We start from the raw sequence: 66,770 nt of genomic DNA on the forward strand, positions 1-66,770 counted from the left end.
AAGGGTTCAGGGAAAAAGCAGGATAATGGCACTAAGTCATGATGCTCATTTGGAGAGCCGGTGGAGACATGATGGGCAGAATGGCCTTTTTCTGCACTATAAAATTTTTGTGATCCTGTGATAACATTCTGGAAACAACAGCTATCCTTTTCACTATCAACTACACAGCCAATTTTTATGTAATTGAAAATTTCCCAATCATGCCACCCACATTTTAGACCAAATCATTAATATATACAACAAGCAGCAAGGGCCCCAACACTGAGTCCTGTGGAACACCACTGAAAACTGCTTTCCATTGGCAAAAACATCCATCAACCATTACTCTTTGTTTCCGGTCGCTGAGCCAATTTTGAATCCAACTCACACCTTACCCTGTATCCCATGGGCTTTTAATTTTCTGACCAGTCTGCTGTGTGGGTCCTTGTCAAATACATTTCTGAAACCTATGCAGACAACATCCACTACACTACCCTCATCAATTCTTCTTGTTACTTCCTCAAAAAATTCAATTAAATTAGTAAGACACGACCTTCCCCTAACAGAACCATGCTGACTATCTCTGATTAATCCTTTTTTTCCTAAGTGACAGTTTATCCTGTCTCTCACAATTGATTCTACTAATTTGCCCACCACAGAAGTCAGACTGATTGGCCTATACTTATTTGGTCTATCCCTCGCACCCTTATTAAATAATGGTACAACATTTGCAGACCTCCAAACCCCTGGTACCTCACCTGTATCTAGTGATGATTGGAAAATGATCCTTAGAGCATCCGCTATTTCCTCCCTGGCTTCCTTAAACAGTCGGATACAATCCATCCAGCCCTGGTGACTTATTCACCTTCAAGGATGTCAGTCTCTTCAGTACACCTTCTCTCACTGTGCTTATTGTATCTAATATTTCACACTCCTCTTTAATTGGACATTTGCTCTGTCCCTCTCCTTAGTGAAGACAGAGACAAAGTACTCAATGAGAACCCTGCCCGCATCTTCAGCATCCATGTACATCTCTGATAAGCTCTACCTTTTCCTTAGTTATTCTCTTGCTCTTAATGTATTGGTAAAACATCTTTGGGTTTTCTTTGATTTCACCCGCCAATATTTTTTTGTATCCTCTCTTTGCTTTCCCAATTACCTTTTTTACTTCACCCCTGTACTTACTATACTCCTCCAGGCTTTCTACAGTATTAAGCTTTTTGTGACTGTCTTAAGCTTTCTTTTTCTGCTTTATCTTACCCTGTATGCTTCTAGATAACCAGGGGGCGCAGGATTTGGCAGTACTGCCTTTTTTCTTTGTGGGGACATGTCTACAGTGTGTTTGTAGAATCTTGCTTTTGATTGCCTCCCTGGTCTGATTTCCCTTCCAGCTGCTGTAACCAGTCCACTTTCACCAAATCATCTCCCAGCTTCGTAAAATTTGTCTTCCCCCAATTTAGAACGTTCACTCCTGTTCTATCTTTATCCTTTCCCATAATTACATTAAATCCAATTGTATTATGGTCACTTTCTCCAAAATGGTCACCCACTGCTACTTCATCCACTTGCCCAGCTTCATTTCCCAATGCTAAATCTAGAATTGCATCCCCTCTCATTGAGCTTGTTACATGTTGGCTAAGAAAGTTCTCTTGAATGCAGTGCTGCAGAACTTGCTGTGTCCCTAGTCTTGAAAGCACACTAGACTAATGAAGAGCATAGATCTGATACACTGAGCTGTCTTACACTGGCCTGTTTTTGTATTCCAAATATTTAGTAAAATAATATTGTTGGTCATATGGTGTAAAATGCAATCCTCCAATTTACTATCAGCCACTCCACTAGCCCCATTCACCACTTCACAATGTGATCTGAATTTGGTTTAGCAAGTTCTGTTTGCACCCACTGCACTTGGTGCACAACACCGAGTGATCCAGCTCAGCCCATTCCAGCCCAGCACAAACCCAGCCCACTCAGCCCTGCCCAGTCCACCCCACCCCACCCCAGGGCCTTGTGTAAAGCTCACCACAGCAGGTAGCACATCCATGCATTAAACCATACAGTCTCTTGCCAGTGAGAGATTGTGCCATCCAAACGCTGTACTGTTGCCTGTGATCTGGTACAACCGGGTCTTTGGTTGATAAGCTTAGAACCGGACTGTGGCTTTTCCCTGACCCCTCTTGTGGTTTCAGTCCAGTCCAATGTGAACATGACGACAATGCCAAGTTTCTTCAGACATTTCTATAGTTGATACTATGGTGTAAGGGGGTAAAGATCGGTTTTGAATTTGAGCACGATGTACCTGATCTGGAGGTGCTTGAACTGCTCATCATAGTCTCTTTATCTGTGCCTTCTTTAAATTTAACTTTCAGACCTGATTACCAAATCTGAGACAAATGTAAAGATATCAAAATGCAAAATCGTACAGAATATATTTTTCTGTTAAAAATAACTCTACAGGAGTAAGCAACAAAAAGTTAGCACAGTAACTGCTGTTCCGCTTCCTGGAATTGCCTGCAGGGATGGTGGAAGTGGAAATGGTCAAATTGGGTGGGCACTTGAGGGAAATAAGTTCCAGAGTTATGGAGATAGAGCAGGGGAATGAGACTGACTGAATTGCTCTACAGAGAGCTGGCATGAACTCGATGGGCCACATGAACAACTTCTGTACTGTAATGATTCTCTATGATTTGAGGAAGTAACTCCTCATTAATACTGTTTGATCTGTGTCAGATGGGAGTGAATGGTTCCCTTTTACCCTCTGTGTGTAGCCAGTTTTTCGCTGGTCCATGAGTCCATTTCCTTTGCTGACTCTCTGGGGTATTAGTGACGTAAAATGAATTTTTTAAGATCTGTTTATATACTTGAAGAACATAATTTGGCAGCTGGTAGATTAGTATCTTTGGATGAACTCCTCATTTTCCATTAGTTTATGGAAAATTATTGGCAGCTTAGTGTGGGAGAGATAGAGCTAGGGAAGGGGAAGAAAGAAGTTTGGAAATGAGGGAAAGTGAGGGTGTGCAGTTGGACAGAGGTAGGGAGAGAGACAAAGGCCAGAATTGTGTGCTCCCGCTGGTGACGAGCATGGAGGCCCAAAGGGCATTGACTTTGGTGCGATGGTGGAGAACCTGAACCCTGCTTCCACCAGAATTAAGTCTGGGCAGGAAGGCCCATGGTTACCTGTCACACATGTTGCCAATTGAGGCTCTTTAGTGGCCTATTACTGACCATTTAAGGGCCTTGCCCTGCTGCCGCTGATAATAACCCAGTGGTGGGCAGGCCTGTCAATGTGAGTTGTGCACGACCAGTAAAACTGTGACCAGCTTGTCACCTCCTCAGGGTTGGGGGGCAGTCACTTGACCAAAGGCACTCAGTGCCTGATTGAAGGACTAGACATCGGAAAGGGTGGGGAGTCTGTTGAGAGCCACCCCACTGCCCTTGCTGCTGACACCTACACCTCTTTCCCCATGACCCCCCCTGCAAACCACCCCCCCCCCCCCCCCCCCCCCCCCCCCCCACCCCCCACCGCCATGTGTATCACTTACCTGTAGCCTGGGTGGCTCTGCGATTCAGGGACGCTGGTGCTGTCCTTCCAGCAGCAGCCACAACCTCCCATGTGACGCTGCTGAGCCTCTGATTAGCCAGCAGCTCTCAGCAGGCGAGACCCCTGCCTTGACTCCAGGGGAAGGCCCCGCCGCTGGCCTTGCCACTGCCTGATTGACATTTGGCTCAGTGGGCCGTCCAGAAAAGAGGCAACTGGCCAGCTGGTGGGTAAGACCCCAGATACCTCCTAAAGTGTGCGGTTTCAGTTTGGTCACAATTTGTACACCTTCCTTCATTGAACCTTGGAAATACTGAGTCCATGGGATAAATTTTAGGTACTGAGGGAGGGGCTCTCCCTCTAATGGTGGCCTGGCTGCTAAGGTCATTTTTAAATTTAAAAGGTTAGAAAGTTGGAGCAAAGGCACCTCCATCTTGAGGTGCCCCCTGTCTCCTTTAACCAAGAGGGCAGCGTGCTGCTACTTCAGGGCTGGATGGCCTCCTATTGGCTTCTGGAGTCCACCCACCATTTCTAATTTGATGGTGACCCTGCTCTATGGCCATTGAAAATTTTAGCTGGTTGACTGTTCCCCACCCAGTGCAGATTCATGATCCTCATTTGACCCTGATGGTGGGGTCCCAGAGTTCATGGAGCAAATCCTGCCTCATGTTTCCCATGCTGTCCACAAACTTCATTCATCAACATTGGTTCAATTCCCCTCTCTGGCCTGTGATGAAGGCCATTTATATCCACTTGGGCAACAATACCCCCATCCACCCCTAGCCTAAACACCACCCCCCCCTCCCCCTCCACTGAGACCCACACCCTCATTAGACTCAATTCATATGATACTCTCCTTGCCCTCTTCCCTTTTCCATTCTCCATAAGTTGCACTCACCCCACCACCTCTGTTCTCACGAACAATATACTTAGGTACAGTATCAGGTCCAAGCTAGGAGTTGTCTCCATGCTTGCTCCTACATGACTCTGTCCAACACTACACTGACCCCTAGGTGTAGGTCATGTGTTCTCTTGTATCACAGTGTGGACAGTGCTGTACTCAGTCTCATGTTAACCCTTTATGTGCCAGACTCCCATGCTGCACACTGTGCAGATCTCTCCTTAGTTTTCTCCTCTTCTCTCTTGTGGACACTGACCATGTTGAGCTTGCTCCCATGGACGCTGGACCTCCTCTGGCACTAAGACAATGGGAGTCACGGCCAACCCAGCCTGTCTCCACAGACATCCACAGAGGGGTACACGATACAGTCTGAGACACAGAACTGTTACAGCCCTCACTGCTGCCTTACAGCTATCAGTTAATTGAGGTGGTCCAAGAGCAGAGACTGGATGTTTGTTCATTAAGTAAACATAAGCAGCTGTTGGTTGCAACTTCTGCTCACTTATCTTTTAAATATAAATAATGTCAAGGTCTTGGAGAGGATAGGCAGGAGATTGACTAGTTCCAGGGGTGAGGACTTCAGTTATGTGGAGAGAGAGACTGAGGCTCTTCTCCTTAGAGCAGAAAAGGCTAATGGGTGATTTAATGGAGGTGGTCCAAATCATGAGGGGTTCAGATAGTATGAACAAGGAGAAACTATTTCCTGTGGCAGAAGGATTGGCAACTGGAGCTCCCAGATTGAAGATAATTGCTAAAAGAACCAGAGGGAAGATAAGGAGAAACTTTTTAAAATGAGTTGTTGTGATCTGGAATGAGCTGCCTGAAAGGGTGATAGAAGCAGCTTCAATAGTTACTTTCATTAGATGAATACTTGAAAAGGAGAAAATTTGCAGAGCTACAAGACAAAGCAGGAGAGTAAGACTAATTGGAACGTCCTTTCAAAGAGATGGCAGAGGCAGAATAGGCTGAATGGCCTCTTTCTGTGCATTATGATTATGTGACACTAGAATGACCTCATATCCTATCATAGTCTCACCTTTGCATTTCTGTACAATGGATCCGGTTAATAATGCAACTAGTCAGCACTGTGCCCCAGCCTGGTCTTGTCAGAAGGGATTCTTTAGGGAGAGGCTGTGTGGAGAGTAGCTGAAGAGGTTCACTATAGCACTGTTGGTATCTCCAGTAGCTGGTACTTGTCATGGGACTATAGCAGATCCCTAGATGCTATTGCCATAGAGATTTTGAATTTTTATAGCAATGTTTCCCACATCAGCACTGTCCCAGCCTCCCTCATCAGCGCAGGTAGATCCAGGTAAGAGTTTAGCCTCAGAGAACATGCCATTCCCATGTATAAGGTTTAGAGTTCAATTGAAACACTCTCAATCATTAAGAGCTGTTTCACATGGTGCTGCTTTAGTCTGCAAATAGACAGATCAGGAGCAGGATTTAAAAGGACCGATTCTCTGGTTATCAGGTCTCATGACCTAAAGGATCAAACCCTTCCAAATAGATCCCCTCACCAGATATAGCCCCTCCCCAGACACACCCTTCCCCAGATACAACCCTTTCCCAGATACATCCCCTCCCCAAATACACCCCATCCCCAGATACACCCCTTCCCCAAATACACCCCATCCCCAGATACACCCCTTCCCCAAATACACCCCATCCCCAGATACATCCCCTCCCCAAATACACCCCATCCCCAGATACAACCCCTTCTTAGATACATCCCCTCCCCAGATACAACCCCTCACCAGTTACACCCCCTCGCCAGGTACACCCCTCCCAGTTATGCCCCTCCCCAAATAAACCTGCTTCCCAAATAAACCCCCTCCCCAAATAAACACCCTCCCCAATACACCCTATCCCCAGATACACCCCTCCCCAAAAAACACCCCACCCCCAGATACACCCTTCCCCAAATACACCCCATTCCCAGATACACCCCTTTCCCAAATAAATCCCCCCCCCCGCAAATACACTCACGCCCCAGATACACTCCCTCCTCAAAAAGAGCCCCCCAAAACACCCCCTCCCCAAATATGCCCCCAACTCAGATACACCCACTCCCCAGATACAGCCCCTCCCCAAATACACCAACTCCACAAATACATACCCTACCCACATACACCCACTCCCCCACTCCCCAAATAAACTCCCCGCCCCCAAATACATGCTATCCTCAAATACACACCCACCTCAGATATACCCCCTCCCAAAAACAGCCGGTCCATAAAAACATCTCCTCCCCAAATACAGCACATCCCCAAATAAACAATCTCCCTAAGTACAACCTCTCCCCAAACACACACACTCTCCCCAAGTACCCCACACCCCAGATAGATCACCTCCCCAAATGCACAACCTTCCCAGATACCCTCCCTCCCCAAAAACACACCTTATCCAAAACACCCTCTCCCCAAAAACAACCTCTCCCCAGATACACACCAGCCCTGATTACACCCCGCACCAAATATACCCCCTCCCCACTGTGAGCTGTGTGACAGACACAGACAGTGTCTGCACTGTGAGCTGCGTGACAGACACAGACAGTGTCTGCATTGTGAGCTGTGTGACAGACACAAACAGTGTCTGCACTGTGAGCTGTGTGACAGACACAGACAGTGTCTGCACTGTGAGCTGTGTGACAGACACAGACAGTGTCTGCACTGTGAGGTGTGTGACAGACACAGACAGTGTCTGCACTGTGAGGTGTGCAACAGACACAGACAGTGCCTGCACTGTGAGCTGCGTGACAGACACAGACAGTGTCTGCATTGTGAGCTTTGTGACAGACACAGACAGAGTCTGCACTGTGAGGTGTGTGACAGACACAGACAGTGCCTGCACTGTGAGCTGTGTGACAGACACAGACAGTGCCTGCACTGTGAGCTGTGTGACAGACACAGACAGTGTCTGCCCTGTGAGGTGTGTGACAGACACAGACAGTGCCTGCATTGTGAGCTGTGTGACAGACACAGACAGTGCCTGCACTGTGAGCTGTGTGACAGACACAGTGTCTGCACTGTGAGCTGTGTGACAGACACAGACAGTGTCCGCACTATGAGCTGTTTGACAGACACAGACAGTGTCCCCACTGTGAATTATGTGACAGACACAGACCGTGTCCGCACTGTGAAGCGTGTGACAGACATAGACAGTGCCTGCATTGTGAGCTGTGTGACAGACACAGACAGTGTCCGCACTTTGAGCTGTGTGACAGACACAAACAGTGTCTGCACTGTGAGCTGTGTGACAGACACAGACAGTGTCCACACTATGAGCTGTTTGACAGACACAGACAGTGTCCCCACTGTGAATTGTGTGACTGACACAGACTGTGTCCGCATTGTGAAGCGTGTGACAGACACAGACAGTGCCTGCATTGTGAGCTGTGTGACAGACACAGTGTCTGCACTGTGAGCTGTGTGACAGACACAGACAGTGTCCACACTATGAGCTGTTTGACAGACACAGACAGTGTCCCCACTGTGAATTGTGTGACAGACACAGACCGTGTCCGCACTGTGAAGCGTGTGACAGACACAGACAGTGCCTGCATTGTGAGCTGTGTGACAGACACAGACAGTGTCCGCACTTTGAGCTGTGTGACAGACACAAACAGTGTCTGCACTGTGAGCTGTGTGACAGACACAGACAGTGTCCACACTATGAGCTGTTTGACAGACACAGACAGTGTCCCCACTGTGAATTGTGTGACTGACACAGACTGTGTCCGCATTGTGAAGCGTGTGACAGACACAGACAGTGCCTGCATTGTGAGCTGTGTGACAGACACAGTGTCTGCACTGTGAGCTGTGTGACAGACACAGACAGTGTCCACACTATGAGCTGTTTGACAGACACAGACAGTGTCCCCACTGTGAATTGTGTGACAGACACAGACCGTGTCCGCACTGTGAAGCGTGTGACAGACACAGACAGTGCCTGCATTGTGAGCTGTGTGACAGACACAGTGTCTGCACTGTGAGCTGTGTGACAGACACAGACAGTGTCTGCACTATGAGCTGTTTGACAGACACAGACAGTGTCCCCACTGTGAACTGTGTGACAGACCCAGACCGTGTCCGCACTGTGAAGCGTGTGACAGACACAGACAGTGCCTGCATTGTGAGCTGTGTGACAGACACAGTGTCTGCACTGTGAGCTGTGTGACAGACACAGACAGTGTCCGCACTATGAGCTGTTTGACTGACACAGACAGTGTCCCCACTGTGAACTGTGTGACAGACCCAGACCGTGTCCGCACCGTGAGGTGTGTGACAGACACAGACAGTGTCTGCATTGTGAGCTGTGTAACAGACACAGACAGTGTCCGCACTTTGAGCTGTGTGACAGACACAAACAGTGTCTGCACTGTGAGCTGTGTGACAGACACAGACAGTGTCTGCATTGTGAGCTATGTAACAGACACAGACAGTGTCCACACTTTGAGCTGTGTGTCTGACACAGACAGTGTCTGTATTGTGAGCTGTGTAACAGACACAAACTGCGTCTGCATTGTGAGCTGAAGCTGCTGAGAGCGGCTGCTCTGTCGAAGGGCCAGCACTGAGATGACGCTGAAATGTCGGTGGGTCAGTACAGAAGGAGTGCTGCACTGTCGAAGGGTCAGTACTGAGGGAGTGCTGCACTGTTGAAGGGTCAGGACTGTGGGAGTGCTGCACTGTCAGAGGGTGAGTACTGAGGGAGTGCTGCACTGTCGAAGGGTCAGTACTGAGGGAGTGCTGCACTGTCAGAGGGTCAGTACTGATGGAGTACTGCACTGTCGAAGGGTCAGTACTGAGGGAGTGCTGCACTGTCGGAGGGTCAGTACTGAGGGACTGATGCATCCATGAAGGGCCAGGACTGAGGGAGTGCTGCACTGTCGGAGAGTCAGTACTGAGGTAGTGCTGCACTGTCAGGGGGTCAGTACTGAGGGAGTGCTGCACTGTCAGAGGGTCAGTACTGAGGGAGTGCTGCACTGTCAGAGGGTCAGTACTGAGGGAGTGCTGCACTGTCAGAGGGTCAGTACTGAGGGAGTGCTGCACTGTCAGAGGGTCAGTACTGAGGGAGTGCTGCACTGTCGGACGGTCAGTACTGTTACACTGTTGGAGGGTCACTATTGAGGGAGTGCGCACTGTGGCGGGTCTGTACTGAGGGAGTACTGCACTGTCAGAGGGTCTGTGCTGAGGGAGTGCTGCACTGTCAGAGGGTCAGTACTGAGGGAGTGCTGCACTGTCAGAGGGTCAGTACTGAGGGAGTACTGCACTGTCAGAGGGTCTGTGCTGAGGGAGTGCTGCACTGTCAGAGGGTCAGTACTGAGGGAGTGCTGCACTGTCAGAGGGTCAGTACTGAGGGAGTGCTGCACTGTTGGAGGGTCTGTACTGAGGGAGTGCTGCACTGTCAGAGGGTCAGTCCTGAGGGAGTGCTGCACCGTCAGGGGGTCAGTACTGAGGGAGTGTTACACTGTTGGAGGGTCACTATTGAGGGAGTGCGCACTGTGGGCGGGTCAGTTCCGAGGGAGTGCTGCACTGTCGGAGGGTCAGTACTGAGGGAGTGCTGCACTGTCGGAGGGTCAGTACTGAGGGAGTGCTGCGCTGTTGGATGGTCTGTACTGAGGGAGTGCTGAGCTGTTGGATGGTCTGTACTGAGGGAGTGCTGCACTGTCAGAGGGTCAGTCCTGAGGGAGTGCTGCACTGTCAGGGGGTCAGTACTGAGGGAGTGTTACACTGTTGGAGGGTCACTATTGAGGGAGTGCGCACTGTGGGCGGGTCAGTACCGAGGGAGTGCTGCACTGTCGGAGGGTCAGTACTGAGGGAGTGCTGCACTGTCGGAGGGTCAGTACTGAGGGAGTGCTGCGCTGTTGGATGGTCTGTACTGAGGGAGTGCTGAGCTGTTGGATGGTCTGTACTGAGGGAGTGCTGCACTGTCAGAGGGTCAGTACTGAGGGATTGCTGCACTGTCAGAGGGTTAGTACTGAGGGAGTGCTGCACCGTCAGAGGGTCAGTACTGAGGGAGTGCTGCACTGTCAGAGGGTCAGTACTGAGGGAGTGCTGCACTGTTGGAGGGTCAGTACTGAGGGAGTGCTGCACTGTCAGAGGGTCAGTACTGAGGGAGTGCTGCACCGTCAGAGGGTCGGTACTGAGGGAGTGCTGCACTGTTGGAGGGTCTGTACTGAGGGAGTGCTGCACTGTCGGAGGGTCAGTATTGAGGGAGTGCTGCACTGTCTGAGAGTCAGTACTGAGGGAGTGCTGCACTGTTGGAGAGTCTGTACTGAGGGAGTGCTGCACTGTCAGAGGGTCACTATTAAGGGAGTGCTGCACAGTACTGAGGGCTGAGATGATAATACGAGTCCCCGCCCAACCTACAGTTGGAAATAAAAGAATCCCAGTTTCTATTCAAAGACGATCAGGGGTGTTTTCGCTGGTGTCTTGGGGCAATGGTTCCTCCAATCAAAATCACTCAAACAGGATGTCGTGACTGGAAAGCTGTTCCTCTGAAATTGACTGCTGTCTATCATGTGTTAACAGGGTAATATGAATGCCAGCCTTTTAGGTAAAATAAAATCCACAGCACAGCAACAGAGAGATGCAAGTTTTGTGTCAAATTCAGATCCTTTGTCAGGACAGGGAAAGAGAGGAGTGAAATTTTGAAGACTGGAACTGGTTGGAAGTCCTCACAGAATTCAAGCTCATGAAGTGTACAGAGTCAAATAAATCACATCCTCAGTGTTTCTGTCTCTGAGCCATTCATACACCTGGGTTCACTGCATCTTTGGATTTCTGGCAACTTCTTAACAGTCACCACCACACCCTGTACACATTCACACCTACATCCCGCACAGAATCATGGAATTGTTACAGGACAGAAGGAGGCCATTCAGCCTATTGTGTCTGCACCAGCTCTTTGAATGAACAGTTCACCTGGTGCCATTCCCCTGCCTTTTCATCATAACCCTGCACATTTTCCCTTTTGAGATTACAGCCTAATTCCCTCTTGAATGCCTCAATTGAACCTGCCTCCACCATACTCCAGACCATAATTGTGTGGAAAAGTTTTTCCTCATGTCGCTTTTGCTTCTTTTACCAATTACGTTAAATCTGTGCCTCTCATTCTCGATCCTTTCACAAGTGGGAGCAGTTTCTCCATATCTACTCTGTCCAGACCCCTCATGATTTTGAATACCTCTATCAAATCTCCTCTCAGCCTTCTCTTCTCCAACAAAAACAGTTCCAACTTCTCCAATCTATCTTCATAACTGAAGTTCCTCATCCTTGGAACCATTTTCGTGAATCTTTTCTGCACTCTCTCCAATAGCTTCACATCTTTCCTAAAGTGCGGCACCCAGTACTCCAACTGAGGTCGAACTAGTGTCTTATATAAGTTCAACATAGCCTCCTTGCTCTTGTACTCTATACCCCTATTAATAAAGCCTAGAGAACTATATGGTTTATTAACTGCCCTCGCAACCTGTTCTGCCACCTTCAATGGCTTATGCACATACACAGCTAGGTCCCTCTGTTCCAGCACCCACTTTAGAGTTGTACCCTTTAGTTTATATTGTCTCCCCATGTTCTTCTTACCAAAATGAATCACTTCATATTTCTCCATATTGAACTTCTGCCACTTGCCCACCCATTGCACCAACTTGTCTATGTCCTTTTGAAGTTCTACATGGTCCTCCTCACAGTTCATGCTTCCAAGTTTTGTATCATTCACAGATTTTGAAGTTGTGCCCTGGACACCAAGGTCTAGATCATTGATATATATTAGGAAGAGCAAGGGTTCGAACACTGACCCTAGGGAACTCCACTATAAACCTTCCTCCAATCTGAAAACATCCATTAACCATTACTCCCTGTTTTCTGTCACTGAGTCAATTCTGTATCCATGTTGCTACTGTCCCTTTTATTTCATGAGCTATAACTTTGCTCACAAGTCTGTTGTGCGACACTGTATCAAATGCCTTTTGGAAGTCCATGTACACCACATCAACAGCATTGCCCTCATCAACCCTCTCTGTTATCTCTTCAAGAAACTCCAGCAAATTAGTTAAACATGATTTTCCCTTAAGAAATCCATGCTGGCTTTCCTTAACTAACCTGCATTTCCCTATCTGACTATTAATTTTGTCCCAAATTATTGTTTCTAGAAGTTTCCCCACCACCGAATAAAATTAACTGGCCCATAGTTCCTGGGTTTATCTTTACACCTGTTTTTGAACAAGGGTGTAACATTTGCAATTCTCCAGCCCTCTGGCACCGCCCCTGAGTCTAAGGAAGACTGAAAAATTATGGCTAGTGCCTCTGCAATTTCTAACCTTCCTTCCCTCAGTATCCTTGGATGCACCTCATACGAATATATGAACAAGGAGCAGGAGTAGGCCATTCGGCCCCTCGAGCTTGTTCCGCCATTTAATAAGACCCTGGCTGATCTGATAGCAACTTCAAATCTGCATAGTGCCTACCCCCGATAACCTATCTCCCCCTTGCTTACCAAGAATCTATCCACCTCCACTTTAAAACTATTCAAAGACTCTGTTTTTACCGCCTTTTCAGGAAGAGCGTTCCAAAGACTCACAACCCTCTGAGTGAAAACATTTCACCTCGCCTCCGTTTTAAATGGCCGCCCCTTATTTTTAAACAGCGATCCCTAGTTCTAGATTCTCCCACAAGAGGAAACATCCTCTCCACATCCACCCTGTCAAGACCCCCTCAGGATCTTATATGCTTCAATCAAATTGCCTCTTACTCTCCTAAACTCGAGCAGATAAATTCCCAGCCAGTCCAAGCTTTCCTCATAAGACAATCTCCCCCATTTCAGCTATTAGCCTGCTAAATCTCCTCTGAACTGCTTCCAGTGCATTTATATCATGCCTTAAATAAGTAACCAATACTATACACAGTACTCCAAATGTGGTCTCACTAATGCTCTGTAAAACTGAAGCATAACCTCCCCACTTTATATTCAATTCCACTCGCAATAAATGATAACATTCTATTAGCTTTCCTAACTACCTGCTGTACCTGCATACTAACCTTTTGTGATTCATGCACTAAGACACCCAGATCCCCCTGCACCACCGAGCTCTGCAATCTCTCACCATTTAGATAATATGCTTCTCTTTTATTCTTCCTGTTCAATTGGACAATTTCGCATTTTCCCACATTAAGCTCCAGCTGCCAGATCTTTGCCCACTCTCAACCCATCTATATCTTTTTGTAGCCTCCTTATATCCTCTTCACAACTTACTTTCATACCTATCTTTGCGTCATCAGCAAATTTGGCAACCATCCAAGTCATTTATATAAATTGTAAACAGTTGAGGTCCCAGTACTGATCCCTGTGGCACACCGCTCGTTTCATCCTGCCAACCTGAAAAAGAACCATTTATGCCTATTCTCTGCTCCCTGTTAGCCAGCCAATCTTCTATCCATGCCAATATATTGCCCTTATACCATGAGCTTATATTTTCCTCAGTAATCTTTGATTTGGCACTTAATCAAATGCCTTCTGGAAATCTAAGTACAGTGCATCCACCAGTTCCCCTTTATCCACAGAACATGTTACTTTCTCAAAGAACTCCAACAAGTTGGTTAAACATGATTCTGTGCATTCTGAAATACCCCCTTAACCATTTGCCACTGCATCGCTATTGACCTATCCCTTAACTTAAGCTGCCAATTCACTTTAGCTCTCTCTGCTTTCATGCCCTCATAATTTCCCTTTTTTGAGTTTAAAAACATTGCCTTGCACCCAGTCCTTTCTCCCTCAAATTGAATGTAAAATTCAATCATATTATAGTTGCTGCTACCTAGGGTCTCCTTCACAATGAGATCATTAATTAATCCCATTGTGTTGCACCATATCAGGTCTAGTTGGCTCCTGAACATGCTGCTCTAAGAAACCATCTCAGGAACATTCTATGAACTCCTCATCTAGGCTACCTTTGCCCATCTGACTTTTCCGATCTATATGCAGATTAAAATCGCCCATGATTATCGCTGTGCCTTTCTGACAAGCTCCCATTATTTCTTCCTTTATACTCCATCCTACCATGTGGTTACCATTAGGGGCCTGTACACGACTTCCACAGGTGACTTCTTGCCTTTACCATTTCTCATCTCTACCCAAACTGTTTCCTGAACTTAGGTCATCCTTCTCTATTGTGCTAATAACATCATTAACTAACAGAGCCATCCCTCCACCATTTCCTCGCTTCCTGTCCTACCTAAATGTCCTATACCCTTTAATATTCAGGTCCCAGTCCATGTCCTCCTGTCGCCATGTCTCTGTAATGGCTATCAAATCGTACCTATTTATTTCTATGTGTGCTGTCAGTTCATCTGTTTTGTTTTGAATGCTTCGTGCATTCAGATATAGAGGCTTTAGTTTGATCCTTTTATTCTTTTTATAACCTCTAGTCTGTTCAGTTGATTTACTGTTAGATTTGCACTCTCTATCCCTTCCTGTCATGGTCTGTTTATCATTTCCCGTAATAAGAGCCTTGTCTCTGCTCTTTGATTTACCACATCTTCTCAAATTTGCAGCCTTGCCCCCACTACTTAATTTAAAACCCTCTCTACTTCCCTAGTTATGCGGCTCACGTGAACATTGGAACCAGCACGGTTCAGGTGTAGACCGTCCCAATGGTACAGATCGCATTCTCCCCAGTATTTGTGCCAGTGCCCCACAAATCGGAATCCACTTCTCCCACACTAATCTTTGAGCCAGGCATTCATCTCCTTATCTGATTTGTCCTATGCCAATTTGCACGTGGCTCAGGTAATAATCCAGCGATTATGACCTTTGAGGTTCTGCTGCTTAACTTTGTGCCAAGCTCCTCTTACTAACTATGCAGATCCCCTTCTTTGTCCTGCCTATGTCATTGGTACCAATATGGACCACAACAACTGGTTCCTGTTCCACCTACTGCAATTTCCTTTCCAGGCCCGAGCAGATGTCCCCACCCCCGGCACTGGGCAGGAAATACAGCCGTCTGGATTCACGCTCTTTGCTGCAGAGAACAGTGTCAATGCCTCTGACTATACTGTCCCCTACTACCACTACGTTCCTTGTAACTAATCCCTGCTTGAATGGCTTCCTGTACCACGGTGCCATGGTCAGTCAGCCCACCCACCCTGCAGCCCCCACTTTCATCTAAAGAAGCTGGAAAAAAACCTCAAACCTGTGGGACAATTGCAAGGGCCGAGGCTCCCTGTACTCCTGCCCTCTGGGTCTCCTTACCTGCCTCACTTGCAGTCACACCCTCCTGTCCCTGACCACTGACCAAACCTTGTCCAGTCCCCGTTTATTGTCAACTTACAGTGCAGACAACCTATCCAATACCTCCTCCTTATCAATTTTCTAGGGTCAGCACTCTGTGGAAGAACAACACAGAATAAGTGACAGATTATCCTGAGGGGGAGAGGATGGGGGGAGGGTGCAGTGGTAGGGGAAAAAGGATTTAAAAAGGGATAAAAAGGGGGATAAAAATGGATAAAACAATGAATAGATGAAGAAAACTGAAAATAAGTAAAGAAGAAATAAAAATATTTTTTTAAAAAAGGGTGAAGATAGAGGAGGGAGTTCATGGTCTGAAGTTGTTGAATTCAATATTCAGTCCAGAAGGCTGTAAAGTCCCTAGTCAGAAGATGAGGTGCTGTTCCTCCAGTTTGCGTTGGGCTTCACTGGAACAATGCAGCAGGCCAAGGACGGACATGTGGACACGAGAGCAGGGTGGAGTGTTAAAATGGCAAGCGACAGGGAGGTCTGGGTCATGCTTGCGGACAGACCGCAGGTGCTCTGCAAAGCGGTCACCCAGTCTGTGTTTGGTCTCTCCAATGTAGAGGAAACCACACTGGGAGCAGCGAATGCAAGAGACCAAATTGAAGGAGGTGCAAGTGAAGCTCTGCTTCACCTGAAAGGAGTGTTTCGGCCCTTGGAAGGTGAGGAGGGAGCAGGTAAAGGGGCGGGTGTTGCACCTTCTGAGATTGCATGGGAAGGTGCTGTAGGAGGGGGATGAGGTGTTGCAGGTGATGGAGTGGACGAGGGTGTCCTGAAGGGAAAATCCCTATGGAATGCTGACGATGGGAGGGTGAAGGGAAGATGTGTTTGATGATGGAATCTTGCTGGAGTTGGCGGAAATGGCAGAGTATTCATTTAATACCTCAGCTATACTCTTTGCCTCCAAGTGTAAATCCCCTTTTTGGTCCCTAATCAGCCCTACTACTCCTCTTACCACCCTTTTACCATTAATATGCCTGTAGAACACACACTCATTGCCAAAACTCTCATTCTCACCCCACTTACACTCACCTCCCCACTCCTCCCAGACACACACATATTGACAGTGTTATCAAGCACTTAGTCAGCAACCCTCGACATTCAATTGCATTACCATCACTGAAACCCTCACTATCAATATCCTGGGGGTTATCATTGACCAGAAACTGAACTGAACTAGCCATATAAACACTGTGGCTACAGTTAGCAGGTCAGACGTTAGGAATCCTGTGGAGAGTAACTCATCTGCTGACTCCTCAAAGCCTGCCCACCACCTACAAGTTACAAGTCAGGGGTGTGATGGAATACTCTCCACTTGCCTGGATGAATGCAATTCCAACAACACTCAAGAAGCTCAATAACATCCAGGACAAAGCAGTTTGCTTGGCACCCCATCCACCATCTTAAACATTCACTGCCTCCACCACTGTACACAGTGGGCAGCAATGTGTACCATCTACAAGATGCACTGTCGCAACTCATCAAGGCTCCTTCGGCAGCACTTTTCAAACCCACGACCGCAACCATCTAGAAGGACAAGGGCAGCAGTAGATAGGAACACCACCAGCTGGAACTTCCCCTCCAAGTCACTCACCATCCTGACTTGGAAATATATCGCTGTTCCTTCACTGTCGCTGGGTCAAAATCCTGGAACTCCCTACACCACATAGAGTGCAACAGTTCAAGAAAGTGGCTCACCAGCATTTTCTCTAGGGAATTTAAGAATGGGCAAAAAATGCTGATCTTGCCAGTGATGCGCATATGCCATGAAAGAGTAAAAAGTCCACTCTCCCCACATCCCACACACTTGCACTTATGCAGTGGTCATTTTGAATAGTTTGATAATATATTTTTTAATACATTTGTCATGAAAGACATTGTTGCACATTTCTTGGAAAGTAAAGATGTGCTGGAATCTATCTCTGGGGGCTCAGTTAGTAAACAGAGCCACACTGAGTTGATATCATGGCTGTGTTGAATGAGCTGTGGTCTCTGCTGGACAGTCAGCAGTTGCCACATTGCCTTACCCCTCCTGGATCTGCCATGTTTGATCAGGACACAGTGAAACCCACAAGTAAGCGCATGAGGACAGGATTGGATTGGGCCTCCAGCACCAACACGAGTTGCCCACATGACTGTTGCCTGATACCCTGCTCCTGAAACTTAGTTAATGGCTGAAGTCAGTTATACCAAAATGGTTCTGGTTCAAGGAGGGGCCATAGCTCCAGTTAATTATGGACGCTGGGCAGCACTGGATGGGTTTATTAACATTTGTGTTTTTTGATATTTTAACCATGAGGAGTGGGGTTTGAAAAGATGCTGCCCTGGTTTGTATTCACACCTCCCTCTCTGTCTCTATAACAGTTCAAGAGGATGCTGAACAGGGAACTGACTCATCTCTCAGAAATGAGCCGTTCAGGGAACCAGGTCTCTGAGTACATCTCCAGCACCTTCCTCGGTAAGTGAGAAGATATCCTGGAGAAAGACCCTGTAGGGCAGACACCTTGGGAGGAGACAGGGGGAGAGGAGGCACCCTAGAGAAAGACAGAGGAAGAGGAGCTACCCCAGGGAGAGACAGAGAGAGAAAGGAGGTAACCCAGGGAGAGACAGAGAGAGAAAGGAGGTAACCCAGGGAGAGACAGAGAGAGGAGGTAACCCAGGGAGAGACAGAGAGAGAGGAGGTAACCCAGGGAGAGACAGAGAGAGGAGGTAACCCAGGGAGAGACAGAGGGAGAGGAGGTAACCCAGGGAGAGACAGAGGGAGAGGAGGTAACCCAGGGAGAGACATAGAGAGAGGAGGTAACCCAGGGAGAGACAGAGGGAGAGGAGGTAACCCAGGGAGAGACAGAGAGAGAGGAGGTAACCCAGGGAGAGACAGAGGGAGAGGAGGTAACGCAGGGAGAGACAGAGGGAGAAGAGATATCTCAGGAAGAGACAGAGAGAGAGGGGAGGTAACCCAGGGAGAGACCAAGGGAGAGGAGGCACCCCAGAGAGAGAGACAGACTGAGAGGAGGGACTTTAGGAAGAAACAGAGGGAGAAGAGGGTGGGAAGAGAGGTTCAGAATGGGAATGGGAGAGAAGAGGGAGAGGGATGGGGTGAGTTAGATGCATACATACAGAAAGCCATGTTGTTTTCCAGATGGTATGTTTGTTGCAGTTTTAAGTCTGCCCAAGGGCAACTCGACAAGAGCAGAGACTAATCCCTACTCTGTGTCTGTGTATTTGTGTGTCTGTATTTATGTGTGTGTTGGTGTATTTGTGCATATTTCTGTATATTTCTGTGGGTATCTGTATTTCTGCCTGTGTATTTGTGTGGGTATCTATACATTTGTATGGGTGTCTATGTATTTGTGTGGGTGTCTGTGTATTTGTGTCTATGTATTTGTGTGGGTGTCTGTGTATTTGTGTCTATGTATTTATGTGGGTGTCTGTGTATTTGTGTGGGTATGTGTGTATTTGTGTCTATGTATTTGTGTGGGTATCTATGTATTTGTGTCTATGTATTTATGTGAGTATCTGTGTATTTGTGTCCATGTATTTATGTGGGTATCTGTGTATTTGTGTGGGTATGTGTGTATTTGTGTCTATGTATTTGTGTGGGTATCTATGTATTTGTGTCTATGTATTTATGCGGGTATCTGTGTATTTGTGTGAGTATCTGTGTATTTGTGTGGGTATCTGTGTATTTGTGTCTATGTATTTGTGTGGGTGTCTGTGTATTTGTGTCGATATATTTGTGTGGGTATCTGTGTATTTGTGTCTATGTATTTATGTGGGTATCTGTGTATTTGTGTGGGTGTCTGTGTATTTGTGTCTATGTATTTATGTGGGTATCTGTGTATTTGTGTGGGTGTCTGTGTATTTGTGTGGGTATCTGTGTATTTGTGTCTATTTATTTATGTCGGTATCTGTGTATTTGTGTAGGTATCTGTGTATTTGTGTCTATGTATTTGTGTGGGTATTTATGTATTTGTGTCTATGTATTTGTGTGGGTATCTGTGTATTTGTGTCTATGTATTTGTGTGGGTATCTGTGTATTTGTGTCTATGTATTTATGTGGGTATCTGTGTATTTGTGTGGGTGTCTGTGTATTTGTGTGGGTAAGTGTGTATTTGTGTCTATGTATTTGTGTGGGTATTTATGTATTTGTGTCTATGTATTTGTGTGGGCATCTGTGTATTTGTGTCTATGTATTTATGTGGGTATCTGTGTATTTGTGTGGGTGTCTGTGTATTTGTGTCTATGTATTTATGTGGGTATCTGTGTATTTGTGTGGGTGTCTGTGTATTTGTGTCTATGTATTTGTGTGGGTATTTATGTATTTGTGTCTATGTATTTGTGTGGGTATCTATGTATTTGTGTCTGTGTATTTATGTGGGTATCTGTGTATTTTTATGGGTATCTGTGTATTTGTGTGGGTATCTGTGTATTTGTGTCTATGTATTTGTGTGGGTATCTATGTATTTGTGTCTGTGTATTTATGTGGGTATCTGTGTATTTTTATGGGTATCTGTGTATTTGTGTGGGTATCTGTGTATTTGTGTCTATGTATTTCTGTGGGTGTCTGTGTATTTGTGTCTATGTATTTGTGTGGGTATCTGTGTATTTGTGTCTATGTATTTATGTGGGTATCTCTGTATTTGTGTGGGTGTCTGTGTGTTTTCGTATATGTATTTATGTGGGTATCTGTGTATTTGTGTGGGTATGTGTGTATTTGTGTCTATGTATTTATGTGGTTGTCTGTGTATTTGGGTCTATGTATTTATGTGGGTATCTGTGTATTTGTGTTCGTGTCTGTGTATTTGTGTGGGTATCTGTGTATTTGTGTCTGTGTATTTGTGTGGGTATTTATGTATTTGTGTCTATGTATTTGTGTGGGTATCTGTGTATTTGTGTCTATGTATTTATGTGGGTACCTGTGTATTTGTGGGGGTATCTGTGTATTTGTGTGGGTATCTGTGTATTTGTGTCTATGTATTTGTGTGGGTGTCTGTGTATTTGTGTCTATGTATTTGTGTGGGTATCTGTGTATTTGTGTCTATGTATTTATGTGGGTATCTCTGTATTTGTGTGGTGTCTGTGTATTTTTGTATATGTATTTATGTGGGTATCTGTGTATTTGTGTGGGTGTCTGTGTATTTGTGTGGGTATGTGTGTATTTGTGTCTATGTATTTATGTGGGTGTCTGTGTATTTGTGTCTATGTATTTATGTGAGTATCTGTGTATTTGTGTGGTTGTCTGTGTATTTGTGTCTATGTATTTATGTGGGTATCTGTGTATTTGTGTTCGTGTCTGTGTATTTGTGTGGGTATCTGTGTATTTGTGTCTATGTATTTGTGTGGGTATTTATGTATTTGTGTCTATGTATTTGTGTGGGTATCTGTGTATTTGTGTCTATGTATTTGTGTGGGTGTCTGTGTATTTGTGTGGGTAAGTGTGTATTTGTGTCTATGTATTTGTGTGGGTATTTATGTATTTGTGTCTATGTATTTGTGTGGGTATCTGTGTATTTGAGTCTATGTATTTATGTGGGTACCTGTGTATTTGTGTGGGTGTCTGTGTATTTGTGTCTATGTATTTATGTGGGTATCTGTGTATTTGTGTGGGTGTCTGTGTATTTGTGTCTATGTATTTGTGTGGGTATTTATGTATTTGTGTCTATGTATTTGTGTGGGTATCTATGTATTTGTGTCTGTGTATTTATGTGGGTATCTGTGTATTTTTATGGGTATCTGTGTATTTGTGTGGGTATCTGTGTATTTGTGTCTATGTATTTGTGTGGGTATCTATGTATTTGTGTCTGTGTATTTATGTGGGTATCTGTGTATTTTTATGGGTATCTGTGTATTTGTGTGGGTATCTGTGTATTTGTGTCTATGTATTTGTGTGGGTGTCTGTGTATTTGTGTCTATGTATTTGTGTGGGTATCTGTGTTTTTGTGTCTATGTATTTATGTGGGTATCTCTGTATTTGTGTGGGTGTCTATATTTTTGTATATGTATTTATGTGGGTATCTGTGTATTTGTGTGGGTGTCTGTGTATTTGTGTGGGTATGTGTGTATTTGTGTCTATGTATTTATGTGGGTGTCTGTGTATTTGTGTCTATGTATTTATGTGAGTATCTGTGTATTTGTGTGGTTGTCTGTGTATTTGTGTCTATGTATTTATGTGGGTATCTGTGTATTTGTGTTCGTGTCTGTGTATTTGTGTGGGTATCTGTGTATTTGTGTCTATGTATTTGTGTGGGTATTTATGTATTTGTGTCTATGTATTTGTGTGGGTATCTGTGTATTTGTGTCTACGTATTTATGTGGGTACCTGTGTATTTGTGTGGGTGTCTGTGTATTTGTGTGGCTGTCTGTGTATTTGTGTCTATGTATTTATGTGGGTACCTGTGTATTTGTGTGGGTGTCTGTGTATTTGTGTGGGTATGTGTGTATTTGTGTCGATGTATTTATGTGGGTATCTATGTATTTGTGTGGTTGTCTGTGTATTTGTGTCTATGTATTTATGTGGGTATCTGTGTATTTGTGTTCGTGTCTGTGTATTTGTGTGGGTATCTATGTATTTGTGTCTATGTATTTATGTGGGTATCTGTGTATTTTTATGGGTATCTGTGTATTTGTGTGGGTATCTGTGTATTTGTGTCTATGTATTTGTGTGGGTATTTATGTATTTGTGTCTATGTATTTGTGTGGGTATCTGTGTATTTGTGTCTATGTATTTATGTGAGTATCTGTGTATTTGTGTGGGTGTCTGTGTATTTGTGTCTATGTATTTATGTGGGTACCTGTGTATTTGTGTGGGTGTCTGTGTATTTGTGTCGATGTATTTATGTGGGTATCTGTGTATTTGTGTGAGTATCTGTGTATTTGTCTGGGTATCTGTGTATTTGTGTCTATGTATTTGTGTGGGTGTCTGTGTATTTGTGTCTATATATTTGTGTGGGTATCTGTGTATTTGTGTCTATGTATTTATGTGGGTATCTGTGTATTTGTGTGGGTATCTATGTATTTGTGTCTATGTATTTATGTGGGTATCTGTGTATTTGTGTGGGTGTCTGTGTATTTGTGTGGGTATCTGTGTATTTGTGTCTATTTATTTATGTCGGTATCTGTGTATTTGTGTAGGTATCTGTGTATTTGTGTCTATGTATTTGTGTGGGTATCTGTGTATTTGTGTCTATGTATTTATGTGGGTATCTGTGTATTTGTGTGGGTGTCTGTGTATTTGTGTCTATGTATTTATGTGGGTACCTGTGTATTTGTGTGGGTGTCTGTGTATTTGTGTCGATGTATTTATGTGGGTATCTATGTATTTGTGTGGTTGTCTGTGTATTTGTGTCTATGTATTTATGTGGGTATCTGTGCATTTGTGTTCGTGTCTGTGTATTTGTGTGGGTATCTGTGTATTTGTGTCTATGTATTTGTGTGGGTATCTATGTATTTGTGTCTATGTATTTATGTGGGTAGCTGTGTATTTTTATGGGTATCTATGTATTTGTGTGGGTATCTGTGTATTTGTGTGGGTATCTGTGTATTTGTGTCTATGTATTTGTGTGGCTATCTGTGTATTTGTGTGGGTATCTGTGTATTTGTGTCTATGTATTTGTGTGGGTATCTGTGTATTTGTGTGGGTATCTGTGTATTTGTGTGGATGTATTTTGCCTATCCTCATTCTTTCTGCCAGAACATGTAACTTCATGTTTCTCTGCATTAACTTTCATCTGCCGTCTGTCACTTCCTTTCAGATAAGCAGAATGAAGTGGAGATCCCACCTCCCACACAGAAGGAACGAGACAAGAAAAAGAAACTGCCCATGTGTCAGATCAGTGGTGTGAAGAAACTGACCCACAGCTCTAGCTTCAACCTCACTAACTCCAGCATCCCCAGGTTTGGAGTGAAGACCCAGCAGGAGGAAGCACTGACCAAGGTAACATTAACGTGTGGCACCCAGAGCACAAGTAGCAGCCAGCAAGGAGCAAGCTGGCATTGTGCCAAGTCTGCCAACTGCTCCAGCTTGCTCTCCTAGTAAGCGAACTCACTGAAAATCCCATGGAAGTGCCTAGCCTACTGTGGTACTGAACCTCAGAGAACAGAAGAGAACAGGTTTCTCCTCAAGCCTGTGCAATTAGCTGATCTAAGTTAGGGCAGCTCTGCAGTTGACCCTAATCCCCTGGCTCCTAAGCACAGCACTCATTGACTTCTGATTCCGAGTGGATGGATGAGAATAGACGCTTAGGGAGTATAAAGCTTTAGACACAGCAATGATATGCTGAAATATTCAGCTACTCCTGGATGGTGTGGTTCCAGACTGTCCATACCCCAGGGAGAGTCAGTACCTTCAGGAGAAGGGGAACTGTACCCCAGGGAGAGTCAGCACCCTCAGGAGAAGGGGAACTGTACCCCAGGGAGAGTCAGCACCCTCAGGAGAAGGGGAACTGTACCCCAGGGAGAGTCAGCACCCTCAGGAGAAGGGGAACTGTACTCCAGAGAGAGTCAGCACCCTCAGGAGAAGGGGAACTGTACCCCAGGGAGAGTCAGCACCCTCAGGAGAAGGGGAACTGTACTCCAGAGAGAGTCAGCACCCTCAGGAGAAGGGGAACTGTACTCCAGAGAGAGTCAGCACCCTCAGGAGAAGGGGAACTGTACCCCAGGGAGAGTCAGCACCCTCAGGAGAAGGGGAACTGTACTCCAGAGAGAGTCAGCGCCTTCAGGAGGGGAGGGACAATACCCCAGGGAGAGTCGACACCTTCAGGAGAGGAGGGACTGTATCCCAGATAGAGTCAGGAGAGACGGAACTGTACCCCAGGGAGAGTCGGCACCTTCAGGAGAGGAGGGACTGTACCCCAGGGAGAGTCAGGAGAGGGGGAACTGCACCCTGGAGATTTCAGGAGAGGGGGATGTGTACCCCCAGGAGAATTAGCACCTTCAGGACCAATGGCCTGAAAGAATCAAGCAATAATATTCCAATTTTCCAGCTGTTCTGTTCTTTTTTTAATTTATTCTTTTACGGGATGAGGGTGTCACTGGCTGGGCCAGAATTTATTGCCTGTCCCTAATTGCCCTTGAGAAGGTGGTGGTGAGCTGCCTTCTTTAACCACTGCAGTCCATGTGGTGTAGGTACACCCACAGTGCTGTTAGGAAGCCAGTTCCAGGATTTTGACCCAGCGACAGTGAAGGAACACGATATATTTCCAGGTCAGGATGGCGTGTAGTTTGAAGGGGAACTTCCAGATGGTGGTGTTCCCATGTGCCTGCTGCCCTTATTCTTCGAAGTGCTAGAGGTCGCTCGTGGGTTTAGAAGGTGCTGTCGAAAGAGCCTTGGTGAGTTGCTGCAGTGCATCTTGTAGATGGTACATACTGCTGCTACTGTGCGTTGGTGGTGGAGGGAGTGGATGTGATGCCAATCAAGCAGCTGCTTTGTCCTGGACGGTGTCAAGCTCCTTGAGTGTTGTGGGAGCTGCACTCATCCAGGCAAGTGGGGAGTATTCCATCACATTCCTGACTTGTGCCTTGTAGATGATGGACAGGTTTGGGGAGTTGGGAAGTGAGTTACTCGTTGCAGGGTTCCTAGCCTCTGACCTGCTCTTGTAGCCACAGTATTTATATAGCTCATCCAGTTCAGTTTCTGGTCAATGGTAATCACCCCCCAGAATGTTGATTCAGTGACGGTAATGCCGTTGAATGTCAAAGAGTGATGGTTAGAGATTGTTAGAGATGGTCATTGACTGGCACTTGTGTGACACGAATGTTACTTTGCACTTGTTCAATCCAAGCCTGGATATTGTCCAGGTCTTGCTGCATTTGGACATGGACTGTTTCAGTATCTGAGTTGTTGTGAATGGTATTGAACATTGTGCAATCATCAGCAAACATCCCCACTTCTGACCTTATGATGGAAGGACGGTCATTGATGAAGGATACAAAAATGGAAAATGCTGGAAAAACTCAGCAGGTCTAACAGCATCTGTGGAGAGAAAGACAGAGTTAACGTTTCGAGTCCCTATGACTCTTTTTCAGAGCTCTGAAGAAGAGTCATAAGGACTCAAAACGTTAACCCTGTTTCTCTCTCCACAGATGCTGTTAGACCTGCTGAGTTTTTCCAGCATTTTCTGTTTTTGTTTCAGATTTCCAGCATCCGCAGAATTTTGCATTTATCATTGATGAAGGATATTTGGGTTGTGTTTAGAGTGTTGTCCTGTTTCTTCTAGGAATTGGATGATTTGAACATATGGGGCCTTAACATTTTCCGGGTTTCGGAGTTCTCTAACAACAGGCCACTCAGCTGCATCATGTATGCTATCTTCCAGGTAGGAACTTAACTTGCCTAACAGACAGTGTAGGGTCAGGGTTATTCTGGGTAACTGTTTATTTAGCGTAACATTCTCTCACAGTATAACTGTTAGTGCAATCACCAAGTAGTCAACTAACCAAAAGAACCAAATTAACCAACTGACCAGAACTGACAACCAAATGGACAAGATTTCACATTTAAACCAAAATCAACATTATTCAAATATGAATTAACAAGCAAATCACAGATATATATTACACAGATATACATTACACAGATATACATTACACAGATATATGTTATAGATATATATATTACACAGATATATATTACACAGATATACATTACACAGATATAAATTACACAGATATATGTTATAGATATATATATTACACAGATATACATTACACATATATACATTACACAGATATATATTACACAGATATATGTTATAGATATATATATTACACAGATATATTACACAGATATATATTACACAGATATACATTACACAGATATATGTTATAGATATATATATTACACAGATATATTACACAGATATAAAGTACACAGATATATATTACACAGATATATATTACACAGATATACATTACACAGATATATATTACATAGATATACATTACACAGATATATATTACAGAGATATATATTACACAGATATATCTTACACAGATATATATTACACAGATATACATTACACAAATATATATTACACAGATATAAATTACACAGATATACATTACACAGATATATATTATAGAGATGTTTATTACACAGATATATCTTACACAGATATTATTACACCGATATATATTACACAGATATATATTATAGAGATATATATTACGAAGATATATATTACACAGATATACATTACACAGGTTTATATTACAAAGATATATATTACACATATTTATTACACAGATATACATTACACAGATATACATTACACAGATATATATTACACAGATATATATTTCACAAATTTATATTACACAGATATATTTACACATATATTACACAGATATACATTACACAGATATACATTACACAGATACACAGATATATATATTACATACATATACATTACACAGATATATATTACACAGATATACATTACACAGATATATATTACACAGATACACAGATATATATATTACACACATATACATTACACAGATACATATTACACAGATATACATTACACAGATATATATTACACAGATATGTATTACACAGATATATATTATAGAGATATGTATTACACAGATATATATTACACAGATATGTATTACACAGATATTCATTACACAGATATTATTACACAGATATATATTACACAGATATATATTATTGAGATATATATTAGGCAGATATATATTACACAGGTATACATTACGCAGATATATATTATTGAGATATATTACGCAGATATATATTACGCAGATATACATTACACAGATATACATTACACAGATTTATATTACAAAGATATATATTACATAGATATTTATTAAGCAGATATACATTACACAGATATACATTACAGAGATATATATTACACAGATATATATTATAGAGATATGTATTACACAGATATGTATTACACAGGTATTCATTACACAGATATTATTACACAGATATATATTACACAGATATACATTATAGAGACATATATTACAAAGATATATATTACACAGATATATATTACGCAGATATATATGATAGATATATATAATATGCCGATATATATTACACAGGTATATATTACTCAGATATATATTATAGAGATATATATTACGCTGATATATATTACGCAGATATATATTACGCAGATATACATTACACAGATATGTATTACACAGATATACATTACACAGATATATATTACACAGATACACAGATATATATTACACAGATATATATTATACATATATACATTACACAGATATATATTACGCAGATATATTACACAGATACACAGATATATATTACACAGATATATATTACACAGATATACATTACACAGATATATATTACACAGATACACAGATATATATTACACAGATATATATTATACAGATATACATTACACAGATATATATTACGCAGATATATTACACAGATACACAGATATATATTACACAGATATATATTACACAGATATACATTACATAGATATATATTACACAGATATATATCACACAGATATGTATTACACAGATATACATTACACAGATATATATTACACACATATACATTACACAGATATATATTACACACATATACATTAAAACAGATATAAATTGCACAGATATATATTACACAGATACACAGATATATATATATATATATATATTATACACATATACATTACACAGATATATATATATATATTATACACATATACATTACACAGATATATATTACACAGATATACATCACACAGATATATATTACACAGATATGTATCGCACAGATATACATTACACAGATATATATTACAGAGATATATATTACACAGATATATGTTATATATATATATATTACACAGATATAAATTACACAGATATATATTACACAGATATACATTACACAGATATATATAACACATATATACATTATACAGATATATATTACAGAGATATATATTACACAGATATATATTACATAGATATACATTACACAGATATACATTACACAGATATATATCACAGAGATATATATTATAGAGATATATATTACACAGATATATCTTACACAGATATACATTACACAGATATATATTACACAAATATACATTACACAAATATATATTACACAGATATACATTACACAGATATACATTACACAGATATATATTATAGAGATATATATTATAGAGATAAATATTACACAGATATATATTACACAGATATACCTTACACAGATATTATTACACTGATATATATTACACAGATATATATTATAGAGATATATATTACACAGATATATATTATGCAGATATATATCATAGAGTTATATATTACGCAGATATATATTACACAGATATATATTACGCAGATATATATTATGTAGATATATATTACACAGATATACATTACACAGATTTATATTACAAAGATATATTTTACACAGATTTTTCTTACACAGATATACATTACACAGATATACATTACACAGACATATATTACACAGATACACAGCTATATATTACACAGTTTTATATTACACAGATATATATTACACATATAGTATAGAAATATATATTACACAGATATACATTATACAGATATATATTACACAGATACACAGATATATATATTACACACATATACATTACACAGATATATATTACACAGATATACATTACACAGATATATATTACACACATATACATTACACAGATATATATTACACAGATATATATTACGCACACATACATTACACAGATATATATTACACAGATATATATATTACACAGATACACAGATATATATATTACACACATATACATTACACACATATATATTACACAGATATATATTACACAGATATACATTACACAGATATACATTACACAGATATATATTACATAGATATACATTACACAGATATACATTACACAGATATATATTACAGAGATATATATTACACAGATATATATTACACAGATATGCATTACACAAATATATATTACACAGATATAAATTACACAGATATACATTACACAGATATATATTATAGAGATGTTTATTACACAGATATTATTACACCGATATATATTACACAGATATATATTATAGAGATATATATTACGAAGATATATATTACACAGATATACATTACACAGATTTATATTACAAGGATATATATTACACATATTTATTACACCGATATACATTACACAGATATATATTACACAGATACACAGATATATATTACACAGATATATTACACAGATATATATTACACAGATATACATTACACAGATATATATTACACAGATACACAGATATATATATAACACACATATACATTACACAGATATATATTATAGAGATATATATTATAGAGATAAATATTACACAGATATATATTACACAGATATACCTTACACAGATATTATTACACTGATATATATTACACAGATATATATTATAGAGATATATTACACAGATATATATTATGCAGATATATATCATAGAGTTATATATTACGCAGATATATATTACACAGATATATATTACACAGATATATATTATGCAGATATATATTACACAGATATACATTACACAGATTTATATTACAAAGATATATATTACACAGATTTTTCTTACACAGATATACATTACACAGACATATATTACACAGATACACAGCTATATATTACACAGTTTTATATTACACAGATATATATTACACATATATTATAGAAATATATATTACACAGATATACATTATACAGATATATATTACACAGATACACAGATATATATATTACACACATATACATTACACAGATATATATTACACAGATATATATTACACAGATATATATTACACACATATACATTACACAGATATATATTACGCACACATACATTACACAGATATATATTACACAGATATATATATTACACAGATACACAGATATATATATTACACACATATACATTACACACATATATTACACAGATATATATTACACAGATATACATTACACAGATGTACATTACACAGATATACATTACACAGATATACATTACACAGATATATATTACACAGATATATATTACACAGATATACATTACACAAATATATATTACACAGATATAAATTACACAGATATACATTACACAGATATATATTATATAGATGTTTATTACACAGATATTATTACACTGATATATATTACACAGATATATATTATAGAGATATATATTACGAAGATATATATTACACAGATATACATTACACAGATTTATATTACAAGGATATATATTACACATATTTATTACACCGATATACATTACACAGATATATATTACACAGATACACAGATATATATTACACAGATATATTTACACATATATTATACAGATATATATTACACAGATACACAGATATATATATAACACACATATACATTACACAGATATATATTACACAGATATACATTACACAGATATATATTACACAGATACACAGATATATATATTACACACATATACATTACACAGATACATATTACACAGATATACATTACACAGATATATATTACATAGATATGTATTACACAGATATATATTATAGAGATATGTATTACACAGATATATATTACACAGATATGTATTACACAGATATTCATTACACAGATATTATTACACAGATATATATTACACAGGTATACATTATAGAGATATATATTACACAGATATATATTACACAGATATATATTATTGAGATATATATTAGGCAGATATATATTACACAGGTATATATTACGCAGATATATATGACGCAGATATACATTACACAGATATACATTACAGAGATTTATATTACAAAGATATATATTACACAGATATTTATTACGCAGATATACATTACACCGATATACATTACACAGATATATATTACACAGATATATATTATAGAGATATGTATTACACAGATATATATTACACAGATATGTATTACACAGATATTCATTACACAGATATTATTACACAGATATATATTACACAGATATACATTATAGAGACATATATTACAAAGATATATATTACACAGATATATATTACGCAGATATATATTATAGATATATATAATACGCAGATATATATTACACAGGTATATATTACGCAGATATATATTATAGAGATATATATTACGCAGATATATATTACGCAGATATGTATTACACAGATATACATTACACAGATATATATTACACACATATACATTATACAGATATATATTACAGAGATATATATTACACAGATATATATTACATAGATATACATTACACAGATATACATTACACAGATATATATCACAGAGATATATATTATAGAGATATATATTACACAGATATATCTTACACAGATATATTTTACACAGATATATATTACACAAATATACATTACACAAATATATATTACACAGATATACATTACACAGATATACATTACATAGATATATATTATAGAGATATATATTATAGAGATAAATATTACACAGATATATATTACACAGTTATACCTTACACAGATATTATTACACCGATATATATTACACAGATATATATTATAGAGATATATATTACACAGATATATATTACGCAGATATATATCATAGAGTTATATATTACGCAGATATATATTACACAGATATATATTACACAGATATATATTACACAGATATACATTACACAGATTTATATTACAAAGATATATATTACACAGATAAATATTACACAGATATGTATTACACAGATATACATTACACGTTTTTTTATAGAGATATATATTACACAGATATGTATTACACAGCTATACATTACACAGATATATATTACACAGATATATGTTATAGATATATATATTACACAGATATAAATTACACAGATATATATTACACAGATATATATTACACAGATATACATTACACAGATATATATAACACATATGTACATTACACAGATATATATTACAGAGATATATATTACATAGATATACATTACACAGATATATATTATGCAGATATATAGTAAACAGGTATATATTACGCAGATATACATTGCACAGATATACATTACACAGATATATATTACACAGATATGTATTACACAGATATACATTATACAGATATACATTACACTGATATATATTACACAGATATACATTACACAGATATGTATTACACAGATATACGTTACACAGATATATATTACAGAGATATACATTACACAGATATGTATTACACAGATATACGTTACACAGATATACATTACACCGATATACATTACACAGATATACAGATATATATTACACAGATATATATTATACAGTTATACATTACACAGATATATATTACGCAGATATATATTACACCGATACACAGATATATATTACACAGATATATATTACACCGATATGTATTACACAGATATTCATTACACAGATATATATTACACACATATACATTTTAGAGATATATATTACACAGATATATATTACACAGTTATATATTATAGAGATATATGTTACGCAGATATATATTACACCGTTATATAGTACGCAGATATATATTACGCAGATATATATTATGCAGATATATATTACGCAGATATATATTATAGAGATATATATTACGCAGGTATATATTACACAGGTATATATTACGCAGATATATATTACGCAGATATATATTACACAGTTATATATTATAGAGATATATGTTACGCAGATATATATTACACCGTTATATAGTACGCAGATATATATTACGCAGATATATATTATGCAGATATATATTACACAGATATATATTACACAGATATACATTACACAGATTTATATTACAAAGATATATATTACACAGATATTTATTACGCAGATACACAGATATATATTACACAGATATATATTATACAGATATATATTACGCAGATATATATTATAGAGATATATATTACGCAGGTATATATTACACAGGTATATATTACGCAGATATATATTACGCAGATATATATTACACAGGTATATATTACGCAGATATACATTACACAGATATACATTACACAGATATGTATTACACAGATATGTATTACACAGATATACATTATACAGAAATACGTTACACTGATATATATTACGCAGATATATATTACACAGGTACACAGATATATATTACGCAGATATACATTACACAGATATATATTACACAGATATACATTACACAGATATGTATTACACAGATATATGTTACACAGATATACATTACACAGATATACATTATACAGATACACTGATATATATTACACAGATATATATTATACAGATATACATTACACAGATATATATTACGCAGATATATATTACACCGATACACAGATATATATTACACAGATATACATTACACAGATATACATTACATAGATATATATTACACTGGTATGTATTACACAGATATATATTACACAGATATATATTACAGAGATATATATTACACAGATATATATTACACAGATATGCATTACACAAATATATATTACACAGATATAAATTACACAGATATACATTACACAGATATATATTATAGAGATGTTTATTACACAGATATTATTACACCGATATATATTACACAGATATATATTATAGAGATATATATTACGAAGATATATATTACACAGATATACATTACACAGATTTATATTACAAGGATATATATTACACATATTTATTACACCGATATACATTACACAGATATATATTACACAGATACACAGATATATATTACACAGATATATTACACAGATATATATTACACAGATATACATTACACAGATATATATTACACAGATACACAGATATATATATAACACACATATACATTACACAGATATATATTATAGAGATATATATTATAGAGATAAATATTACACAGATATATATTACACAGATATACCTTACACAGATATTATTACACTGATATATATTACACAGATATATATTATAGAGATATATTACACAGATATATATTATGCAGATATATATCATAGAGTTATATATTACGCAGATATATATTACACAGATATATATTACACAGATATATATTATGCAGATATATATTACACAGATATACATTACACAGATTTATATTACAAAGATATATATTACACAGATTTTTCTTACACAGATATACATTACACAGACATATATTACACAGATACACAGCTATATATTACACAGTTTTATATTACACAGATATATATTACACATATATTATAGAAATATATATTACACAGATATACATTATACAGATATATATTACACAGATACACAGATATATATATTACACACATATACATTACACAGATATATATTACACAGATATATATTACACAGATATATATTACACACATATACATTACACAGATATATATTACGCACACATACATTACACAGATATATATTACACAGATATATATATTACACAGATACACAGATATATATATTACACACATATACATTACACACATATATTACACAGATATATATTACACAGATATACATTACACAGATGTACATTACACAGATATACATTACACAGATATACATTACACAGATATATATTACACAGATATATATTACACAGATATACATTACACAAATATATATTACACAGATATAAATTACACAGATATACATTACACAGATATATATTATATAGATGTTTATTACACAGATATTATTACACTGATATATATTACACAGATATATATTATAGAGATATATATTACGAAGATATATATTACACAGATATACATTACACAGATTTATATTACAAGGATATATATTACACATATTTATTACACCGATATACATTACACAGATATATATTACACAGATACACAGATATATATTACACAGATATATTTACACATATATTATACAGATATATATTACACAGATACACAGATATATATATAACACACATATACATTACACAGATATATATTACACAGATATACATTACACAGATATATATTACACAGATACACAGATATATATATTACACACATATACATTACACAGATACATATTACACAGATATACATTACACAGATATATATTACATAGATATGTATTACACAGATATATATTATAGAGATATGTATTACACAGATATATATTACACAGATATGTATTACACAGATATTCATTACACATATATTATTACACAGTTATATATTACACAGGTATACATTATAGAGATATATATTACACAGATATATATTACACAGATATATATTATTGAGATATATATTAGGCAGATATATATTACACAGGTATATATTACGCAGATATATATGACGCAGATATACATTACACAGATATACATTACAGAGATTTATATTACAAAGATATATATTACACAGATATTTATTACGCAGATATACATTACACCGATATACATTACACAGATATATATTACACAGATATATATTATAGAGATATGTATTACACAGATATATATTACACAGATATGTATTACACAGATATTCATTACACAGATATTATTACACAGATATATATTACACAGATATACATTATAGAGACATATATTACAAAGATATATATTACACAGATATATATTACGCAGATATATATTATAGATATATATAATACGCAGATATATATTACACAGGTATATATTACGCAGATATATATTATAGAGATATATATTACGCAGATATATATTACGCAGATATGTATTACACAGATATACATTACACAGATATATATTACACACATATACATTATACAGATATATATTACAGAGATATATATTACACAGATATATATTACATAGATATACATTACACAGATATACATTACACAGATATATATCACAGAGATATATATTATAGAGATATATATTACACAGATATATCTTACACAGATATATTTTACACAGATATATATTACACAAATATACATTACACAAATATATATTACACAGATATACATTACACAGATATACATTACATAGATATATATTATAGAGATATATATTATAGAGATAAATATTACACAGATATATATTACACAGTTATACCTTACACAGATATTATTACACCGATATATATTACACAGATATATATTATAGAGATATATATTACACAGATATATATTACGCAGATATATATCATAGAGTTATATATTACGCAGATATATATTACACAGATATATATTACACAGATATATATTACACAGATATACATTACACAGATTTATATTACAAAGATATATATTACACAGATAAATATTACACAGATATGTATTACACAGATATACATTACACGTTTTTTTATAGAGATATATATTACACAGATATGTATTACACAGCTATACATTACACAGATATATATTACACAGATATATGTTATAGATATATATATTACACAGATATAAATTACACAGATATATATTACACAGATATATATTACACAGATATACATTACACAGATATATATAACACATATGTACATTACACAGATATATATTACAGAGATATATATTACATAGATATACATTACACAGATATATATTATGCAGATATATAGTAAACAGGTATATATTACGCAGATATACATTGCACAGATATACATTACACAGATATATATTACACAGATATGTATTACACAGATATACATTATACAGATATACATTACACTGATATATATTACACAGATATACATTACACAGATATGTATTACACAGATATACGTTACACAGATATATATTACAGAGATATACATTACACAGATATGTATTACACAGATATACGTTACACAGATATACATTACACCGATATACATTACACAGATATACAGATATATATTACACAGATATATATTATACAGTTATACATTACACAGATATATATTACGCAGATATATATTACACCGATACACAGATATATATTACACAGATATATATTACACCGATATGTATTACACAGATATTCATTACACAGATATATATTACACACATATACATTTTAGAGATATATATTACACAGATATATATTACACAGTTATATATTATAGAGATATATGTTACGCAGATATATATTACACCGTTATATAGTACGCAGATATATATTACGCAGATATATATTATGCAGATATATATTACGCAGATATATATTATAGAGATATATATTACGCAGGTATATATTACACAGGTATATATTACGCAGATATATATTACGCAGATATATATTACACAGTTATATATTATAGAGATATATGTTACGCAGATATATATTACACCGTTATATAGTACGCAGATATATATTACGCAGATATATATTATGCAGATATATATTACACAGATATATATTACACAGATATACATTACACAGATTTATATTACAAAGATATATATTACACAGATATTTATTACGCAGATACACAGATATATATTACACAGATATATATTATACAGATATATATTACGCAGATATATATTATAGAGATATATATTACGCAGGTATATATTACACAGGTATATATTACGCAGATATATATTACGCAGATATATATTACACAGGTATATATTACGCAGATATACATTACACAGATATACATTACACAGATATGTATTACACAGATATGTATTACACAGATATACATTATACAGAAATACGTTACACTGATATATATTACGCAGATATATATTACACAGGTACACAGATATATATTACGCAGATATACATTACACAGATATATATTACACAGATATACATTACACAGATATGTATTACACAGATATATGTTACACAGATATACATTACACAGATATACATTATACAGATACACTGATATATATTACACAGATATATATTATACAGATATACATTACACAGATATATATTACGCAGATATATATTACACCGATACACAGATATATATTACACAGATATACATTACACAGATATACATTACATAGATATATATTACACTGGTATGTATTACACAGATATATATTACACAGATATATATTACACAGATATACATTACATAGATATATATTACACAGATATACATTATAGAGATAAATATTACACAGATATACATTACACAGATATATATTACGCAGTTATATATTATAGAGATATATATTACGCAGATATATATTACACAGGTATATATTACGCAGATATATGTTACGCAGATATATATTACACCGGTATATATTACGCAAATATACATTACACAGATATACATTACACAGATATATATTACACAGATATGTATTACACCGATATATGTTATAGATATATATATTACACATATATTACACAGATATATATTACACAGATATATATTACACAGATATATGTTATAGATATATATTACACAAATATATGTTATAGATATATATATTACACAGATATATTACACAGATATACATTACACAGATATATATTACACAGATATACATTACACAGATATATATTATAGAGATATATATTACACAGGTATATATTGCACAGATATACATTACACAGATATATATATTACAAAATACACATTAACTTTCAGATACAATGAAGATAAATCTCACAGATTTGCTGGAAAGCCTGTCACACAGTTTCGTCTCCGGCCCCGCCCAGATCACACTCCGGACCCGCCCAGATCGCACTCCGGCCCCGCCCAGATCACACTCCGGACCCGCCCAGATCACACCTCAGTCTCCGACCCCGCTGCACCTTCACTCTCCGGGATCAGGCCCCACTGCACATTTGTCCCCAGGCCTTGTCAGCACTCACCGCTGCTGGTGTTCACTGCTCTTCCGATCGGAGTCAGTTTCTCTCCCTATTTGCTGTTTTCTACGCCATCTCCCCTCGCAGGCCACCACTTCTTTACTAACAACAGCGCTTTGACCATCTGGCTTGGACTCTCAGAGGAGGGCCAAGGTCAACCCCAAAACCCGCCTGCCAAACACAGGCGTTACCGTGATCCATTACCACAGATTCCGGTACACTGTTCAGATTCACTGTTTATTCAGGGTAAGGATCACTCACTGTGTAACTGTTCAGATTCACTGTTTATTCAGGATAAGGATCACTCACTGTGTGACTGTTCAGATTCACTGTTTATTCAGGGAAAGGATCACTCACTGTGTTACTGTACAGAGTCACTGTTTATTCAGGGTAAGGATCACTCACTGTGTCACTGTACAGAGTCACTGTTTATTCAGGGTAAGGATCACTCACTGTGTAACTGTACAGAGTCACTGTTTATTGAGGGTCAGGGTCACTCACTGTGTAACTGTACAGAGTCACTGTTTATTCAGGGTCAGGGTCACTCACTGATTAACTGTACAGAGTCACTGTTTATTCAGGGTAAGGATCACTCACTGTGTAACTGTGCAGAGTCACTGTTTATTCAGGGTAAGGATCATTCACTGTGTAACTGTACAGAGGCACTGTTTATTCAGGGTAAGGATCATTCAGTGTGTAACTGTTCAGAGTCACTGTTTTACAGGGTGAGGATCACTCACTGTGTAACTGTACAGAGTCACTGTTTATTCAGGGTAAGGATCATTCACTGTGTAACTGTTCAGCGTCACTCTTTATTCAGGGTAAGGATCACTCACTGTGTAACTGTTCAGAGTCACTGTTTATTCAGGCTAAGGATCACTCACTGTGTAACTGTTCAGAGTCACTGTTTATTCAGGGTAAGGATCACTCACTGTGTCACTGTACAGTCACTGTTTATTCAGGGTAAGGGTCACTCACTGTAACTGTACAGAGTCACTGTTAATTTAGGGTAAGGATCACTCACTGTGTAACTGTACAGAGTCACTGTTTATTCAGGGTAAGGTTCACTCACTGTAACTGTACAGAGTCACTGTTAATTTAGGGTAAGGGTCATTCACTGTGTAACTGTACAGAATCTCTGTTTATTCAGTGTAAGGGGCACTCACTGTGTAACTGTGCAGAGTCACTGTTTATTCAGTGTTAGGGTCACTTGCTGCGTTACTGTACAGAGTCACTGTTTATTCAGGGTAAGGATCACTCACTGTGTAATTGTACATGATAACTGTTTATTTAGTGTAAGGGTCACATTGTGTAACTGTACAGAGTCACTGTTTATTCAGGGTAAGGGCCACTCACTGTGTAACTGTACAGCGTCACTGTTTATTCAGGGTAAGGATCACTCACTGTGTAACTGTACAGAGTCACTGTTTATTCAGGGGAAGGGTCACTCATTGTGTAACTGTACAGCGTCACTGTTTATTCAGGGTAAGGGTCATTCACTGTGTAATTGTACATGATAACTGTTTATTTCGTGTAAGGGTCACTCACTGTGTAACTGTGCAGAGTCACTGTTTATTCAGGGTAAGGATCACTCACTGTAATTTTACAGTGTCACTGTTTATTCAGTGTAAGGGCCACTCACTGTAACTGCACTGAGTCACTGTTTATTCAGGGGAAGGATCACTCACTGTGTTACTGTACAGAACCACTGTTTATTCAAGGTTAGGATCACTCACTGTAACTGCACTGAGTCACTGTTTATTCAGGGTAAGGATCACTCACTGTGTTACTGTACAGAGTCACTGTTTATTCAGGGTAAGGATCACTCACTGTGTTACTGTACAGAGTCACTGTTTATTCAGGGTAAGGATCACTCACTGTGTGTACGGAGTCACTGTTTATTCAGGGTAAGGGTCACCCACTGTGTAACCGTACAGAATCACTGTTTATTCAGGGTAAGGTTCACTCACTGTGTAACTGTACAGAGTCACTTTATTCAGCAGGATAAGGGTCACCCACTGTGTAACTGTACAGAATCACTGTTTATTCAGGGTAAGGGTCACTCACTGTGTAACTGTACAGAGTCACTGTTTATTCAGGGTAAGGATCACTCACTGTGTAATTGTACATGATAACTGTTTATTCAGTGTAAGGGTCACATTGTGTAACTGTACAGAGTCACTGTTTATTCAGGGTAAGGATCAGTCACTGTGTGGCTGTACGGAGTCACTGTTTATTCAGGGTAAGGGTCACCCACTGTGTAACCGTACAGAATCACTGTTTATTCAGGGTAAGGTTCACTCACTGTGTAACTGTACAGAGTCACTGTTTATTCAGCAGGTTAAGGGTCACCCACTGTGTAACTGTACAGAATCACTGTTTATTCAGGGTAAGGTTCACTCACTGTGTAACTGTACAGAGTCACTGTGTATTCAGGGTAAGGGTCACTCACTGTGTAACTGTACAGAGTCACTGTTTATTCAGGGTAAGGGTCACTCACTGTGTAACTGTACAGAGTCACTGTTTATCCAGGGTAAGGATCACTCACTGTGTAACTGTACAGAGTCACTGTTTATTCAGGGTAAGGATCACTCACTGTGTTTCTGTACAGAGTCACTCTTTATTCAGGGTAAGGGTCACTCACTGTGTAACTGTACAGAGTCACTGTTTATTCAGGGTAAGGATCACTCACTGTGTTACTGTACAGAGTCACTGTTTACTCAGGCTAAGGATCACTCACTGTGTTACTGTACAGAGTAACTGTTTATTCAGGGTAAGGATCACTCACTGTGTTACTGTACAGAGTAACTGTTTATTCAGGGTAAGGATCACTCACTGTGTAACTGTACAGAGTCACTGTTTATTCAGGGTAAGGATCACTCACTGTGTAACTGTTCAGAGTCACTGTTTATTCAGGGTGAGGATCACTCACTGTGTAACTGTACAGCGTCACTGTTTATTCACAGTAAGGATCATTTGTTGTGTTTATTTCAGGAGAGAGACTTGATGAAGACCTTCAGGATTCCGGTTGACACTTTCCTCACCTACATCATGACACTGGAGGACCATTACCATGCGGATGTTGCCTATCACAACAGTTTGCATGCAGCTGATGTCACCCAGTCCACACACGTACTGCTGTCTACCCCAGCCCTCGATGTGAGTACATTTCACCCTCACTCCTGCTCACTATATCTCTTTTGCACTGTTGGGTAGGTGGGAATGACATATCACCCGCCAATTGCAAGGTGAGTGCAACTCCTGCTAGAAACCACCTGCAGCCTCCCTGCCCAGACTGCAAGACAGATTCTCACTCAGATTATTCTGGTCCTTTCTGGATGACTGTTTGCTGACCTCACTCAGTTGGGTCCTGTTGACTGAGGGAGGATTTGCTGTGTCATTTAGGCTGCACTTTGATTGAGGTTGGATGACAATTATTTACAAATAGGAGTGTGGTCACCACTACAACATGTGCCTCTGACTGCAGCCGTTTCTTGCTATTTATTTCAGGCTGTCTTCACCGATCTGGAGACTCTTGCTGCATTGTTTGCTGCTGCGATTCACGATGTGGATCATCCAGGAGTTTCCAATCAGTTCCTCATCAACACCAGTGAGTATCAAACCCACCTCAGACACTTCACATTCTTATTCATTGTAGAGGTGTGGCCATTGTAGGCAAGGCCACCATTTACTGCCCATCCCTAGTTTCCCTGAGAAAGTGATGATTGGCCTTCTTCATAAACCATTCGTGGCTTGATACAGCTGAATGGTTTGCTCGGCTGCTTCAGAGGGCAGACAAGAGTCAATTATGTGGTGTGAGACTGGAGCAAGACTGGACAGGAAAGCAGGTTTTCTTCCCGAAAGGACCTTAGCGAACCAAGGTGAGTTTTTATCACAATCTATGAAGCTTCATGGGCACTATTACTGACACTAGCTTTTTCCAAATATTTTTATGAATTTAAATTCTCAGACTGTCCCAGAAGGATTTAAACTCTCAATTTCTGGATTATTGCTCCAAAAGCACGCCCACTATACTACCAACCTTTACCTGGTATGGAAGTGGAAGCTGATCTGGGGAGACTGCTAACAGCCTGTATTTATTATTGATGGTGCTGATGACTGGAGGAATGAGTACCTTCGTTTGAAATGTTTATTCCATCCTCTCTCAAAGGCCTGATTCTTGCTGGAAATGACAGGGAGTGATGGGAACCAGACAGTCCACACTATCACCCTAGTGATTTCCTCATGTGTGAGCCCAGCGATCGACAGCTGGTAGGCTGTAGCATCATAGTCTGTCACCCAGTGTCCAGCAGGAGCAGTGGACCTGGGTCATTTGCAGCCCCTTCCATAGTACAGGTTGTGGTTAATTGTAGACCATACAATGATCAGCAAACCCTGTACTGAGTCGGCTTTGAACTAGAGGCCCCTTGGAGACGATTTTGAATATCACATAGGGCCGCTGAACCAGCAAAGGAACTCAGGAAAGATCCTGAGGTTTGTCAAGCTCCTATAAATGCTACAGCTTTCTGCAGCCTTTGGAGACTCCCTGGACTGGGTGACATTTGTATATCATTCATTAACTAACTGTACAGGGTGACTGTTTGTCCAGCGGGGTAACGATCATTCACTGTGTCACTGTTTACTCAGCAGGATAAGGGTCACTCACTGCGTAACTCTACAGAGTTTATTCAGGGTAAGGGTCACTCACTGTAACTCTACAGAGTCACTGTTTATTCAGGATAAGAATCACTCACTGTGTAACTGTACAGAGTCACTGTTTATTCAGGATAAGAATCACTCACTGTGTAACTGTGCAGAGTCACTGTTTATTCAGGGTAAGAATCACACTGTGTAACTGTACAGAGTCACTGTTTATTCAGGGTAAGAATCACACACTGTGTAACTGTACAGAGTCACTGTTTATTCAGGGTAAGAATCACACACTGTGTAACTGTACAGAGTCACTGTTTATTCAGGGTAAGAATCACACACTGTGTAACTGTACAGAGTCACTGTTTATTCAGGGTAAGAATCACACACTGTGTAACTGTACAGAATCACTGTTTATTCAGGGTAAGAATCACTCACTGTGTAACTGTACAGAGTCATTGTTTATTCAGGGTAAGAATCACACACTGTGTAACTGTACAGTGTCACTGTATATTCAGGGTAAGCTCCAGGCACTGGCACTCTGTGTTTGGAATGACCTTGTATGCTTTAGGATCTCTCCCCCAGATTGCTGTAGCACGGATGCTGGTTGTTGTCCAATACTGACAGTTCTGTCACTGTCTCTCAGACTCCGAGCTGGCACTCATGTACAACGATGAGTCTGTCCTAGAGAATCATCATCTCGCTGTTGGCTTCAAACTTCTCCAGGAGGAAAACTGTGACATCTTCCAGAATCTCCCCAAACGGCAGCGGCAGAGTCTACGCAAAATGGTCATCGACATGGTGAGTATGATTCTGCCCCCTGTTCTCGACAAGATTCTGCCCCCGGTTCTCGACAAGCTTCTGCCCCCTGTTCTCCACAAGCTTCTGCCCCCGGTTCTCGACAAGCTTCTGCCCCCTGTTCTTCACAAGCTTCTGCCCCTTGTTCTCTACAAGCTTCTGCCCCCTGTTCTCTACAAGCTTCTGCCCCCTGTTCTCCACAAGCTTCTGCCCCCTGTTCTCTACAAGCTTCTGCCCCCTGTTCTCCACAAGCTTCTGCCCCCTGTTCTCCACAAGCTTCTGCCCCCTGTTCTCCACAAGCTTTTGCCCCCTGTTTTCCACAAGCTTTTGCCCCTTGTTCTCCACAAGCTTCGGCCCCCTGTTCTCCACAAGCCTCTGCCCCCTGTTCTCGACAAGCCTCTGCCCCCTGTTCTCGACAAGCCTCTGCCCCCTGTTCTCGACAAGCTTCTGCCCCGTTTTCCACAAGCTTCTGCCCCCTGTTCTCTACAACTTCTGCCCCCTGTTCTCGACAAGCTTCTGCCCCCTGTTCTTCACAAGCTTCTGCCCCCTGTCCTCTACAAGCTTCTGCCCCCTGTTTTCCACAAGCTTCTGCCCCCTGTTCTTCACAAGCTTCTGCCCCCTGTTCTCTACAAGCCTCTGCCCCTTGTTCTCGACATGGTGAGTATGCCTCTGCCCTCTGTTCTCCCACCTTGGTTCAGTGGGTAGCAGAGTCAGAGACAAGACAGAGACTTGAGCACAGCAAATACCCAATGAGGGAGTTCCGCACTGTGGGTACGGCTCTCTCTCAGATGAGATATTAAATATCACTAAAGCACATTGGCTGGAATTGGGCATGCTTGGCAGCATGAGTGGACAATATGGCAAGAAGGCCAAAATTGCGTTTCACAACGTTGTGAAACCAGTTTGCGATTGTCCACTCCGCCCGTCAATGGCAGTCTGCAGTTCCTGCCTTCAGATGTCAGGAACCTCATTTTAATACATCTGCACGCCATTGTGAGGCCAGCAAGCTGGCTTCATCTCCCCACCCCCCCGACCACCCCCCCCACCCCCCCCACCCCCCGCTAGATCATTTGCCCATCATGCCAACATGTTTCACAACAGCATTTAAAGGCGTGCACTTAGCGGGCTGCACTTTGTGGGGAACTAGGAGGTGAGTACACAATAACATTGTGCATCGCTCACCCAGGTTGCCTGTTGGGCTTTAAGGTTGAAGCATGTAGGAGGCCTGGGGGCCAAGGACTGGCGTGCGGTTGAAGGTGGTGCACAAGCACGTGCAGGATCGGTGGGAGGGAAGCAGCCACGCATTAGGGACACCTTGTATAAAGTGACCATTCACCTGCAGCTGAAACAGTTCCGGCACAGCCACATGTGTAGAGTCAGGCCTCGAGCTTATCTGCCCACTCAGCAACACAGGGGCATGAAAGAGCCACCACCCTTGGGCCCAGACTGCAAACTAATGAGCATTTTAGTGGACTGCAGAACTGTTGGATGACTGGGCAAGTTGTACAATCTCCTTGCTGAATCTGGCCATGGAGCAGTCACTGCTGGAGGTGTCCACAGCCCCTTGCAATGTCATCATCCCAGTTTGGACCAGTCTCCCCCATGGTTCAAGCTAACAGTGCAGCCTTGCAGTGCGGGTTAGGAGAATGCCTGTGCCTGAGCTGAGAGCACAGCCTGCAGTCCAATGGCCAAAGCTGCCGCCGATTGGTCAGGTGGAGTGGGGCAGGGGGAGGGTGGGGTTTCAGGCAGCCATGCAGCACACTGAACTCTGGCCATCCAAGTGGTGTCCAGCACTCTCTGGGATGCGTTAAGAGGCCTTCAGACTTAACCAAGAGAGGTTCTTGGTATACCCAAGCTAACCCATGCATCTCTCGCTTTCATCCTGCAGGAGGAATACATCAGGGGCATGGAGCCTGGTGAACTAGCTGTTTACCTCGCAGCATACAGAGAACAGGGAGGACAGAGAAGAGAGTGACGGAGGGACCCGGCTGTGCGGAGGGAGAAGCAGTACCCTCTGGAAGAAGGAGTGGCTGGGGCTCCGCACACGCTGCTGAAGGGCCACAGCGAGCCATCGTTGGTCAGTGCCCAGCTAGACCCAGGGTCTACAGACACCGCCTTTCATTCCTGTCAATGACCAAGAACTGCGAGTGTCTCGGGAACTGAGGGCACACAACTTTGTGCATTTTGACCAGGACCAAGTGAGCCAGGATGCAAGAATGATTGGATTTGCCCAGATCTCGGATTTTCCACAGGTGCAGGATGCCATTGGCTGCACTCACTTGGCGCTCAGATCTCTGTCACAACAAGGGGTCAACTATGTCAACAAGCAGGGCTTCCATTCACTGAATGTGCAGTTGGTGTGTGACCACCACAAGGCATCCTGCAGGTCAGGGCACGGTTTCCGGGGAGTGTGCTTGACCTCTACATTCTCAGTCAGTCACAGATCCCTTACGTCTTCCAGGGTCTACAGAGGCTGCAGGGATGGCTCCTTGGGGAAAAGGGCAACCCACAGAGGTCATGGCTGATGACACCCGTGCAGCAGCCTCAGACTGCAGCAGAGAGAAGGTCAAACGAGGCTCATGCTGCAACTCGCAACTTGGTGGAGCAGACCAACGGGATGTTGAAAATGAGGTTCCAGTGTCTGGACCGGTCTGGTGGAGCACTGCAATATAGTCCACAGAGGGTGTCACACATCATCGTTGTCGTCTGCTGCACCCTTTACAACCTGGCGCTGCAATGGGGAGAGGAGCTGGCTGAGGAGGAGATACAGGAGCTGGAGGTCTCCTCCGTTGTGGAGGATACAGACGGGGATGAGGGTGAGGGGATCCCAGAAGATAACAATGACGAGGATGAAGACCTCGCACTGGCTGGACGAGGCAGTTGCGCTCGGGAGGCCCTCGTAGCTGCTAGATTTGTGGAGGATGATGACAACATGCAGTGAGGAGACACCATAGATGCTCACATTCAGTCTGTGAACATTTGACTCCAGTCTGGCTTATGGCAGCGCACATACCCTCTGTGATAATGCTCCCATTGTGGAGACGCAGTGAAGGCCCTAATAGTCACTCGATTGCAGGAGAATGATGACAACATGCAGTGAGGACACTCCATAGACCTTCACACAGACCCTGAGAATGTCTGACTCCTGTCTGGCCAAGGGCAGCTCACTTGCGCTCAGTGAGCAGGGTCATATCATAGAGACGCAGCCATGAAATTTTAAAAGCATCTGATCCTTTGTTTACCTTCAGCATCTGAGCCCTTCAGGAGCACAGCATCACTGGTCACAGATGCTGAAGAGATGGGGGTCAGCCCCACCTTGAAGGAGCTGAGAGCACATCAAGAGAATGATGGAACTCTGTGAAGCCTGCCCACTACACTCTGGCAGCAATGACCAGCACCATCGAGGTGCAGGCATCAGTTATATGTCCAGTGAGTGTGAGACCGGAGCTTCACTTTGGCCTGAAGGCTGCACAGAGCACAGGGAAGAGATCCTGGACTGCGATACCTTGTGCAGAAATGTGTCTGAATGACACGAACATTGCTCATCAGAACAAAGGGGCCATAGACAGGGAGATATTTTTGGGACCTTATTTACAATAGTGAACATTATGTACAAGTGATTAACACCGGTGCCCAGACTAACTATATCTTCTTAACTTTCCTAACGCTGCCACTATGTCTTGGTGCTCCCTGGACATCCACAATGGAGGTGGAGGCAGCCAGCTGAGTGCTATGCCCTGTCTGTGATGACCTTGGCGGGCATCTTCTGGAGGGCTGAGACTTGGATGGCGCCAGCCTGCTTTCGGGGTTCTGCTGTGTCTCACTGGTACTCTCCTCGGCCTGTGGAGCTGGAGCTGCTGGGGTCACAAGAATAGGGGATTCGGATGGACTGGACACTCCTGGAGTCACCTGGGGGGGAAGGCCCCAGTAGGTATACCTGCTGATCCTCCTCACTATGGGTGCCTGAGGGCCCCTGGCTGACTCCTCGAGGTGAAGGGGTATCTGGTGTGAGATCGGGCTGCCCAGCACCCCTCTCGTATACACACTGTTGGAGGCAACTATGCTGTCGGTGATGGGGTTCAGCCCATGCAGCAGCGCAGGACCAACGTCTTGGAGCAAGGTCTCCATGGCGGCTGCAATCTTACCAGTGTTGACCTTGGTGCGTTGCCATGCTGAAGACATGAAGACAGACGGACTCCTCCATCGTGCCTCGCAATCTGAGGAGTGCAGCGGACACCCCTTCCTGATGTTCCCAAGCTCGCCTTTGCAGCTCCAGCAACTGTGACACGACCGAGTCCTGAAGCTCGTCGTCTGACTCAGACTCAGCAACTTTCTGGCCTCCAGCAGACACCTGGGAAGTCCCTGCCGCCGTCTGCTATGGATCAGACAGTGCGATGTACTCACCAGATTATGATCCCAGGGCTATTCTAAAGCTGGGTCCCACCGAGATATGTGTCTCTGCGCTGGTGGAGGCTGTGGGTGAGCGATGTGACAGGACTTCAGGGAGGGTTTCAGTGGATTCCTCTTCTGAGTTTCCCTCAGGGCTTGATCGGAGTCCCTGGGTCATGGAGCCCATGGAGTCTCTTGGCTGTTCCCAGATGTGCCTGTGGGAGTGAGGAGAGATAATGAATGCATGGCAGTCGCCTGTGACACAGGACACATTACTCACAGCATGGTTATCTGATAGATGTCGCACTGCTGGCTCCTCTCTCGGTAGAGCAGCACCGATGTCACCATCAGCACAGGACCGGTCCAAAACATTGCCGGCCAGCTGGATGGCTCTATTTTCAAAGTCCACGAGGACCTTGATTTCAGGCATTGCTCCACCAGCCTGCGACCTCTCCCTCTTGTTGTGTGCCAGCTTGTCCTGCATGGATAGAGAGGGAGAGAGGGTAAGCAGAATGCCTGCCAGGCCAGATGATAAGTATACCTGGCCTGTGCGGGTGGTGAGTGGTCCCATGGACAAGATGAGGACAATGACGGTGAGTGTGAGAGAATGAATGGCGATGTCCCTTGAACTGGCAGTGAGTGAGATCCCTGTGGATGTGTGATGGGTTAGTGAGTTGAGAGTGATGAGAAGAGTGAGTTACCCTGGCGGAATGGATGAGATCATCCTCTTGTGGCGCTGGGTGGCTGTCCTCTTTTGCAGGGCATTGGCACTGACCATCGCTGCCACCAGCTGCCAAGCCGGATTGGTGATGTTGCTGCCCATCCTGCGGCCAGAGCGGAGGACATCACAGCGAGTCTCCACCGCACCCAAAAGGGACTCGAGGGACACGTCATCGAACCTGGGGGCTGCAGTCTTCTTGCCTTTTGGGGCCATGTCTTCCATGCAGCACTCGTGGGCTGGAAGCTCTGAGAGGTGTGCGCTGCTGCAAGTGAAATATGGTGCTTGGCGAAGTGATGGGGTGGCAGGCGAATGAGACCCCACCTGCCATGGAAACGGCGTATTTCCCAGGAACACATAATTAATGTGGCAGGTTTGGAACGATAGAGTGTGAGAAGTGGTTTTCCCTGCTCACTGCCGCGCTTAGTGCAAATCAGGGACGACTCTGCCCATTATCTGATACTTCCCGTTTGTAAGGTCCCACATTTCAACAGGGACAATACGTCAAAAAGTACTTGATTGATTGTAAAGGGCAGTGTGGAATGAGATTTTCTATCTGATTTCTTTCCTTGTGGTTTTCCCATCCACAGGTTCTGGCAACGGACATGTCAAAACACATGACCCTGCTGGCAGACTTGAAAACCATGGTGGAGACAAAGAAAGTGACCAGCTCAGGTGTCCTGCTGCTCGACAACTACACTGATAGGATCCAGGTACTGAATGTGCCCTTAGTCGAGGGCATTGTCCCGTGTCTGGGGTCACTGACTGTCAGTCCCGTGTCTGGGGGCACTGACTGTCCCGTGTCTGGGGGCACAGACAGTCTGTCCTGTGTCTGGGGGCACTGACTGTCTGTCCTGTGTCTGGGGGCACTGACTGTCTGTCCCGTGTCTGGGGGCACTGACTGTCTGTCCCGTGTCTGGGGGCACTGACTGTCTGTCCCGTGTCTGGGGGCACTGACTGTCTGTCCTGTGTCTGGGGGCACAGACAGTCTGTCCTGTGTCTGGGGGCACTGACTGTCTGTCCTGTGTCTGGGGGTGCTGACTGTGTGTCCTGTCTCTGGTGGTACTGACTGTGTGTCCCGTGTCTGGAGGTACTTACTGTGTGTCCTATGTCTGGTGGTACTGACTGTATCCTGTTTCTGGTGGTACCGACTGTTTGTCCTGTTTCTGGTGATACTGACTGTATGTCCTGTTTTTGGTGGTGTTGACTGTGTGTTCTATTTCTGGTGGTACTGACTGTGTGTCCTATTTTTGGTGGTACTGACTGTGTGTCCTGTTTTTGGTGGTATTGACTGTATCCTGTTTCTGGTGGTACTGACTGTGTGTCCTGTTTCTGGTGGTACTGACTGTGTGTCCTGTCTCTGGCGGTACTGACTGTGTGTCCTGTCTCTGGCGGTACTGACTGTGTGTCCTGTTTTTGGTGGTATTGACTGTGTGTCCTGTTTCTGGTGGTACTGACTGTGTGTCCTGTCTCTGGTGATACTGACTGTGTGTCCTGTCTCTGGTGGTACTGACTGTGTGTCCTGTCTCTGGTGATACTGACTGTGTGTCCTGTTTCTGGCGGTACTGACTGTGTGTCCTGTCTCTGGTGATACTGACTGTGTGTCCTGTTTCTGGCGGTACTGACTGTGTGTCCTGTCTCTGGTGATACTGACTGTGTGTCCTGTCTCTGGTGGTACTGACTGTGTGTCCTGTCTCTGGTGATACTGACTGTGTGTCCTGTTTCTGGCGGTACTGACTGTGTGTCCTGTTTCTGGCGGTACTGACTGTGTGTCCTGTCTCTGGTGGTACTGACTGTGTGTCCTGTCTCTGGTGATACTGACTGTGTGTCCTGTCTCTGGCGGTACTGACTGTGTGTCCTGTTTCTGGCGGTACTGACTGTGTGTCCTGTTTCTGGCGGTACTGACTGTGTGTCCTGTCTCTGGTGGTACTGACTGTGTGTTCTGTTTTTGGTGGTATTGACTGTATCCTGTTTCTGGTGATACTGACTGTGTGTCCTGTTTCTGGTGGTGTTGACTGTGTGTCCTGTTTCTGGTGATACTGACTGTGTGTCCTGTTTCTGGTGGTACTGACTGTGTGTCCTGTCTCTGGCGGTACTGACTGTGTGTTCTGTGTCTGGCGGTACTGACTGTGTGTCCTGTTTCTGGTGGTACTGACTGTGTGTCCTGTTTCTGGTGATACTGACTGTGTGTCCTGTAGAGCCTAGTGCTTTTTATTTCGGGGCAAATGGTCAAAGGAACAGGAACTGTAACTCCCTGACATCCAGAAATGAACTGCAACTGGCTGTCCTGGGATTGGGTACGATGGTTACTCAGTGTTGGTGTGATTTTGTTGCTAGGTGATGAGGAATATGGTCCACTGTGCTGATCTGAGTAACCCGACCAAACCCCTGGAGCTGTACCGACAGTGGACAGATCGTATTCTGGAGGAGTTTTTCAGACAGGGGGACAAGGAACGCGAGCGAGGGATGGAGATTAGTCCGATGTGTGACAAACACACAGCCTCAGTGGAAAAGACGCAGGTATGTGTGGATACAGGGCTGAGATTCACTCTGTTTGGAACACAGTTAGCATACCTCTAAACAACTGAGTCACACAACCCATCTAACTTCAGTACTCCAGAATTAGGTACAGGTTCCTGCTCTTCCACTGCCTCTATCCAAAGACTCCCTCTTCACAGAGTCTGAGTATGAGCATTGGCTGTGAAGCCCCTCACTGTTTAATAGTTGGCTGCCACTCAGTGTCAGTCTGGTTGCTTAGGTTTGTGCCATAGAGAGAGAGAGGTTTATGGATCTGTACAGTTACATCAGGACAGAGAGATGAATGCATGGTTCAAAATCTGATGTGGGAGAAATGGGTTCCAGTCCATGAGGCACTGACACCAGTACTGGGTAAAGTGGGGGCTGTACCGTTGGGATGGTCCACACCTGAACCATGCTGGGATGTGTGTTCTTGTGAATCACATAACCAGGGAAGTAGAAAGGGTTTTAAACTAAATAGTGGGGGCAAGGGATCAAATGTGGGAAGATGTGGTATATCAAAAAGTAGAGACAAGGTAAGAGAGGAAGGTACTAATATGGGAAATGATAAGCAGACCATGACAGGAAAGGACAGAGAGTAAATGGGGAGAGGGTGGGAAATTGGAGTTGATGCTGAAATGAGATCAGCCATGATCGTATTGAATAGTGGGGCAGGCTCAAGGGGCTGAATTGCCTACTCCTGCTCCTAGTTCTTATATTCTTATAGGTCTAAGAGTTAATCAACAGATGAGGCTAGAGATTATAAAAATAATAAAAGGACAAAACCTAAGGCTCTGTATCGGAATGCAGGTAGCATTTGAAACAAAACAGATGAACTGATGGTGCAAATAGAGATGAATAGGTATGATCTAATGGCCATACAGAGACATGACTACAGGATGGGATAAACTGGGACCTGAACATTGAAGGGTATATGACTTTGAGGAAGGACAGGAAGTTAGGAAGTAATGGAAGAGTGACTCTGTTAATTAAAGATGATGTTAACACAATAGAGAGGGGTGACCTAAGTTCAGGAAACCAGAATATAGAAGCAGTTTGGGTAGAGATGAGGAAAGATAAAGGCAAGAGCTCGCTTGTGGGAGTGGTGTACAGGCTTCCGAACAGTAATCACATGGTAGGACGGGACTGGGTGTCAAGGAAGACATATTGGGAGCTTGTCAGAAAGATACAGTGATTATCATGGGGGATTTTAATCTACTTATAGACTGGAATAGCCAGATAGGCAAAGGCAGTGTCGATAACAAAGTCATGGAATGTTTTTCAGATAACTTCCTAGATTAACATGTTCTGGAGCCAACCAGGGAGCAGGCGAGACTAACCTGTGTTATGATCCCAGCTGATGTTACTACTGGACAAGATCCCAGGGTGGAGCCTGGCTTGATAGATCCTAACTTTTATTTTTTTTAGAAACATGGAGGGCGGCTACTGAACTGTCAGCTGATGAACTTTTAACAAAAGATTGAAACTTTTATTAAACAAGAAAAGATGAACTATATCACAATATTCCTTCACCCGCAACTATATCTTTACAGATATAAACAGATTTGTAAAGATAACACAAGTTACAAAATCCACCTTATACTCTAGTGTTCACAGTAAGTATGTAGCCCATATAAACCTGTGGTCGGACACCCCACACTCTGAAACCAAGTGACAGATGCCACCCAAAGCAGATGCTCTAGATGTCTCAACTCCCCCTAGACACTTGTCACACCGTGAGCCAGCCAGTCGCGTTGAACTCTGTCTTTCTCCTGAGAGTTTCCAATCTCAACATTCGAAGTAATCGCCTTGGAATATTCTCCCAAATGGTGCTTTCACTTGGACGTCTTCAACAAGGATCCACCTCCAACAGTTTGAACTCTCTTTCCAATGTTCATCTCCCCTGCATCTCTTTCAGGCTTTCACCCTTCACACATACTCTGGGGTATTCAGCTGTGCCAAGCAGGACACCAATGTTTCACAGGCCCACAGTAAGGAATCACCCACCTTTGGCTGTCTCCTCAGATCTTCTGGCTTCTCACAAGCCCACCTTGCCTTGATTCCTGCTCCCTGCAGCTTTCTGTCTTTAATTTGGAGCCTTTTCCTCTGCTCCTGACTTTAACTTCACTGAACAGGCTCTGTTCCAGATTCTTGTCCTTTGACTTACCTATCATCTTGGGACCTTTTCCCGTACCACTCCCTGGTTTTGGGACTTTCTTCTTTGTTCTTTGGAACCTGCTTCCTGCAGTCCCCGCTCCTGTGTCCAGCTTCTCCTGGCAACTGCTTCCAACTGCCCTAAAACTGCTTTCTGTTTCTCCCTGTGTCACTGTGGGTCCTTGTTTCTAGGCAACAGTACAGTTCTTCCCACTTTGTTTGTTTTAACTTCTCTAAACCACTTCAAAGGTGGTAAAACCTCATTAAAATGCAGGTACACAAACAGGGCATCAGATCTGCTGGCCCCAGTCTAAATTGAAACTAAAATCCAGGTTTCACCTTTCTAACAATAAAAAAAATTAAACTTAAACTTAAAGTAATAGCTTATTCCTAACACACAAATCCATGGTTAAATAAAAATGTTAAGGGTAGTATCAAACTTAAAGAAAAAGCATATAATTGTGCAAGGATGGGTGGCAGGTCAGAAGATTGGACAGAATATAAAAAACAGCAAAGAGTGACTAAAAGATTAATAAGGAGGGAAAAATTAGAGTATGAGAGAAAGCTAGCTAGAAATATAAAGAGAAATAGTAAGAGTTTCTATAGATATTTTAAAAAGAAAAGAGTTAACAAAGTGAGCGTTGGTCCTATTGAAAGTGAGTCTGGGGAATTAATATTGAAAAAGTAAGAAGATGGCAGATGAATTGGACGGTATTTCACTTTAGGGGATATAAGTAACATCCCATAAATAGCTGTAAATCAGGAATTTGAAGGGAGGGAGGAACTCAAGAAAATTACAATCACCAGGGAAATGGTACTGAGCAAATTATTGGAACTGTGGGTTGACAAGTCCATGGGTCCTGATGGATTTCATTCTAGGGTCTTAAAAGTAGTGACTAATGAGATAGTTGATGCGTTGGTTTTAATTTTCCAAAATCCACTAGATTTGGGAAAGATTCCATTAGTTTAAAAAATAACAAATATAACTCCTTTATTCAAAAAGGGAGAGAGACAGGAAACCATAGGCCAGTTAACCTAACATCTGTCATAAGGAAAGTTAGAGGCTGTTATTAAAGATGCCGATAGCATAATGGTATTGTTGCTGGACTAGAGATCCAGAGACCCAGGGTAATGTTCTGGGGACCTGGGTTTGAATCCTGCCACAGCAGATAGTGGAATTTGAATTCAATAAAAAACAATCTGGAATTAAAAGTTTGATGATGACCATGAAACCATTGCTGATTGTCATAAAAACCCATTTCACTAATGTCCTTTAGGGAAAGAAATCTGCTGTCCTTACCTGGTCTGGCCTACATGTGAAGCCAGACCCACAGCAATGTAGTTGACTCTTAAATACCCTCTGAACAAGGGCAATTAGGGATGGGCAATAAATGCTGCCCACATCCCATGAATGAATAATGAAAAACAGGCACTTAGATAAATTCAAGATAATCAGGCAGAGTCAACATAGCTTTGTGAAAGGAAAATCGTGTTTAACCAATTTATTGAAGTTCTTTGAGGAAGTAACAGGTGCTGTGGATAAAGGGGAACCAGTGGATGTACTGTACTTAGATTTCCAGAAGGTATTTGATAAGGTGCCTCATCGAAGGCTAGTGCAGAAAATAAAAGCTGATGGTGCAGGGGATAACATATTGGCATGGATAGAAGGTTGGCTAGCTAGCTTGCTCCTAATTCATATATTCGTAAGGAGAAATTTAGTGGAAAGATGTAAGTTCACCTCTGAATCCCATTCAGCACATCGCTGATTCAGGCTTCACGTTTTGAGAATCCCTAAGTGGGATAGACAACAAGATCCATCTTGAACACAAATACCTCAGGTCTACAGTAAGGGAAGCTTAGGGAGGGTAATGGGGGGAAGGTAGGGGAGGGGGAATGGAAAGATGTTTATTGTCTCTGATGTTATTCACTGTGCTTTTCAGGTGGGATTCATTGACTACATCGTGCACCCTCTGTGGGAAACATGGGGTGACCTGGTGCACCCTGATGCCCAGGATATCCTGGACACTCTGGAGGACAACAGATACTGGTATCAAAGTATGATTCCGCAGAGCCCCTCCCCACCGCTGGATGACCCCAGTCAGAATGAAGAAGTGTGCATTGACAAGTTTCAATTCGAACTGACACTGGAGGAGGAAGAGGATTCTGATCGATCAGACAAGGAGAGAAACAGCACAGGAGAGGAGGAGACCAGCTGCCACAGCTCAGAGGAGACCATGTTGTGCACAGCCGAGGCACAGGAGGAGAGAGGCAGCGAGGAGGGACAGTTAGACACCACAGCCAAGGACACATCTTCTGTAGAATCATAAAAGAGGGAGAACAGCCCTTGTGTAGAAAGGACAAAACAAATGAAATTTGTCTTTCTTTGGAGACATGCGCATCAACTGTAGATTGGAATCCAGGTGTGGGAGTGGGTTCCACTGTCAGAGCACCCTAACACTCAGGAAATCCGGGCCAGAACGGTGGCAGCAGATCAAAACCATTCTTTCTCTGGTTTGGACCTTTCATGGGTAACAGGGTGAGAGGAAGTCACTGAGAAATAACATGTTCCTCACTCATGCCCCAGCCCGACAGGACTGAAGGAGAAGGAACGACAGACTTTCAGCAGGAATTGGGTGAGCCCACCTAAGCTCCCTCTCCTCCGCATTGTTTCCACAGCAAGGAAGCCATTTCTCTGAGTGTGACAGGGTCTGGGAACTGTGTGCCTTTTCTAGAATTATCTACAAGCTTTGTCTTTGTAGTTAAGTCAAGCAATGATTTGTTTTATTTTTAATGTTATATATTACGTACTGTTTCTTATAATTTATTCTGCAAGGTTCTAGTAAGAGCCAGATCAATGGGACAGAAGCCGGTGGATTTGAAGTTAAACCGGTTACAAACACTAAACTCTGCTCTTCAATTTGTGAAGTCTTCCTCCAACCTTCTTTTGCACAAAACGGCAATATCTTGGAACTTTTTAAAATAATTTAAGTTGTAGAGATTCTGGGATGTGCACAATTAGCTGTGCTGCCTGAGGATGGGAATGTTTCCTCTGAGGTTTACCATTCCCTTGTGCTAGGAGGGTGCTGCACTTTCATGTCCTGAGTGGCTTTGAGTAGAACAAGGTAAGGTTTGGTGCCAGGTTGCAGCTAGCTCCACATCAGGACAGCCTCCTGCCCTCTTTACTCTGCCGGCCATTCTTCTGAATTCTGGCAAGAAATTTAATCATAGGAAATTACAGCCAGGCCCAATAATATCTTCACCTGATAAATATACACAGATATGGGCACACACATGCGCGCATTCAAACACACACATACATGCACACAACTACATGAACGCAGGCACACATACACAAGCACATATACACACACACACTGATAGCTACTGAGGTGTAAAGAAAATCCTGAAATCGGAATGATTTACTTGTCTGCCCCAGAATCAGGAGAGGGTTCTGTTCCAATCCACGAATTTCATTTGCTTGTTTCTCCAATTACCCCCAAGACCACGTTACATTCAGGACATGAGATTGCCGCTCTCCTGGTTTGCTGTATAAGGTCAGTATAAGTTAATTTTTTTTTGCCTTAAACTCAGTTTGAGCTTGCAAGAGAACTCTCTACAGCCCACTCTCAATCCCGGAGATGAGATTGTGGGTGTGATGCCATAGGGATTCCCTCCTGTGCCAAGAGCCAAGCTAATGGAGTCTGCCAGAATTGCCAATACTCTATGCTGTTCTCACCGCCATAAATGCTGCATTCTATTAAGACTCAGCTCAAGGAACATGATGTTAATCATATTGAGTTCCAGAACTAACTTAGACAGTGCACAATGTGGAGCATACACTCTCCCTATAACTCAACACCCACTTTGAAACATACAGCACAGGAGTACATTCAGTCTGCCAAGGCTGTGCTGGCTCTTTGAAAAAGTTGTCCAATTGGACCCATCCACCTGCTTGCTCCGATTTCTTTAGTTTTTGAGTATTTATCCCATTCAATTGAGTATTTTGAATTCAATTTTGAAGTTGCAAAAGAATTTGGTTCCACTTTTGGGAAGTGCGTTCCAGGTCACAATAACGCGCTGTGTAAAAAAATTCTCACCTTCACAGATTCTTTATCTGTGTCTTCTGGTTCAGTCCTCCAGCCAGTGCAAACAGCTTCTCCAATTTTTAAAAAATTATTTGATGGGATGTGGGCATCGCTGACCAGGCCAGCATTTGTTGTCCATCCCTAACTGCCCTTGAACTGAGCGGCTTGATAGACCATTTCAGAGGGCGGTTAAGGGTCAGTCACATTGCTGTGGGTCTGGAGTCACATGTAGACCAGGCCAGTTAAAGTTGGCAGATTTCCTTCTCCTAGGGACATTACTGACCCAGATAGGTTTTTTATGACAACTAATGATAGTTCATGGTCACCATTACTGAGACTAGCTTTCAATTCCAGATTTGATTAATTGAATTTTTAAATTCCACCAGCTACCTTGGGGGAAACTGCATCAGTGTCCCATAGAGTATTAGCCTCGGTCTTTGGATTATTAGTCCAGTGACATTGTTACTACACCACCATTTTCCCATCTCCTCCAGCTAAACCTCTCATTGACATAGCGCTTAGAGTCAGGTTGGCAGAGCCAAGGATTAAAAATCTGGAGCGGTGTAAACTTCCCCTGTGTGTGCATATAACATCACCCTTAACCTTTAGAGCAGGATGTGCTCTGATATCTAAGAGTTAGAATCCCAGCCCCCAGCTCTGTTGTTCCATGCCCCAGTATTATAGTATTGAATTCTGAAAAGTCAGGCTTCTCCACGAAAGAAATTATCATCACGATCTTCCAAATCATGGGACGTTTCATGAAAAAAAAACACTCTTCCCTCTTTGGCTAAACAGGCGAGCCACAGAGATAGGCAGCTGGTGATATTGTGGCCATTCTGTACAGTCTCCGCTAACCAGCCAGGATCTGGCACAGATTTGTAGTTCTTGTACAGTTTTTTAGTTTTTATTGTTCATGATTTATTTTTTTGGTTCTGGTTTGATATTTGTACATAATGTAATGTTTGTAAATGACTCATTCTAAAGCTGTTACAATGTGGAGACCAAGAGATAGTCCTGATGAGAAGAATAGTGTTAAATCCCGTGTATTATAATGTGATGTGTTATAATGCTCTTGGGGATTGTCACCAACGCCAAGCCAGTATCCTTTACCAAGTAAGGAGGTGGGGCAAAAAAACAAGATTTGAAATGTGTCTGCAGCAAATATTCACTCATATACACTCAACCGTGATGGGGGAATGGTTTACATATCTGAGATTGGATCAGGCAAAGAGATTTGAATAAACCCAGACCACTTTCAACTCTAATTTCTGCTTCAGAATGTGAAATTATTAACAGGACTATTAAGCCAACTATCTCTCCCTGTACAGATAACCCAATATACTGATTCAAAGACTCACCTCTCAACCATTCTTCCTCTCATGAAACACCTCACCCAATCCCCCCCTTTCTCAGTCCCCCTCCCGCCCTTTGCCTAATCCTCATTCACATATTTTGCCTTTGCCCAGTCCCCCCTTCGCCCACTCTCTCTCTCTTCCCATTCACCCCTCGCCCATTACCCCCTCTCCCTTTCCCCATCACCCAATTCCCCCTCTCCCATTCCTCCCTAACCCATTCCCCCCTCACCCATTCCTTCTCACCCAATCCCCCTCACCCAATCCCCCTTCACCCATTCCCACTTCTCCCATTTGCCCTCACCCAATGACCCCCTCTCCCATTCCCCCATCACCCATTTCCCCTCACCCAATCCCCCTTCACCCATTCCCCCCTCTTCCATTCCCCCTTCACCCAATCCCCCTCACCCAATGCCCCCCTCTCCCATTCCCCCATCACCCATTTCCCCCGTCACCCATTTCCCCCTCTCCCATTCCCCCATCACCCATTTCCCCCTCTCCCATTCCCCCATCACCCATTTCCCCTTCACCCATTTCCCCTCACCCAATCCCCCCTTCACCCATTTCCCCCTCTCCCATTCCCCCCTCACCCATTTCCCCCTCACCCATTTCCCCTTCACCCATTTCCCCTTCACCCATTTCCCCTTCACCCATTTCCCCCTCACCCATTTCCCCCTCACCCATTCCCCCTGTCCCAATCCCCCCTTCACCCATTTCCCCCTCTCCCATTCCCCCTCACCCATTTCCCCCTCACCCATTCCCCCTCACCCATTTCCCCCTCACCCATTTCCCCCTCACCCATTCCCCCTGTCCCAATCCCCCCTTCACCCATTTCCCCCTCACCCATTTCCCCTTCACCCATTTCCCCCTCACCCATTTCCCCCTCTCCCATTCCCCCCTCACCCATTCCCCCCTCACCCATTTCCCCCTCTCCCATTCCCCCCTCACCCATTTCCCCCTCACCCATTTCCCCCTCACCCATTTCCCCCTCACCCATTTCCCCTTCACCCATTTCCCCCTCACCCATTTCCCCCTCACCCATTTCCCCTTCACCCATTTCCCCCTCACCCATTTCCCCCTCACCCATTTCCCCCCTCACCCATTTCCCCCTGTCCCAATCCCCCCTTCACCCATTTCCCCCTCACCCATTTCCCCCTTCACGCATTTCCCCCTCACCCAATCCCCCCTCTCCCATTCACCCCTCTCCCATTCCCCCCTTGTCCATTCCTCCTCACCCATTCCCCCCTCTCCCATTCTCCTCTCCCATTTCTCCCCCACCCATTCCCCCCTTGTCCATTCCCCCTCTCCCATTCCTCCTCATCCATTCCCCTTGCCCATTCTCCCCCTCACTCATTTCCCCCTCACTCATTTCCCCCCTTCTCCATTCCTCCTTGCCCATTACCCCCCTTCTCCCATTCCACCTCACCCATCTCCCCCCCCCCCAATTCCCTGCTCACATATTCCTCCCTCATCCATTCCCAGAATCTGATCTATTCTAAACTTGATCGGTCAGATTGTTCTTTCTCTGAATCATGTTCAAGAATTTGAGAAATTTGGAAACCGTAAACAGGAAACTAAAAGTTTAGTAGGGCCCATGTGCTACAGTGTAATGCACTCCCCTGTGTGCACATTCATTGGGTACAGTGGTAAACAAGACACTGGAGTCTCCAATGTGTCAGAAATACAGCATCCTGTGGGTGTATATAGCTCAGCTTGTTCCAGTCAGACAATCTGTGGTGGAGGTGAGGGTATGTGACAACCTTTACTGACCCAAACTTGATTTGCTCTTGCACTATTGTTTAAATGGAAAAGAGCTGACTCCACAAAAACTCCAGTTCAGGTCTGTCCTACTGCATTGGGTCTGAGCTCACAGCAGTGGCAGTAAATCAAGTCCCAGAAATCATGAAGCTTTACACAATCATTACAACTAATATACACAGCCAAGAATCCTCCAGAAAATCATATGGGCAAGATAAAGGTCATGGGTCAGTACCTGGCACTGCTGGACTGAGCTGAACGTTTCTCTACACGGCTGTATATTTTCAGTCCTTGGTGCCCACAGAATAGAAGATTCTAAGATGGTTTGGTGAAGGAAACTGAGCGCTTTTAATACTTAACTTTCCACATTCATTCAAATGGATCTGTTGTAAATTGTAGCATTAAATCTCACAGAAATATGTTTGAAAAAATATTAAAAATCACTTGAAATTACTGCTTGTAGTATTTGTAGATTTGTTATGATGCATTGGGTGTGAACTGAACTGTTTAGAAACTCATGCCCAGGTTTATATGTCAGCCAGCTCCACATTGTGGTTGGGATTTGAGGCATTAACTCAAGATTCCTCGCTATCTCTGTCCAACTTGCTCTCTCAGTCTTTCAGTGTTAGAATGTGTTCCCATCGATAAAATAACAGCCTCACAAACCGTCAACCCCATACCCAAATGTGTACATTGTGAAATATGTCATTTTGCCTATTTTTAAAATCGCTCTCTTATTTAAGATATAAGGAATTTAAGTCACTGTGGGAAATGTGAGAAACATCAAGATATAAAAAGCATGTGGAAGGTCTGTAGAGAATTGGTGTAAATATTCTATTTCATAGAACCATAGGTGTTACAGCACAGAAGGAGACCATTCGTCCCATCTAGTGTCTGCCAGCTCTATATCAGTGCAATCCAAAACGAAACCCACTATCCCATATCCCTGTGTCAATCCCAAACTACTGCCATTATGTATTGCTGAAAAAAGAGACATGTCAAAGCTTATCACCTTGTGCTCATCAGGACACTTTACCAGGATACCAATTTAAGGGGAAAACAACAATTTATACTGTATGTGAAGAGAATGCTGATTGGTTGGCAAGTGGTGTTGCCATGGAGAATGCACCACTGATGGGGACTGACAGTTAATTACCAAGCATTGTTTGAAATTTAAACCAGGCAGCTTGACCCTGCTTGGTCAAGGCATAGCTCTGAGGAATGAGTCAGTGAATGGCTGTCACTTATTTTGTTTGGCTGAAACAGGTGCAATGTGTCTACATGTTCTTTCTGCCTGTGAAGAACAGGGCCCTGTGTATTAATATACGTAGCTTCCAGTACACGCAAATGTGCCAAACATGAGCCTGACTGACCATCTTAAATTGGTTGTCAGTGTAATTCTTAGCACACTGAGGATTATTTAGCAAATGTTGTCCAATCGCAGAATCATTTCTAATGTTGGACACTGTGTTTTGAGTTTTGCAAGCATGGGCTAGTTGGGTACGGTCTGTACCTTGCCTGTTGCGAACAGCAGAAGGGACATGCTGTTTACAATCTGCAAGTCGTTGGGATATACAGCCTACATACCTAGCATCACACCGATACTGAAATTCATATACCACATACTCATTTGTGTGATGGGCAGAATGGCTTTTTGGCCTAACGGCAGCATCCTGTTCGTAGCAAATACCACTTGTGTTGCTACTGCATAGTAGCAGCGTGAAACAGCTAACTTCACCTGTTGTTCAAATTTTTGAGATACCTTGAAGGGCAATCTGCGGTAGACTGGGCACTTCTCAGGGCTGAAAGTGATGGCCTTAGGCCCATTCATGAGTTTGCGTGATGAACACGAGTGTTGATCTGATCAGGGTAGCCATTATCTTGCAGGATGCCTTTGATGCCCCTATTTCAGCATCAAGCTTGCTCAGTGAGCAAATGGCTTGGTCCCCATTTACAATTTTGCCGATAAGGCCAATCTTATAGCGTGTGGGACTGTAAGAATCCCAATGCGTATATTGGCCAGTGAAGATAGGCTTGTAGTAGACTGTGGTAGAGAACCCCCGGCAGATTTCTCAAGTAGCCTTTCAGGAAGAGGAGTTCATTTGACTGCTCCATTTCAAAGGTGAATTTGAGTGCAGGATGGGGCCTACTAAGACATGTAAGGTAATTGTTACGTGTAGCTACAGATTTAAATATAGCAAACATATCATCCATATGTGGGAAATGTGTGATGGGTAGCAGGCTAGATCATTCCATCGAAGACACATTTCACATGGAACCCAACAAAGATGTTTGCGAGAGCTGGACCTAGAGGGGATCTCATGGCAACACCATCTATTTGTATCATTAAAACCAAACTCAACTGTGTGAGTTGCCGAGTTCATAAGTTCAATGAATACTGATTAACGCAATGGTAGCAGATCTAGATCACCATGATATAGTGCTGCAGCACAAATATCTATGGCTTCCCTGAGTGGATCATTGGTGAATAGGCTAGCAATATAAAATGAGCACATGGACACAGCATTGTTATCAATATGCAAGTCCTGTATGTCCTTCACAAACATGAAGGAGCCCTTCACCGTGTATGTGGAAAACTTGGTCAATACTGGTTGTAACAATTCACCCAACCATTTGGCCAATTCATGTTGTGCAGAACTGATCATAGATAAGATGAGGTGTAAAGGGACATCACTTTTGTGTGTCCTGAGCACACACATATGCAGACATAGCGAACTGTGAGGACGAACCTGTTGTATATATCACGTGGTAACTCATCACTCTTACGCAAGTCCAGCAAATGTGTTTTTAGCTTACTTTCGAGCAAGGTCATGTTGAGTGGCAGGTCCAATGGATACGAATTTGGACCTGTCATTAAGAATGGTGTGCATTTTGTTAATATAGTCACACTTGTTAAGGATAACTATTCCTGTCCCTTTGTCAGGTTTACTGATCTGTATGTATGGGTTGGTCTTAAGGCCTTCACAATGCTGCAAACAGAAAGAACAGGTACACACGTTGCGCCAGTTTCAGCTAAACAAAATAAGTGACAGCCATTCACTGACTCATTCCTCAGGGCAATGCCTTGACTAATCAGGGTCAAGCTGTCTGGTTTAAATTTCAAACAATGCTTGGTAGTTAACTGTCTGTCACCATCACTGGTGCACTCTCCATGGCAACGCCATTTGCCAACCAATCAGCACACTCTTCACATACCATATAAATTGTTGTTTTCCCCTTGTATTGGTATTCTTGTGAGTGTCCTGATGAGCTTAGACATGCAGAATAGATAAGGGAGAACCAGTAGATGTGGTGTATTTGCATTTTCAGAAAGCTTTCGATAAAGTCCCAGGTAAGAGGTTAGTGTGTAAAATTAAAACACATGGGATTGGGTAATATATTGGCATGGATTGAGAATTGGTTAGCATTCAGGAAACAGAGAGTAGGAATAAATGGGTCTTTTTCAGAGTGGTAGGCGGTGACTAGTGGGGTACTGCAGGGACCTGTGCTTGGGTCCCAGCTATTCACAATACACATATCAATGATTTGGATGAGGGAACCCAATGTAAATTTGCCAAGTTTGCTGATGACAGGAAACTTGGTGGGAATGTGAGCGATGAGGAGGGTGTTAAGAGGCTTCAAGGCGATTTAGACAGGTTGAATGAGTGGGAAAATACATGGCAGTTACAGTATAACATGGATAAGTGTGAAGGTATGCACTTTGATAGGGAAAACAGAATGGCAGAGTATTATTTAAATGCTAAATGTTGATGTACAAAGGGGCTGGATGTCCTTGTACACCAATCACTGAAAGCAAGCATACAGTTGCAGCAAGCAGTTACGAAGGCAAATGGTGTGTTGGCCTTCATGGTGAAAGGACTTGAGTACAGGAGCAAGGATGTCTTACTGCAGCTGTACAGGACCTTGTTGAGACCACACCTGGAGTATTCTGTTCAGTTTTGGGTCTCCTTATCTAAGAAAGTATAGACTTGCCATAGAGGGAGTGCAGCGAAGGTTCACCAGACTGATTCCTGGGTTGGTAGGATTGTCATATGAAGAGATTGGGCTGACTAGGCCGGTGTTCACTAGAGTTTAGAAGAATGAGAGAGGGGATTGCATTGAAACATGTAAAATTCTGAGAGGGCTGGACAGACTGGATGCAGGGATGATGTTTCCTCTGGCTGGGGGGGGGTCTAGAACAAGGGGTCACAGTCTCACGATATGGGGTAGACCATTTAGGACTGAGATGAGGAGAAACTTCTTCACTCAGAGGCTGGTGAACCTGTGGAATTCTCTACCACAGAGGCTGTGGAGGCCAAGTTACTGAATATATTTAAAAAGGAAATAGATAGATTTCTGGACTCTAAAGGTGTCGAGGGGTATGAGGAGAGAGCGGGAGTATGGCGTTGAGATAGAGGATCAGCCATGATCATATTGAATGGCGGAGCAGGCTCGAAGGACCGAATGACCTACTCCTGCTCCTAGTTTCCATGTTTCTTTTTTTCAGTGATACACAAGTTCTGTACTTCCAAACAACTACTGCCACTGCCCTGTATCTCCCTGTAGCACAACATCACTCCCAAACTAATCCCACTAAGCTGTTCTCTCCACATAGCTCTGTTTCAATCCCAAATTAATCGTACTGCCCTGCATCTTTCTCTTTATTTGGTGCCAAATTTAAATTGCCATTAGGAAAGGAGAGTGCCTCAGAGATCATTATATATTTGTGAGAAATTTTCTTCAAGGTCAGTGAAGAGCACT

General features: G+C 41.7%; 1 protein-coding gene across 1 annotated transcript; it reads left to right on the forward strand.

Annotated features, from left to right (window-relative positions):
• Positions 1-18,075: 18,075 nt before the first annotated feature.
• LOC121271201 (cAMP-specific 3',5'-cyclic phosphodiesterase 4D-like) lies at positions 18,076-60,414 on the forward strand. The gene is made up of 8 exons (XM_041176980.1): positions 18,076-18,165; positions 23,459-23,640; positions 42,583-42,747; positions 43,099-43,198; positions 44,885-45,039; positions 50,734-50,856; positions 52,481-52,663; positions 56,755-60,414. The coding sequence occupies exons 1-8, from the start codon at positions 18,081-18,083 to the stop codon at positions 57,139-57,141; spliced, it is 1,380 nt and encodes a 459-aa protein (XP_041032914.1). The 5' UTR covers positions 18,076-18,080; the 3' UTR covers positions 57,142-60,414.
• Positions 60,415-66,770: the final 6,356 nt, after the last annotated feature.

Source organism: Carcharodon carcharias, chromosome 30 (assembly GCF_017639515.1).
Source record: "Carcharodon carcharias isolate sCarCar2 chromosome 30, sCarCar2.pri, whole genome shotgun sequence".
In the NCBI taxonomy this organism is placed as follows: Eukaryota; Metazoa; Chordata; class Chondrichthyes; order Lamniformes; family Lamnidae; genus Carcharodon; species Carcharodon carcharias.

Bases quoted from the DNA above. Each gene is read 5' to 3' on its own strand.
- LOC121271201 (XM_041176980.1), top strand. From the start codon at position 18,081: ATGCTGAACAGGGAACTGACTCATCTCTCAGAAATGAGCCGTTCAGGG. The intron at 43,199-44,884 runs GTGAGTATCAAA...ACTGTCTCTCAG, and splicing joins TCAGTTCCTCATCAACACCA to ACTCCGAGCTGGCACTCATG. The intron at 45,040-50,733 runs GTGAGTATGATT...TCCCATCCACAG, and splicing joins GCAAAATGGTCATCGACATG to GTTCTGGCAACGGACATGTC.